Source organism: Dendropsophus ebraccatus, chromosome 1 (assembly GCF_027789765.1).
Source record: "Dendropsophus ebraccatus isolate aDenEbr1 chromosome 1, aDenEbr1.pat, whole genome shotgun sequence".
Lineage (NCBI taxonomy): Eukaryota > Metazoa > Chordata > Amphibia > Anura > Hylidae > Dendropsophus > Dendropsophus ebraccatus.
In genome coordinates, this window is record NC_091454.1 from 148,800,862 (window position 1) to 148,872,950 (window position 72,089).

General features: G+C 42.5%; 4 protein-coding genes across 4 annotated transcripts; 2 read left to right on the forward strand and 2 right to left on the reverse strand.

Moving 5' to 3' along the window:
* Positions 1 to 951: 951 nt before the first annotated feature.
* On the forward strand, positions 952 to 1,884 carry LOC138783501 (olfactory receptor 5I1-like). Its single transcript, XM_069958278.1, has one exon. The coding sequence runs from the start codon at positions 952 to 954 to the stop codon at positions 1,882 to 1,884; it is 933 nt and encodes a 310-aa protein (XP_069814379.1).
* A 14,082-nt stretch (positions 1,885 to 15,966) lies between these two features.
* Positions 15,967 to 16,896, forward strand: LOC138783507 (olfactory receptor 5AR1-like). Its single transcript, XM_069958292.1, has one exon. The coding sequence runs from the start codon at positions 15,967 to 15,969 to the stop codon at positions 16,894 to 16,896; it is 930 nt and encodes a 309-aa protein (XP_069814393.1).
* Positions 16,897 to 23,240: 6,344 nt separating this feature from the next.
* Positions 23,241 to 24,179, reverse strand: LOC138783513 (olfactory receptor 9I1-like). Its single transcript, XM_069958305.1, has one exon. The coding sequence runs from the start codon at positions 24,177 to 24,179 to the stop codon at positions 23,241 to 23,243; it is 939 nt and encodes a 312-aa protein (XP_069814406.1).
* A 7,136-nt stretch (positions 24,180 to 31,315) lies between these two features.
* On the reverse strand, positions 31,316 to 51,502 carry LOC138800029 (neuronal acetylcholine receptor subunit alpha-5). The gene is made up of 6 exons (XM_069981840.1): positions 51,219 to 51,502; positions 42,810 to 42,967; positions 39,747 to 39,791; positions 34,855 to 34,964; positions 33,554 to 34,385; positions 31,316 to 31,547 (listed from the first exon to the last, which is right to left on the reverse strand). The coding sequence occupies exons 1-6, from the start codon at positions 51,283 to 51,285 to the stop codon at positions 31,374 to 31,376; spliced, it is 1,386 nt and encodes a 461-aa protein (XP_069837941.1). The 5' UTR covers positions 51,286 to 51,502; the 3' UTR covers positions 31,316 to 31,373.
* Between the last annotated feature and the right edge of the window lie 20,587 nt (positions 51,503 to 72,089).

The window sequence follows — 72,089 nt, forward strand, 5'->3', positions numbered from 1 at the left end:
AGGAAAAAATATCGCTGTTTGCAGATGATATTCTGCTCTATATAAGTAATACATCAGTCTCTTTGGCTAGGGCGATAGCAACAGTGGAGGAATTTGGTAAAGTTTCAGGGTTACAGATTAGTTGGCAAAAAACGGTGCTGCTCCCCCTGGATCGGGAGGTTAGTCACGAACAGGTTACAGTACTGAGAGATGGAGAGTCATTCAGGTACCTAGGGGTAAGGGTGGCAAAGGATATCCAAAAGTATGTGGAGCTTAATGTAGATCCCCTCCTGTTAAGGTTGAGAGCTAAGGTTAAGATCTGGTTGGGTCTCCCTTTGAGCATGGCTGACAGAATCAGTCTAGTTAAGATGGTTATGTTGCCCCAAATATTATATGTGCTGGTTAATTGTCCTATGTGGGTGGGAGAACGCTGTTTTAAACTGTTGGAGGCATTATTGAAGGATCTAATATGGAAAGGAAGGATAAAACTGGCTCATTTATATAAATCACAGAAGGATGGTGGATTGGCGGTTCCCAACTTTAAAATGTACTTTTTGGAAGCCCAACTGCAACATTTAGCAAGAGAAAGCGATCTGTTGTATTTGCAGGAGGAGGTGCACCAGAATCGGTGGGGTTGGCAAAATATTTGGGAGATTTTGGAATTGGGGAGGATGAGCCGAGGGAGAGTCGATCAGGCCCCCCTGTTAGATTTGGCAGATAGAGTCTGGGTAGAAGCGGAAAAAATTAATCCCTAATTATACAGTATAGGACAATAAGAAATAATAAAGCCTTATGGAATTTACTACTATTAGACTGTGTATCTCTAGAGGTCCCAAACAAATGCTTTATAAAAGTAGTGACTGTGGCCAATATATAGTGCTTTCATGTGTTTTGAAGTCTGCATGGAACATGTACAATATCATAAGGATTGTAACACTAGACTAAAATGAAGAATGAAATGAAGCTAAAATTATGATGAAGAATAAAACACTTGTAGCAGAATTTGTTCTCTCCGGTCTCTCCTCCAACCCAGCCCTCCAGCTTCCTCTCTTTCTGCTCTGTTTGTTTGTATATACGGTAACCTTGCTGGGTAATCTTACCATCATTGTGCTGATCAGAAAAACTCCAGGCTTACAAACACCAATGTACTTCTTCCTTATGAACTTATCCTTGGTCGATATCTTGTATTCATCATCTATTACACCCAACATCATTATCAACATCTTCTCTCATAATATAACAATCTCCATCACTGCTTGTGCTGTACAAATGTTCCTCTTCATTGGCCTGGCAAGCTCAGAAGGGATGCTACTTGCAGTGATGGCCTATGACCGATATGCAGCTATATGTAAACCATTGTATTATACAGTCATCATGAACAAAGTGACTTGTATACGACTTGTTTGCTCAGTATACACAGCAGGATGTATTAATTCACTAATTCATACATGTGCTGCATTTAGCCTACCGTTCTGTCAGTCCAATCATGTCAACCATTTCTATTGTGATATTAACCCCATCTTAAAACTTTCATGTAAAGATACATATCTTAATGAAATCTTCTTATTTGTTTTTGCTGGTTCTATTGAAGTGGGCTCTTTTTTATGTATAGTGATATCCTACACTTACATTATCATCACCTTATTAAAAATTGCGTCTTCTAAAGGAAGTAGCAAGTCAGTGTCCACTTGTGTCTCTCACTTTACATGCGTATCTTTATTCTATTGCCCTGTCTTCTTCATGTACCTAAGACCAAATTCTGCATATGCAGAGGATCAGGACTGGGTGGTGTCAGTGTTCTATACAGTGATCATACCAATGTTGAATCCCATGATCTATAGCTTAAGAAATCAAGATGTTAAAAAAGCATTTGTACAATTTAATGTCAATAGGATTCAGATATAATATTGCCACAATAACTTGCCACAATAATATCACAGAAAAATAAGAATATCTTATAATTATCTGTAATCCAATCTCTTCAGTTGAGGCTTGGCGCACATACACTACTCATAAAAAGTTAGGGATAGTTGGCTTGTGGGTGAAATTTATGGACATTATAAAGGGAATTAAAGTAAAAACATGCAGATGATCCTATATTTTTTCTATTGGTTTCAGGTCTGGAAAAAGTTCAGGCCGCTCCCCTTGAAGGCCCCCAGTCTTCAGCAGCCATTCCCTAATGAGCGACCTCAATGAGCTGGAGCACTGTCATCCACAAAGATGAAATTAGGTCTGTGTTGTTCATGCAGAGGTACAATGACTGAATTAATGATGTTATTTAAGTAGTATGGTCACAAAGTGAAGGGCAACAGTGGCTGATGCATAGCGCTCTCCTTGGCATCTCCAAAATTGTTGGCTGCCATACTCTCTGCTCAACTTTTATCAGTGAACAGTACTGAGGCCCTTTGGCCTCTCGTCTAATGTAGAAGAGCACTTTTTTTTGTTGGTGGTGTTATAGTATGGGCAGGGTTGTCTAGTCAGTACAGAACTGCACTACACTTTGTGAATAGTACAGTGAGAAGCCCATACTACATGAATGACATTAATCCAGTCATTGTACCTCTGCATGAATGACACAGGCCTAATTTAATCTTCATGGATGACAATGCTCCAGCGCTTTGAAGTCCCATCATTAGGGAACCACTGCTGGAAACTGGGGGACATTAAATTGAGTGACATGCATTTTCTCCAGACCTGAATCCCATAGAAAACCTATTTTTTGTTGGCGTTTGTTTAACCCTTAGACGACCCAGGGCGTATAGTTACGCCATGGAAGTCTGTCCCCAGACGACCTAGGGCGTAACTATACGTCCTGGGTGGTTCTCCCTCTATGAAGAGTGCTCCGGAGCGGAGCAAGCTTCATAGCAGGTGGGGGCCGGCTGCAATCAGCAGCCGGGACCTCACCGGTAATGACACGCTACAGAGTCCCCTGTCACTTACCGATCAGGATCCCCGCAGTGTGACTGCGGGGGTCTCGATCGTTAAAACGGACCGCCGGAGGTCTCTCACCTGCCTCCGTGCGGTCCGATCGGCGATCTGCTGCACTAAGCCTGCACAGGCAGGCTCAATGAGCAGATCGCTGATAACACTGATCAATGCTATGCCTATGGCATCAGCAAAACACATGAAAAAAATGATACTAAATACAGCGCTGTCCCAAAAGGAATCCAAATATGCACCTTGAGAAACTTTAAATATATCTAATTTATTAACAAAGCACAAAGTTTACGCGTTTCAGGAGGTAAGTAAGTCTCCCTTCATCAGAACAGTGCAATATCATGTACAATCAGGTGAGTGTCCAGTTTAAGAAGACAAGAAAAGCCCGCCAAACACACCCTTTCCCGAGAGGAGGGGGAGGGGGAAGAGGAGCAGAAGGGAAAGGCATATGCAATCAATATAACAGTTCAAACATTGAATCACAAAGAGAAATTAAAATATATAATACAGAAAACTGTAGAGTAATAATTATCAGATTGAACCTGTAGATCGCTGTAGCAAGCTAAGCAGATCGATGTTGGAACAGATACAGCGCAGCTCGGCTGCTGACACCGGCTGTTAAGTGTTGAGTGAGAGTTCAGTACGGCTGTCAGGACTCGAATCCTCATAGGGCCATCGCGCTGCACAAAAGAGGAGGAGTTACAGCTCCTTTCCCTTCTGCTCCTCTTCCCCCTCCCCCTCCCCCTCCCCTTCCTCTCGGGAAAGGGTGTGTTTGGCGGGCTTTTCTTGTCTTCTTAAACTGGACACTCACCTGATTGTACATGATATTGCACTGTTCTGATGAAGGGAGACTTACTTACCTCCTGAAACGTGTAAACTTTGTACTTTGTTAATAAATTAGATATATTTAAAGTTTCTCAAGGTGCATATTTGGATTCCTTTTGGGACAGCGCTGTATTTAGTACCATTTTTTTCGTGTGTTTTGCTGTTACCTTACGGGCCCTGTTGTTGGGAGTATCCCGTCCTCACTATTTTCGGCTTTGCAGTCCCCGATCCTAGCCACCTACCTATTACTATATCCTTACGGATTTACAGCTACCCCAGAGGGGTGATATGCCTACAGCCCAAGGAGCACAAAGGTGAGTGGAATCACCCACTCCCCCTAATTTAGTGTCATCTCGGTAAGACACTAGGCGCTGGTGCCCTTGTTTTTTTCTTTCTATTTGCATGCCTATGGCATAGCAATGATCAGTGTGTGTAATCACACTAGTGTATGTAAAAGTCCCCAAAAGGGACTTCAAATGTGTAAAAAAAAAAAAGTTTAAATCACTAACACACTAAAACCCAAAACCCCTCTTCCAATAAAAATTGAAATCACCCCCCTTTCCCATTATATAAATAAAACATATAAAAATAAATAAACAAATAAACATATAATATACCGTAGCGTGCGTAATTGTCCAATCTATTAAAATATTACAAGCGTCATTGCGAACGGAGAACGGCGTACACGAAAATAGGGGAAAAAGTGTGCAGATTACCGATTTAATGTTACATTATATATATAAAAAAATTTATAAAAAGTGATCAAAACGTTCGATCTTCACAAGTATGGTATTAATAAAAACTAGAGATCATGGCGGAAAAAATGACACCCCATACAGCCTCATAGGTGAAAAAATAAAACTGTTATAAGCGTCACAATAGGGCCATTTCATTTATAATTAATTGCCAAAAAAAAGGATTTCATTTAAAAAAAATATATAACATTAGAGAATCTGCGTAAAACTGTATATGGTTGTGTTCGGACTGACCTATAGAGTAATAGTATCATGTCGCTTTTACCATATAGTGCATTAGGTAGACACAGGAACCCCCCAAACGTTACCATATTGCATTCTTTTTTACGATTTCACCAATTTATATGTTCATAAATAATATATTTGGGGTTCCGTCATATATGTTATGGTAAAATAAAAGACGCCATTACAAAGTACAACTATTCCTGTAAAAAACAAGCACTTACATGGCTTGTAGATAGAAAACTGAAAGTGCTAGAGCTCTTAGAAGGGGAGGAGGGAAAAACGAAAACACTAAGATCAAAATTTGCGCTGTCCACTGGGTCATTTTGGGCCTGGTCCTCAAAGGGTTAAATGAGGCTTGTCATTATACCTTTCAAAATCTAAAACAACAAGGCATATGATATAAAACATTTTTTTGCTATCATGCTTTATAACAAAGCTATATTTACTTGTGTCCAGGTCCAGTCTCCTGAAGGAAGCTTTTCAGTCTTGTCCTGGTTAAACCAGGACTTCCTGCATTTGGTCTAATTTTTTAAAACAGCACTAAAAGACTAAAAAAGCTGCCTTCAGGATACTGGACCTGGATACAAGGAAGTATAGCTTTGTTTTAAAGTATGATAAAAAAAAAAAAAAAAATATATATATATATATATATATATATATATATATATATATATATATCTAAATTGCAAACATGCTTTATATTCAATATATCTACTTTTGATTTAGAAGCAAAATATCACTAAACTTTTTTTAGGAAGTGTATATCTGGTAGTTTAACTCAGTTATTTTATTAGAAATTGATGCCAACTGATTCCACCACTGATGGCAAAAAAGTATCAGTTGTCATCAGGCTTTCTACCCTATTTTTTCTTAAGCCATCAGTTGTTGGACCAGTTTGTATGGCAATCCGGTGTTCAGATTGAAGCGCCAGATATTATGAACTCTCCAATTCAGATGAATGGGATCAGTTTGAATGTAAGTGTGCCTAAGGCGTTTAGTTGGAAGCAAATAAAGCCAGACTACCAGATATATGTGAAGGGGGCTTAAGTCACACCCGACCATTAAATATGCTTAGATGTGTGATCAGACTTAATTTACAAGAAAAAAATCTTCCCTTTGAAGCAGTAAGAAAAGTTTAAAGCAAATTTATCCAATATATTGCTTCCTATTTTTTTTTTAACCTATCGTATCATCGCCCACACAGGGATGCTAGTGGCACTGTCCTTTTTTTGAGCTGCTGTCCAGCGCCAGTCTTTTCGGGAGCACTGCCCCACCCCCAAAGCAGTGAAGGCAAGCTCGCTGACCCCCACCATGATGAAACCCCCTCCGCTCTGTGACACAGCTCCATTGATTCTAATGGAACCGCGTCACAGAGGGAAGGAGAGATTGTCACACTGGGGGCAAGCAGGCCTGCCCCCTGTGTATCGGGGCAGGCTGGTGCTCCCAAAAAGATTGGCGCTGTGCACAGGAACCAGGTGGCGGTTCAAGAAAATACAGCATCCCCATGCCTGCGATGATACGATAGGTAAAAAAAAAACAGAAGCTTTGTACCTGATGGTACATTCTCTTTAAGTTGGGTTAAAATCACACCTTTTGTTTCTATTTGCAATATCTATCTGTATGGTCAGATCTATAAGTAATACATTTGTGTATTTAACTTAAACCATGACATACAGTAAGAACCACTGACATGGAAACATATGTAAAATACCGAAGATCTTTGTTACTGTACACATTGTAAAAATGAATAATAAAGGTAAAATACTAATTACTATGTGGTCGTTACAACTGTAATTATTCATTGACCCCATATTTATTGCATACTGTCATACCCCAGTAGTATAAGCACACACATTAAATAATTACACATGAATAACCCCCTCATTTACCAGACAATATATTTTTAATGGTAGCACCTGCACAAAGTATGAATAGATAATAATGCTGAAATTATTTGCTCTAATATTAGGTTATGAACCTCTGCCCAGCTAATATAAAACCCAGCACTCAAAGCTCAAACTAATCATGGTGGATTAGTCAGGCAGCAGAGGTAAGGACTAGAGTTAATCGAACCTCAGGAATTCCTAGGTTCGATCGAACTCGAACATTCCTGAACCTTCCGCATTTAATTGCTGATGCCTTCCCGGTCCGTGGGGAAGGAGGAGACTGCCCGGGTACCGACTGGAACTCCGGGATTCAGTCTATTACATAAGCTGAATCCAGGAATTCCAGCCGGTACCCATGCACTCTCTTCCTTCCCCACGGACCGGGAAGGCATCAGCAATCAAATGCGAAAGGTTCGGGAATGTTCGAGATTGATCGAGCCTAGAATTTCCTAAGGTTCGATCAACTCTAGTAAGGACAGACTGGAGGGGAGCAAGGGTGTTAGATGGAAAGCCAGAGATAAGAATCTTGCAGCATTTCGAAAGAACGGATTCGGGAAATGTTTTTGAGGTCTAAATGTGTAGTTTAAAAGACAGGGTAAAATCCAAGGTGCACCCAAGGCAGTGGACTTGGAAGATGGGGGACAAAGTGCAGTCATTGATGGTAATTAACAGATTAGATGAAGGGGTAGAACAAGAACAGGGAAACAGGGAAAGATTAGTTCTGTTTTTGTCCATGTTGAGTTTAAGAAAGCGTAAGGAGAAGAAGAAAGATATAGCTGAAAGACACTCAGGGTGTCAGGACAGGCAAGAACAGACAAGACAGAGACAGTGGGCCCTGAATCTGAACCCACCACTGGCCCTGCCTAATTGCCTCGGCCGACCCTAAACGGTCGCGGACAACCACAAAGGCGTTCCCTACGCTGCGTAAGTGAAACACAGAACAGCACGGACAGACAAACACAATAAAGAATAGTAGAACAAGCCGGGTCAAACCACACAGACAACGCAGTACAAAGTCGGAACACAAGGGATAGTCGGAGGTCAGGCGGAGGTCAGAACACGAGCAGTCAGGCAGAAGGGATTAGCACGGGATACGCAGGAGAAGGACAAGGGGAGCTGGGATCAGAATAACTAATAGCCAGCAATTACCAGCTGGCTTTCACTTTACTTTATACTGGACCAGGAGCCCGGACCAGACACTGATTGGTCCGGTCTCCTGATCCAGCAATCACTGCAGCTGCGGTGCTGCAGACCAAGTGGCAGAGCGATCTGCCACTCAGCCTGCACGAAGCCGCATCAGCTGTGCCGGCCGGCCGGCCGGCTGACTGACTGTCACGTGAGACCGCGGCGTCCCCGGTTACTAGGGACGCCGTCGGGTCTCCGTGACGTCACTCCGCTCCGGCGGGCGGAGCTCCGGCGCGTTCTCGAGCCGGCCGCCGGAGCAGAGGCCGGGGAAGACGCTGCAGGAGCCAGGTCAGGTGAGTTCCTGACACAGGGATCCTAGATAGCAGAGAGTTAACATTCACAACAGAGAGGAAGATTTGAGTATCATCGGCATAGAGGTGGTAATTGAAGCTGTGGGATTCTCCAATGTGTCCCAGGCTAAAAGTATAGATGGAGAAGATAAGAGGCTCTAGGACAGATCCTTGGGGGAGACCAATAGTAAAGGGGCTAGGAGAGAAGGTGGTGTGAAAGTCAGAAATACTAAAAGTGTGGCTGATGACACCAAGGTCTACAAGAGTTTGTAGGAGGAGGGAATGGTCAACTGTGTCAAAGGCAGATGATAGGTCAAAGAGAAGGAGGACAGAGTATTGGTGTAAGGTTTTGGCAGTTAGCAGGTCATTGGCCACTTTGGTGAGGGCAGTTTCTGTGGAGACATCGGGGTGGAAGACTGATTGCAGGGGATAAAAGAGTAAGTTGGATGGGATGTGGAAGGACAGGTAGACATATTGTTCAAGGAGTTTCGTTGCAAAACTCCTTGTAGAAAAAACCCCAGAACTATTAAAATACTTTAAGTCAATTGGTTTCTTCAAATTTAACAAACAAATGGAACTTTTAGGCTGGGTACACAGTAAAATAATACAAAAAATATGGATGTAATTTGAGTAAAAATAAAACAATGTGTGAACAGGTGAACAAATTGCCATTTTTTTGCAAAAGCAGGTGGTAAATAATAAGCATGTTCATTATTTGGATGGTTGTAATATTATACTGTGGGAAACATAGCCATAGGGTATGTTCACTCTGGGAAAATAGCCTCAAACAAACATTAAAAAACACTCTGAAAAACAATCCTAAAAAATGCCACATTGACTTCAGTGGGCAGTGATCAAAACAGCATAAAAACATCACAGAAATTCAGCACTGAAAAAAGAAGTGGCGTGTTGTTTTTTCAGAGCCAATTTGCTTTGCAGCAGAAATCAATGACAGCTTAAGAAATAAAACCTTAAAACAAGCATCCACCAAAACACCTCTACTTTAACAAAAGTGTAAAAATCATGCTGATTTGTAAGCTGTTTTAAAGAGTCACTGTCGTTAATTTTTTTTGCAGAAATCAATAGTCCAGGTGATTTTAAGAAACTTTGTAATTGGGTTTATTAGGCAAATATGCCATATCTGCATTTAAAAAGCCTTTTCCCAGGTCCCCACCTCCTCTCCTTTCTGTCATCTACTGCTCAGAATCAGGAAATCTCAACTGTTTTTTTTTATCAGTCGGATCTGTCTGTTCTATGGAGAGGGGAGGGGGGAGGAGAGACGGAGGAGAAATGTGGGCAGCAGAGAGCAGAGAACAAAGGATTACTCATCGGGGAGCTATTCAGAGAGCTATTCAGAGGTCAGATAGGTCCCTGGTGACTGTCAGAGGAGAGAGCCACTGATGTTGCTGTAAATTAACTCTTTGTTGTCCTGTTTTGGTGCCTCATTTCCCTCGCTTCATAAGAAAACCATGAAGACAGGGGGGAGAGCTTCAAACTGCTTTTTCATGTTACACCCCATGTTATCAAGGGTGTTAAAAGTGTCTTCTACTCATCACCCTTGCAGATGTGGTTCAGGATGTAAGCTTAGCTTGGTGAAGATCCTAGCACTACAAATCCGTCAAAGAGTTTTGGGAATTGGCGATATTTATATTTATTTTTAACTGTGATTTTATTCAGTAGTTAATGTAGTGCTTAAAAGAACTGTCCTTCTGCACATAGAAAACCTCAGCCTCAGCAGGAGATAAGAATTTCAGAATAAACCACTTCTCCAAGTCTTGATGTAATGTGACAATGCCGGGGGCTCAGGGAAAAAGAAAGTGGGTAGACAGCAACTTGCCTTTGACAGTGCTGTGACGAGCGGCTCTGCATGTAGAGCATCAGAGCAGTGTGTAGGGTAACAGTGGTGAGCTGGAGAAGGACGTGGGCCATGCTGCCAGGTGCCACCAATACCAAAAGTATATAAAATTAACCCCTTCCTGCATCAGAACGCAGAGGGGAGATCCCTCCTTTTTGGCTGGCCGGGGCTCAGCATCACACTGATGCTGATTCCGGCTTGGTAATCCATTGATCTGGGCTGCAGCAGCCCAGAGTAATACAGCACTGATCTAATCGATCAGTGCTATATTACGTATACTGCTCTAATTTCCATGAGAGATCAGTGCAGTAATAAAAGTCCCCCAGGGGGACTAAAAGGTAAAATATAAAAAAAAAAACAAAAAAAAAAAAACCGTTTTTTTCATTAATAAAAAAAAATCCCCTCCCCTAATAAAAGTTTAAACCACCACCCTTTTCCCATTTTATAAATAAAAATAAATAAATAAACAAATATTTTTGGTATCTCTGCATGCAAAATTGCCTGAACTATTAAATTATCTCATTTCTAATTTTGCACGGTAAACAGTATAAGCGCAAAAACCCGCAAAGTGCACAATTGCAGTTTTTTTGTAACATCAAATACAGAAAAACTGTAATAAAAAGTGGTCAAGAAGTCGCATATACGCATTCAAGGTACCGTAAAGAACATGGCGCCAAAAAATGACACCTCACACAGCCCCATAGAACCCAAGGATAAAAGCATTATAAGGATGTTAATAAAGCAATTTTAAACACATTGTTTTCTTTTTAAAAAGGTTTTAATTTGCAGTAGGTAGGGGATAACCGACATGACTGCATGCCATTATACCTACTCAGTGATTGGCCCAACTTCCCTTGACAGCGCTGTGATGAGAGGTTCTGCACAACACTGGAAACCATGGGGATGTTTGGACATTCCACCTGGCGTTTCCAAACAGATGGATGTAGTGGTGAAGCACGGGAAGTTTCTAACACACAATCTTAAGTGGTGAAGGACATTTGAATATATAACCCTCCCATGTCTGAAATTATTGTATTTTAAATGAGACATGTTGTCCTTATTCCATTAAAAAGAAAATTTTGCAAACCACAATGAATATTAGGGCCTATTCACATGAATAGTGTAATTTCAAGCAGAGCCCAATGCCGCGGACTCTGCTTGAAGTTCTGCCTGTTCTGTTCATTGAATAGGTTGCCTCGTATGCCCTCCGCTCTCCACCAAAAGAATTGACACGCTTGAGGCATCCTATTCAATGTATACGGCAGGCAGTACTTCTAGCGGAGTTTGCGGCTCTGCTTGACATTCTGCGAGTTTTGCTTAGTGTAAACGGGCCCTTTGTCTGTTTAAGGCAGTTGCATTGCATTGCATTGGCTTGATCTAGTCCTGGATCGTTTTGGGTGCCATTCCATTAGTTAGCCCCTCTTTAGAGAATACTTGGCCTGTATGGTTCTCCGTGGATTATAGCATTTCCTATATGAGTCTGCCCAAGTGCTTTCTTTTATCTCTATCTCTATATTTAAATTTCTCCATAGTTTCATAGCCTTGTTCTTTGGGGATTTCTGTTTGGGATGCCTAAAATTTGCATTTGGAAGTTGCTGTAGTCTTTATTACTCCGGATCCAAGAGTTTACAGTTTATGCCAAGAATACATATCTTTTTTGTTTATTGGCCTTAGACATACTTTTATGTTTATTCTTGCAACTGCCTGCTGGAAATTCTATTTAGTTCCGGATAGAGCAAAGTTGCTAAAAGCCTATGAACTCTATCTCGCAGCACGGGTGTAAGCAGGGAACCCACAGCATTTCGCTCATCCCAGATAACAAGGTCTGGGGCTTGTGTCACCCTCTAGGACGGGTCCCTCAACACTGGTGGGCAATAGGTGGTCAAAGAGTCAAAACACAGGCACAAGTATTCTCTCTTTTCTCAAGTATTCTTCTATTTCTACCTCCGAAGTTCCGTCAGAGCACAGTACTCTTCTTCTACTTCTCAGCACGCAAACAAGTCTGCACGACTGTACCACTCCTTCTTATCTCAATACAGATCTGGATCCTAAACTATTAAGTGTCATATCAGGTGTTAAGTGTTGTATCAAGGCAAAGCTGTATGATCTACTGCCTACTTCAAGTATCTTCAGAGTAAATAAGATTTTATTTATGCTAAAGAGACTCTGATTCCTCGTGAAGGTATAGCCAGCCCCTTCAAATAAAAGCAGGTGTGCCACCATACCTGTGTGCCCAACCAGCACTGGCGTCATGACATAACATCAGTGGGCACGACTATATCTCGGCCAACCACTATAGAACTGGCTCCACACCTAAACATCTGGCAAGTGACCGACCATATCTCACCACCAGAGGTGAGCACCACATAAGTCTTACTGGCCTCTGCTTACTGGGAGCCACAGTTAGGGCCCAGGAATGAAAACTGGTACAGGTGAAGTCTAGTTCTGCCATATAGTGACCAGTAAGCTTTACTACAGATACACGTAATTGTTTACTTGATCACTGTTTTTATTACCCTGTATTATATATAATTACATGAATTTTCTCTTTGTATTTTAGTAAACATATGATTGCAAATAAAAACAGATATAACATTTAAAAGTTGAATGATCTTTGGGGGACATTGATGAAGTCCGGCGTTTTTTATGCCGGGCTTATAAATGTCCCTGCAGCTCCAGAGCTCAGGAGACTTATGTAGAGGAGCATTGCCTCTACATAAATCCCGATCGCACAGAGCCCGTCCGTGCAAAAATTTTGAAACCTACGCCAGCTTAGAGCTGGCATAGGTTTCAGTATCATTTTTCCACCGGAAAAATGATAAATGCGGCGTACGCAGAGGCTGCACTCCATATGCGTGCTGCTACACCCCCCATAATGCTCCGCCTCACTGGGGAAGTTGGCGCAGATATGAAAAAAAATATTCACAAAAATACCATTTGTGAATATTTTTACGCTGATTTGCTCTATCTGCGCCTAAAAAAAGGCATTTATGCCTTTTCATACATGTCCCCCTTTGTGTCTTTCTTCATGGAAAAATTAAGATTGTATTTGTGCCTATGATTTACATTTGTGAAAATGTGAATTAAACAGAAAAGCACTATAATTGGACACCTAGGAATTACTCATTAAATGAAATTCTCACCGGGCCATGGTGCTGCAGATTTGTTTTTCTCCAAAGACTATTTTATGAGAACTGCCTTATAAAAGACACGCAGTGGGATGGCTAGACATAGATGGATGTCATGTATGCCTGTGTTATTTCACCTCATACTGCCTTCATTTATGAGAACATATGTAGCCATTCCATGTGATTATTTCTTGAATTGAAAGGTAACCTGCTAACATGTTGAGTTTACTGATGTAGCCCATAACAATTACAGTTTAAATTCTTAATGTACTTGAGTATTAGCTTATTGGTTACATATCAATTAATTAGAATATCATTGAAAAAGTTTTTTTTGTCAGTAATTCAATTTAAAAAGTGAAGCATCTATATTATATAGAGTTATTACAAACTTTACAAACTTAGAGTGAACTTTTCCTAGTGTTTAATTCTGTTACTGTTGATTATGGCTTACAGCCAAAGAAAACCAAAATGCATTATTTTTGAGAAAATTAGAATAATTAACCTAAAACACCTGCAAAGGCTTCCTAAGCATTTGTAAAGTTCCCTTATGGTGCGTTTACACAGAATGATTATCGTTCGAATCTTCACGATAACGATCGCATTTGAGCGATAATTGGCTCGTGTAAACACAGCGAACGATCAAGCAACAATCGAGAAATCGTTCATTGTGATCTTTCAACATGTTCTCAAATCGTCGTTTGTCGTTCGCTAAAAATTTGCTGATCGCTTCTTGTGAACAGGCTTTCACCAATTCACCCTATATGTAAGATAGGCTTAAGCGATCTTTAAACGATCGCAATAACGATTTTTTCAAACAAAATTTTGTACCATCTAAACGCTCATTATAAAAAAACCACACATTGTTACTTCGAAATCGTTAATTGTTCGATTGGGCGAATTATTGCTCTGTGTAAACGCAGCATAAGGCCATGTTCACACTACGTATCTTTCCGGTCGTAGTGCGAACCGCGAATATACGTACGTAGTTTTGAGGTTGATGCGTTTGCTTGAAAGCATACGATATACGGCCGCACAGTGCACACTACGTATGAACTTACGACCGGATTGTATACGGTGCCGTGAAAAATGAACAAGACCATTGTTTGAGGACAGAAATGTTCCAACTCACGGCCGTGGATTTCCGTGCGGTCCTGTACGGAGTACTTATTTCAGCCAAATTGAACTTGATTTTTCGATCCAAAAGGTTCTGTGAGTTTTATTGGGCTGGGCGAAGATTTCCAAGTAAATGACCTGTTTCAGATCGCTTTGAAACAAGCTAGGGAAGCAAAACTGTACTACGAGCATATGTTCGCAGTTCATACGCATCCGGCAGCATGATGATTTTTCCCATGCCCGTAGTTTCAGCCGCACATGTACGGTGGCGTACGAAATGCGGCCGGACTCATACGCAGTGTGAAAATAGCCTAAGTCTGGTTTAGTAGGCGACACAATCATGGGGAAGACTGTTGACTTGACAGATGTCCAGAAGGCAGCTCTATAAAAGCATATTAATGGAAAGTTTAGTGGAAGGAAGAAGTGTAGTAGAAAAAGGTGCACAAGCAACCGGGGTAACCGCAGCCATGATAGGATTTTTAAGAAAAGGCCATTCAAAAATGTGGGCGAGATTCACAAGGAGTGGACTGCTGCTGGAGTCAGTGCTTTAAAAGCCACCACATACAAATGTATCAAGGACATGGGCTACAAGTGTCACATTCCAAGTGTCAAGCCCCCCATGACCAATAAACAACGCCAGAAGCATCTTACCTGGGCCAAGGAAAAAAGAACAGGACTGTTGGCCAGTGGTCACAGGTGTTGTTTTCAGATGAAAGTAAATTTTGCATTTGATTTGGAAATCTGCTGGTGTAGGTTCACTGTGTTTTATCAACACAAAAGTCAGTGCAGCCATCTTCCAGGAAATATTAGAGCACTTCATGTTTCCCTTTGCAGACAAGTTTTTAATTTTCCAGCAGGACTGCATTTACTGTACATATTTTTCATTTGGCCAACATTTCGGTGTTAATTTTTATGTGTTCAGTTGGTCTTATATAATATTCCAATTATTTGAGATAATGAATGTTGGGTTTACCTTGGCTGTAAGCCATAATCATCAACATTAGCAGAAATAAACACTAGAGTCCGTTTCTAAGGACTCTATATATAATAGGAGGGAGGTACACCAAGTACAGTAAGGAAACACTTTAGCAGCTCTATAAGGAGCTGCTACAAGCGTTCTATAAGTTGTACGTGTGATTGGTTTCCTTTAAGTTGCCTATACTCTAGAGATATTACCCACCTTCTAAATGACTTGTCATTCACTGTTGGTCTGTGAAAGTTGTCAATTTGGATTACAATTCTACAGGGTAATATAATAAATTGTCAAGAATGCGCAGATCGATATCTGTATTGCTCTATGGCCTGAGCTGAAGTTATAATGCAACTGATGTGAGCATTCCCTGGGGTGTTAAGTATTTGTATGCCATTGACTGTGTTAAACAACCACTGGCAGACTGACTTTTCTATGTACCTTATATTTGGCATCTGCTCCTTTGTGTTATAAAAAGGAGTTAACAATGCTTTCATTGTTAATGCACTGTCAGCTTTACATGAACTCATTAGCTTCAGTGCATGGGGCTGTAATTCAGTAATGGGGTGCTTTTATGGATTGTAGTTTGGAGTTATTTGTTCCTTCATAGAGTATAAATCAGAAGGACTAACTTGGGGCAAGCTAGTGCTTATACACAGCATATTTAATAAGACTACCTGTTTTGTACCATGTATGCATTTTTTCATTCATATACAGATTTAGATGCCAAGAAGAATGAGGCCAAGGAAGAAAAATTTGTGGAACGATTGTTCTGCATGATTTCTCTTTGTATTGCGAATGTATTTTTGCTGAAAACAATGGAGAAAAGGAACAAAACATTTGTGACTGAATTTGTCCTATATGGTCTTAGCTCCAACCCAACCCTCCAGCTTCCTCTCTTTCTGCTCTGCTTCTTCGTCTATACGGTAACCTTGCTGGGTAATCTTATGATCATTGTGTTGATTAGAATGACTCCAGGCTTACAAACACCAATGTACTTCTTCCTTATGAACTTATCACTTGTAGATGTCCTGTACTCATCAACTATAACACCCAACATCATGGCCAACATTCTCTCTGAACATAAGACAATCTCTATCATTGCTTGTGCTACACAAATGTTCCTTTTCATTGACCTGGCGAGCTCGGAAGCAATGTTACTTGCTGTGATGGCCTATGATCGATATGCAGCTATATGTAAACCATTGTACTATAAATTGATTATAAATAAGGCGACATGTTTGCAGCTCATTTTCTCTGTATATACAGCAGGATGTCTTAATTCCTTCATACATACATATTGTGCATTTATCTTACCATTTTGTGGGTCTAATCAGGTCAACCATTTCTACTGTGATATCAATCCTATTCTGAAACTATCATGTAAAGATACATATCTAAACCAAGTTTTGTTATATGTTGTTGCTGGTTCTGTTGAAGTGGGCTCCTTTGTCTGCATCGTGATATCATATACTTACATTGTACTTGCCCTATCAAGTATCAGGTCTTCTAGAGGAAGGAGCAAGCCACTTTCTACTTGTATCTCTCACTTTATTTGTGTAGCCTTATTTTACTGCCCAGTCTTCTTCATGTACTTACGACCAAATTCTGCTTACTCAGGTGATCAGGACTGGATGGTGTCAGTGTTCTATACAGTGATCATACCAATGTTAAATCCCATTATCTATAGCTTAAGAAATCAGGATGTAAAACAAGCTCTGGTAAAATGTAAAGTATTTAGGGTATAATATTAAATGGAGGTACAGTGGTGCCTTAGATTACGAGCATAATTCGTTCAAGGACCGTTTTGTTATCCAAATTTATGCTTAAACCAAAGCACATTTCCCATAAGAAATCATAGAAATGCAGACAATTGGTTCCACAGCCCAAAAATAATGATTTATTATTCTGAATAACATGTAAAACAAATGAAACAAACTTTCAGAAACAGCAGAATATGTTGTATTATAAGTTACTGTACAGAAAAAAATGTATAGCATGGTACCGTGTTAGCCATAAAAATCCATATCGTGGTATATAACCCCTCCCCACCCCCCACCCCCAATTCACAGATGTCTCTCCCTTCTTGTTTGTAACATCCCTAAAATGTTGTGCAGTTTCTGTAAGTCATTCATTTGTGAACTTGTCTGATGAAGGGATCTTGTGAATCCCGAAAGCTCACAGCTCTAACAATTTTTTGTTGGCCAATAAAGGTATCATTACTAAAACACTTTGATTACAAGTATTTACCACGATAAGAAGTTACTGTACAATAATGGAGAGGATGGGAAACACAAGGGCAGACATATACTGCAAGGGACATGAAGGAATAAGCAGGACAGATGTGGGCACAGTATAGCAGCACTCTCTGTCCGGGGACAGAGGAGTTACAGCTATGGAGAGATTACCTCCACAGTCCTGTCCCCTGATGTGAGCCCCAGCCTTAAGTGGATCTGCTATGATTTGAAAGGTGAGGGTGACTACCTGGGTCAGAGTACAGTGCTGTAGACCACCCTATGCAGACCATGCCCCTCCCCCACTCGCGCTCCCACCCAGTACAGGGAGCTCTTAAACCAAAGCAACACCCTTAAACCAAGTCACAATTTTGAAAAACTGTGAGCTCTTAAACCAAGGTACCACTGTATCTACAATTGGCATTGGAATTCATGCCCCCCCCCCCCCCCCCCGACATAAATCATATACGCTACTCACAAAAAGTTAGGGATCCTATAGGTTCTATGCGATTCAGGTCTGAAGAATGTATAGGCCACTCCATGTGAGGTCCCCCAGTGTCTAGCATCCATTCTCTAATGATGCAACCTCCATGAGCTGCAGAATTGTCATTCATGAACATTAAGTTAGGCTTATGTTCGTGCTCAAGCACAATGACTAGATTAATGATGTTATTTATGTAGTATGGCCTTGTCACTCTATCCTTCATATAGCTGATACATAACGCTCTACTTTTACATTCCATGAGGATCTCAGTGGATCTCAGTGCTGAAAATCGATTTACACTAAGCAGAAATGATGATCATCAATGATGTTGGAGACATCAAGGAGAGCGGAATAACAGCCACCTGTTTGTTCTGGTCCAAGACACAGAGATAATGGAGGAAGATCCAGCATGCTATATTGAGCACTATGCTGCACAGGGCTAAGCGCATTGCGTGAAAGATGGAGGAAGTGATAGGCAAAAAGGAAGCTAGAAAATCTTCTATGGGTATGTAGGGTTGTGTTACAATAATTCTGATAGGGACCTGTAAGATGTATGAGTTGCTAGTTGTGAGAACTGGAGGTAGATACTGTAAGGTTATGGGGAGCACACAGAAGATACTGTAAACAACTGTATAAAACCATATGTACTAAAATGAATTTTCAATAAATTTTGGTGCACAATCGCTCTTGTCTGTAACATAGTTAATAAGGTTGAAAGAAGACAAGAGTCCATCAAGTTCAACCTACAGAAACCCTACTGTGTTGATCCAGAGGAAGGCAAAACCCCCTATGAGGCAGATAAGGATTGCTCCATCACAGGGAGAAAATTCCTTCCCGACTCCAATGGCAATCAGAATAATCCCTGGATCAGCATCCTATCACATCAAATATAATGCCAATAACTTGTATTATTATATTTTTCAAGAAAAGCATCGGCCATTAGAACATCATGTGGCAGAGAGTTCCATAGTCTCACTGCTGATACAGTAAAGAACCCGCGTTTGTACTGATGGTGAAATCTTCTTTCCTCTAGACGTAGAGGATGCCCCCTTGTCATGGTTACAGGCTTAGGAGTAAAAAGACCAGTAGAAAGATCTCTGTACTGACCATTCATATATTTGTACATTGTAATCAGATCGCCCCTAAGACGACTTTTTTCTAGCGTAAATAACCCCAAGCTTGATAACCTGTCTTGGTACTGTAACCCACCCATTCCCTTAATGACCTTTGTCGCCCTCCTCAGCATCCGCTCCAATTCAGCTGTGTCCTTCTTATATATCGGTGCACAAACCTGTACACAGTATTCCATGTGTGGTCTGACCAGTGATTAATAAAGAGGCAAAACTATGTTCTGATCTTTAGCATCTATGCCTCATATGATGCATCCCATTATTTTATTAGCCTTAGCAGCCGCTGCCTGGCACTGATCGCTTTTCACTGTGCACCAACATTTGGCACCACTTCTGTTTTTTTGAGAAGGAAGTTGTAGTGTGCTTATCTTGGATGTCCATTCTTTTGCATAAAGATTTGCAACTGTTAGGATGACTTGCGCAAAAATAAACTCATGCATGTCAACACACCCACAAAGGTGAATTTCCCATCATTTTGTACCACATAATAAAACAATTTACCAATTTTATTGTGGGGAAACTTAATAAACAAAGTATACTTATCAGTCCTTTTGCCTCCATTGCGATGTTCCCAGGTCCCGCTATGGCCATCGGCTGTAATTTTCGGCTGGAATCCAGGTAGGTTGCGTACCCGGCTCTTTAATTTGCAACATCAAGGCCTGACTGATTGATTACCCGCTCAGCCAGTCACTGATTGGCTAAACGGGCAATCGCTCAGCCAGGTATGTAATGTTGCAGCTGGGGGAGCTGCCTTTTTTTTTTATTTTTTTTATTTCACAGGACTTCTCCTTTAAGTATCGCAAGTACAACCATTAAACAAACTACAGAAAAGTGTGTCATTAGGAAAAAAAACAAACTCCATGTCACAGGGGCATGTCAAAATTTTTAAATGATCAGGCTATCCATGTCACGGATCAGGAGAGTAAGCAGTAGCTCTTAGTTGCATGCTTCACTTCCCTGCTGTCAATCAACTCTGACCAATGGCCCCATAGACTTATAATGAAGCTTCCCGGATGGAGATTGCTGCAAGCTAAGGAGTGAAATGATCTACTACTCCTCCCAGCTCGGTCTTTTAACAGTAGGGGGTCTCACCACTGAGACCCTTAAAATGTCCTTGTGACATGTCCCTGGGATCTCAATTTTAATGACAGTCCCTATTTAATTATAGATATTGTGCATTGCCTCTTTTAGTAACAGTAACTGTGTGTAGTCTTTTTTTCGTAAAGCTGTCATTACCCTATCCCCTGACAAAGCCGAATTAAAAAGCGAACTGGGACATATCTCTGGTACTGGTCCTGCAGTTTGTAACTTAGTATGGTGCTATGTTTTACATAGATTCAGATTTGTCATAGTGATTTAGGAATTGATTTTGCACTGCATCCCAGTATATACCGTTCATTTTACTTATGCATGCAGTTAATTTATATAAAAATATGAATTTTAACTGGGGACATACTATCTTAGATTACTTTTTTTTGGGGGGGAGGGGGAGACTGCAGCTTATTACTTTTTTAATATATGCTTTTTGTGTATTACTAGGGAATAAATAAACAGGTATTTCAAATATTTGTAAAGCTCTGTAAAATTTCGTATATATCCATTTCTATATATAAGACCCTGACTTATCTTTAGATATTGCCAGGAGAAATGTATGGGTCTGATTGTTCAGACCCTCACTGATCACTAAATATTGCCAGAAAAAGCATGCAGCGGTGCCCTTCACTTTCTGACTGGCTGTAATTCCCCTTCAGCTGCATTGGATGGGCTCCATAGACGTTTATTGGAGCCCATACAGTGCAGCTTGACGGAAATCACAGCCAGCCAGGAAGCAAAGTTTTTTAGGCTTCTCTGAGTGCTATATTTTAAGTGGCCATTTTATGACACAGGTATATCAATGGCCATTTTTTAAGCAAATCGATGACGCTGCCCATTTTGGTCAAGTATGTTCTTAGGGTATATTCACACTGTGCAAATATTCCGCCGTGCTCAGTGTCCCGCTGTGAGGCAATGAGAGGGCGTGCGCTCCTCGGCTGCCGTCGCTCTCTGCTCAAAGAAGTGACATGTCACTTCTTTGAGCGGAGATCGGCGGCTGCGGAGGAGGGCGCCCTCTCCCATAGTCGTGCTATGGCAAACTGAGGCAGGTGGGATTCCGCAGAGGAAAGTTCCACCGCGGAATTCGGTCTGTTTTACTCAGTGTGAACATACCCTTATTGTGCATACTGAGACATCAACACCACTTTGTTTCAGCCCGGATTGTGGATTTTTTTTGCATCTCAACAAATCTTCCTGGTGGTGGTCTGAAATCTTTCCTGGTCTATATGATCATAGCATCATATTAGATGCCATGTGTCAGGAACTTACCTGTCCTTGCTCCCACTGCAGGTATCATGTCTCCCAGCGGCGCCAGGAGTGGGGAAGGATTTACAGCAAGCATTGTCTGCTAATGCCGCGAGTATGCAGCCAATCAGTAGCTGGGGGGCTCGTCAGTGTGGCTGGCCCCAGCATCAACAGCAACTAGCCTATCTGTAAACAGGATCACTGGGTCAATTAGACAGCCCAGAAAAGATGAAAATGTGTTTGGTGGGATATTTAAAGTGTCTGTATACAGCTTCTGGCTTGCTCAAACTTCACCAGTGTTTTGTTACTACTGTTATCCCATGTATCCCGACCTCTGGTTGAGTTCCTTACCTCGGCTTGTTTGCTGACTTTGTACCTCACTCCTTGTGTTTCTCACCCTGGCTGTATTCCCTCTGGTTCTGATTCTGTACCTCATAGCTATCTTGGTTCTGACCCCTGGCGTGTTTCTGGTTTCTGTTCTGTCTTCTGATTTGTTGCCTGATGTTACCGTACTGTTACTTGCCATGGCTCGGGGTGCTGGTTGTAGATGTTGTGTGCAGCTGGTGGGCTTTGGTGTTTTGGGGCGACTTGTCACGGTGGCCAGGAGTGGTAGTTCCCACCCCTGGACGCAAGGACACCGGACATTGGTAGAACTGGTGTGATGTGCAGGTGTAGGTACGGCATAATTGATGACAGAGTCCCGACTTAACCAGTAGCTTAACTTTACTTCAGTGCAATACAATACAAAATATAGAAACAATACTTCTCACAAGTGCTAGTGCAAAAAATACAATACTTCATTAGACAGACTCTTGTGGTAGAAGTTAGTAGTAGAAAGAATTTGTTTGCGAGGGTAGTGTAGGGCCCACATCGGAGCCCTTGTCTAAGTAGTAACAGTACTTTGACGGGATGTGTGTTGAAGAGCCATCATGCCCCCTCCGTTTCCCGGGATCCGGAGAAACTTGTCACTATCCCATGGCTGATTCCCCGCCCGGCCGCCGCTCTCCCCTCACACATACCGGCTCCCGGTGCTTCCCAGTGTCCGCACTGACCGTTAACACCCACACACAAAGGCTGCGTGCCGGCCGGGGACACCGGGAAGCGTGAGGGGAGAGCGGCGGCCGGGCGGGGAGTCAGCAATGGGATAGTGGCAAGTTTCCCGGATCCCGGAAGAAGAAGAAGGAGGGGGGAGCGGAGGGGGCATGATGGCTGTACAGATGCTCCTGTGTGATGAGCGGCTCCCCCCTGCGCCCGCGATGTGATAGGATAACCCAGCTACTCTTCCCATAATCTGCTCATACTATGAACAGATGATGGGAATAGTTCAGTGAGGCGGCGGTGGGCAATGGCAGGCGGGCGGCTGTTGGGCAACTTACCAGTAATGAAGATGGCCCTGGTACTACTCCCCCATCATGGGAGATGATGGGAGGAGTAGTACTGTGTATATTTAGCAGCAGCAGCACCAAGCAGGGAGGGAGGGGGGAGGTAGATGCACAGGCACCTCTCTCCCTTCCTGCTCGGTGTCCTCCTAATGTACTGATTGAATACATTTATGGAATACTTTGGGGAGCAAGGACACTTGCTCCCCAAAGTATTCCATAAATGTATTCAATCAGTAAAGCACACTGTACACTACATTACATTACTTTACATAGACATCCATAGAAACAATAAAGTCTCATAGACTTCTACATAGAGAGCGCCCCCTGCTGGACACTCCATAGGAATTACACCCTGGGTCGTGACATCACTGCTTCTGAGATAATTCTAACACTCCATGATCTACTAAATTAAGGGAAATAGCAGTATATGTGCATTTCCCATAATTAATGTACATTAGAAATTTGTCTAACTTTCCATAAGTAATAACATATCAAAAAATAATTTTGGCTGGACTTCTCCTTTAATTACTTGTAGGTCACTGTTTTATACAAGGCAGTCATAAAAGCATCTTTGACTTGTGCGTTCCTCAGACTATAAATGATAGGATTTAACATCGGTATTACTATAGTATACACTAATGAAATCACTTTATCCTTCTGGACTGTGTAACTAGAGATAGGTCTTGCATACATAAATATGGCTGTCCCAAAAAACAAAGCCACTACTGTGAGGTGCGAGAAGCAGGTAGAGAAGGATTTCTGCCTTCCTTCTGGAGACTTCATACTAAGAATAGCAGAAATAATTTTAATGTATGATACCAAGATAACCATGGCAGAAAAGCTTCCAAGAACACTGGACAGAAGAAATGTAAAGAGTTCACTTATAAATGTGTCAGTACAGGAAAGTTGCAGGAGAGGGGGAATGTCACAGAAAAAATGATTTACCTTGTTTGAGATACAGAAGGACAGTTGAAAAGTACAAGTGGTATGTATTGTAGAAGTAAGCAAACCCCCAGTGTAGGCAGCACCCACCAACTGCCTCCTTAGGCCCCTGTTCATGATGATTAGGTATAGTAGTGGGTTACAGACAGCCACATATCGATCGTAGGCCATAACAGTGATGAGGAAGCATTCTGCACCCACAAACAAACCAAAGAAAAAGAGCTGTGTGGCACAACCATGGTAAGATATAGCTGTCTGGTTGGAAAATAAATGATCAAGCAGCTTGGGAGTTATTACAGAAGAATAGCATAGGTCTGAAAAAGACAAGTGACCAAGGAAGAAGTACATTGGATTCTGAAGTTTGAAGGAGAAGCAAATTAAAAAGATCATGCACATATTACCCAGTACAGTCACTATATACATTACCAAAAAGATGCAAAACAATGGAAGATTCCATTTGTGATCATGTATTAATCCTAACAAATGGAATTCTGTAAGTGAAGTAAAATTCACTCTGCCCATGGTCACTTCACTAGTTCCTGCAAGAATAAAAGTAGCAAGTGCTATGAGTACCATACAACTAATACAAACAAACAATGGTGCAATTGCTGTTTTCTGACCCTCAAAAAATGAAATAAAAGCTTATAAACTAATTGATGCTCTCCAGTTCTTTCTGATTACAAATCCATTATATATAATCATGTTGTCCCTATGAGCTATATTTTAAAGATGCATAGATAGTAGTTGTATCTAGAACCTAATGCCAAAAGGGCCCAAATATTACTTTTTCTGTGTAACATGACTGATATTATGAATGATACATGGGTGCATTGGTGGATACATTGGTGCCTTGTTACAGATTTTATAATGCAGCCCAGGACCTTCAGTTTACTCCTCTAGTTTCAATATTTCCTTCAAACATTAAAGAGGTTATCCAGCGCTACAAAAACATGGCCACTTTCCCCCTACTGTTGTCTCCAGTTTGGGTGGTGTTTTGAAACTCAGTTCTATTGAAGTAAATGGAGCTTAATTGCAAACCGCACCTGAACTGGAGACAACAATAGGGGGAAAAGTGGCCATGTTTTTGTAGCGCTGGATAACCCCTTTAAAGGGGAACCTGCTGAGAGAATCTAACCTGCTGATAGCTGAAAAAAATTCAAAAATGGACTGAAAAGGACTACAGATCATGGTGCAAAAAAGAGACCACACACAGCCCTACAGACAAAGATAATTTTTTTTTTTTATAGAAATAACAATAGGGCAATTTTATGTAGAAAAGGGGTAGAATGTATGAATATTCACAATTCCATTAAGGTGGATACAGCCATTGAGACAGTACCTGGCATCAGTGTGTTTAGGAAGACAAGTCTCCTCATGCAACGAAAATGTGCTGCCACAAACATTAATGGCTTACATAATATACATAGGAAACAATTGACAGTTGTATTGATTCACAAACAAAATGACTACTTTCTGAGGTAAACTTTATATTCGCATTAGATATGCAGACATTGTATGTAGACAAAAGTATAGAATATCCCTATATCTATCATACAACAGATTCACTGCGCTTATATAATGGAATTGGTATCACGGAGAAGAGCTCTCCTGAGACTTCTTAACATTTAGTTAATGGAACAAAATTAATGAAATAAAATAACAACATGGCCTTAGGGTATAGATGGGTCTCCAGTAAACCTGCAGTAGTAATTTTCAAATTATTATGTATAAATTCTATTAAAGATATACACTATACTAATTAGACACCAGTGATGACCAGACTTGACAATGCTGATAAGATCCATAAACACCTGTAATGGCGTAATCTAAGATAAGAAAAAGCACTACTTCTTCAAAAAACAGCACCACCCCTTTCCCCAGGTTGTGTGTGGTATTACAGTTAAGCTCCATTTACTTCAATGGAATTGAGCTGCAAAACCACATCAAAACTGTAAGAAAACATCCATATTTTCTAGGCCTGGGTAATCCCTTCAAAATTTACGGGGAAAGTTATCAAACCAGAAAGTTGCATTTTTTGGCATAAAATGGCCAGATGCAAATTAATTTATTCACAAATGGCCGTTTTGCAAATAAAATATTCACATCTGGCCATTTTACGCCACCTTCGCCAGTGGGGTGGGGAGGGGGTGTGAAGGGGGCAGAACGGGGGTGCAGACTTTGGGTCCGCTTCATTTATCATTTTTCGCAACGAAAAATGATAAGGAAACCTACGCCAGCTCTGGTGTGCACGGAATTTATGTAGAGGCAATGCGCCTCTACATAAATCTCTGTACTGTCAGAGCTGCAGGGACATTTTTACGTCCGGCGCAAAAAACGCTTAGGTTCATAGGACATAATCGGGCCTCATTTATGAAAACTCATACAAAAACCTGTCCAGATTTTTGTATATGATGAATTATTGTTGAATAAAATTTATACACTCCTTTTGATAATTTGTGGGTGCGCCTAGTTTGTGTTTTCTCTGTTTTTTTGTCTTTTGTATGTGGCTACTAGTTAAACAGAGGTAGCATCCCATTGTGTAACTATTTAAGAGGTTAGCTCCCTGATTATATTGAGTAATCATTTATGAAAACTGTCTTAAGTGGCGGTGTTGGACATAGCAGCCAATGGCAGAACAGCTTTCTTGGTGGTCTCTCCCCTCAACAATGCATGGTATTGTTGGTGGACAGTGCTATATGGGCAGAGCTTCATGGCCCTTGTGCCCCATATCCTTGCTCCTTCTGTGCCATCATTAGTGCTTAGGACCTGCTCCCTCAGCTGCATCATTGGAATTGACCAACCTAGAGGAATAGGCCCTGCCTCCTGACGGCCGGATCAGAGAGGACAGGGCCTAAGCCTCTAGGTTGGGCCATTCTGATGATGCCACGAAGGGGGCAGGGCTTCGATGCAGATGACGTCATGGGGCGGGGCGCACAGCACCGATTTAGGCGGAGATATGGGGCACAAGTGCTGTGAAGCCCTGCCCATACGGCACTGTCCACCAACAAAAACATGCATTTTTGAGGAAAGAGACCACCAAGAAATCCTTTACGGTAAGATCTTTTACGGTTAAACAGTAAGACATGAAATGTCCAGAATACAAGCTTAAGAAAGGTGCTGAGAACTTCTTATATGGAAAGGGGGTGACAATATAAATTTTATCAAAAATTAACCATCTAGAAATCTGTGCTGTCTCGTCATATCACTTAAAGGGAACCTGTCACCCCCCGTGCCGGGGTGACAGGCTCCCGACCCCCCGTTAGAGCCCCTTATACTCACCTAATCCCGCCGGGTCCCGCTTCTGGAGGTGGTCGGGTGACGAAGATCTCAGCCGCTGCAGCCCGGCGCACGCTGAGAGATGAGTCCAACGCTCATAGAGAATGACGGAGCGCTGGACTCTCCTGTCATTCTCTATGGGTGTTGGACTCATCTCTCAGCGCGCGCGCCGGGCTGCAGCGGCTGAGATCTCCGTCACCCGACCACCTCCAGAAGCGGGACCCGGCGGGATTAGGTAAGTATAGGGGGCTCTAACGGGGGGTCGAGAACCTGTCACCCCGGCACGGGGGGTGACAGGTTCCCTTTAAGTAGTTTTTTAAAAACACTTCAAAGCAACTCTGTATCCACAAACCCAAACCACCAAACCCCTAGTACCATCCGTTTGGTAAGAGTAAATCCTTTTACTCTTTGAAAATGTGCCTGGTGCCTTGGTTAGAGAAATCAAGATGATATTAATTATATGTCTGTTCTTCCAGAATGCAGAAAAATGATTTTATTTTATAGTACAAGTAAAAGAGGCTTTCCAAGTCAAATAGCCCCCCTACCCCCCAGCATACCTGAACCTGTTTGGGACTCCCAGGTGTCAAGCAGAGAAGGAGGAGAGAGGAGGTATTACAGCTTGCTTCAGATTGGGAGCATGGGATATCCTTTTTGACTCTTTGTGCCAGATAATAAAAGCATTTTTTTACATTTTGCCAGATCGATATATAATATCTAGCTATCTAGCAGTGTCAGCAGTTTGGAGCATGAATTGTAGCAGACAAATTTCCTTTAAAGCTGGGTTACTCATTTCTCTAAGAATTACATGACAATATGAGTTTCTTTACTTAAAAATAAAGGGAGGGGGAATAAGTAAGACAGCAAGACAAGGACCCTAAAATAAGTAATGCTCCTACCGCAAAGCTGATTCAGTCATTCAATGCTCCAGATCACTAATCAGGAAACTTCTTATTAAATATTCTTCAGCTCAGATTGTGCCATCCAGTCACAGTTATATGTGTTATCCAGCACTATAAAAACATGGCCACTTTCTTCCAGAGACAGCACCACTGTTGTCTCCAGTTTGGGAGGGGTTTCGCAGCTCAGTTCCATTGATGTAACTTCTGGCCTCCTTAGCTGCAGGCCAAACGGGAAAGAGGCACTTTCAAGCTTGACTGTGGGACACTGATCATCACTGGTAAGTATATGTGCAGCAAGGGGAGAAATAAAAAAATGTGGAATGCTTCTTTTGGCTAAGTTCACACAACATATATTTTCGCAAAACCGTGATTATTATGAAAATATACGTTACCTTGCTGTCTATGGGATTCCGGCCAGAGCGTATACACATAGTATATGCTCCATCCGGGATACCTAGCGGTGCCGCAAACAATTGACATGTTAGTTTTTTTTGCGGCTGCTATTTATTGAATAGCCGCTGCAGAAAACCCTGTCAGTGCACACTGTGCAGTGAGCGGCTCCGGCCGCTCGCTCCATAGGGTGCAGTGGAGAGTTCTGATGCAGGCGCCCAGTTTGACTATACCGTTTCAAATCCTTAAAGGGAATCTGTAAGCACCTGGGCTGGTCCCGAGATGCTGACAGTGCAGTGAAGCAGTATGTCCCATAATGTATGCAGTACCTTTCTTTTAGCAGTCTGTGCAGTAGTTTTATTGTATTTTTGTAACTTGTAGTGGTGAGGAGTTCGTGCCGCACTTAGGCACACCTCACCACCACTTTCTCCTCCCCGCTTGCTGCCCGGCCTCCTTCTTTAAGATGATGGTGGTGGCCGCCCGCCGACTCGCCGGTACGCGCATGCACCCTGGATCTGTTGGGTATTGTGCACGCTCCTGCGTCCCGAATCACGCATGCGCCATAGCGCAGATAAGCGGCGTGCCTCCGCGCTACAGCACATGAACGATTCAGGTCGCAGGAGCGCGCGTCCCAACAGATCCAGGGCGTATGCATGTACTGCCGAGTCGGCGCGTGGCCACCACCATCATCTTGAAGAAGGAGGCCGAGCCGGGCAGCAAGCAGGGAGGAGAAAGTGGTGGTGAGGTGTGCCCAAGTGCGGCACAAACCCCTCACCACTACAAGACAAAACAGACAAAACCAAGACAAAAAATACAATAAAACTACTGCACAGACTGCTAAAAGAAAGGTACTGCATACATTATGGGACATACTGCTTTACTGCACTGTCAGCACCTCAGGACAGATTCCCTTTAAGTCTTTCCTGATATGTTTTATGCCTGACATCCTCCACCATTTTTGTAGCCAGTCTATGGACCCGTTCTATTTTATTAATATCTTCTGTAGGTGAGGTTTCCAGAACTGGACACAGTATTCCAGATGTGGTCTCACTATAGTTGTATACAGCGGGATCACAATCTCCCTCTTCCTACTAGTTATACCTCCAGCTATGTAGTCCAGCATACTACAGTCTGGTTGCACTGGTGACTCATTTTCACCAGTGTCCAGTCTGTAGGGAAAACACATTTCATCCACATGCTGCCCACATTGTAAGGTGATCCATACTGCGGCTTTTATACTGCAGCATGTCAGCTATTCTTGTTGGTTTCACTTACTGCCCAGCAAATCATTCCACTGACTCATTAATGCTCTGTCACTAAAGAATCCGCATAAAACCAGAGCCGGTCCTGATTCCGGTCCATGTTGATGATTTTGATGCGCAATGGGAAGAGTAATTGGAGTGGTTGCTGAAAGAAAATTCTGCACAGGGTGTCATCTACCCCTAAGGCCAGCTCTGGTTACACTTCTGCATGGGCCCCTTATGTCTATATCTTCATTCACAGCTAAGGTTAACTCCATAGAAATTTGACTTAAATTTGATTTAAATAACCTCGATGGATTAAAAAAAACATCTACATATACTGCAAAGTTGTCAACAGTATTCTGGTAGTAATTTGGTTCAGTCCAGGTCAGCTGCATCAATATACAGTATGTTAAGTTCTTTCACTATTGTAGCTAGGTCATGGGATGCTTACTCAGACCACCAATAAATTACACGCTTGACTTTGTAGATAGGAGATTAGTCTCTCTTGTGTGGCTGACCTACTGTGCACTACAGGAATTTACCATCATCTGTCAAATCCCCATTGGCAGCTAAGACCTCCCCCTTCTTACCAAGCTCTAACTGTATGCTCATATACAGTGTGCTTCTTAACATATTTCGGCAGTATCCAATACCTGACTCCACACAGTGATTTGTTGCAGGGTTATAAAACTTTTCCAATTATGTGTACACATTCTGTACTATATCCATATATACTATATATATATATATATATATATATATATATATACTATATATAGGTACTTTTTATTAACCCAGGTACATAAAGAATTAAGCATACTCACCTGCTCTCCTCCTCCAGCACAGCGGTTCTGATGTCTTTCAGTCCCCGGTGGTCTCTTCTTATTCCTGCTTTCAATGACATGCTGAGCCTGCAGGAGTTGCCTGCTCAGCCAGTCATTGGCTGAGATGGTGCAACCAGTGACTGGATGAGCAGACAGTCCAGCCAATCACACAGTACCACAGAGGTTGTATGGGGGTGGGGTATTTAACCTCCATGCATGATGGCGGTTAAATAACAGTGTTCAGTATAGGGCGCACAATAGGCTTCAGGCAGCGTAAATCCACTGACAGACTCTATTTAAAGTGACTCTGTACCCACAATCTGACTCCCCCCCCCAAACCGCTTGTACCTTCTGATAGCCACTTTTAACCCAAGATCTGTCCTGGGGTCCGTTCGGCAGGTGATGCAGTTATTGTCCTAAAAAACAACTTTTAAACTGGCAGCCCTACGCACAACGGCTGGGGCTTAGATTGTGTATGCATTAGGCTGGCACAACCTCTCTGTCCCTCCTCCCCGCCTCCTCATCATTAGGAATGCTCCAGGCAGATTGTCTCCTATTCCTCAGCCTAATACTGAATACTGAACATGGGCTGGATTGTTAAGGCACCTGTGCAATGTTCAGACAGGAGAAAATGTTCCAGTGGGATTCCTAATGATGAAGAGTCTGGGGAGGAGCGACGGAGGGGTGGTGCAAATTTAGGGCACAGATACTCTAAGCCCCAGCCATTGGGCCTGCAAGTTTAAAAGTTGTTTTTTAGGACAATAACTGTATTACCTGCCGAATGGACCCCAGGACAGATTTTGGATTAAAAGCAGCTATCCAAAGTTTGGGGGGGGGGGGGGGGGGTCAGATTGTGGGTACAGAGTTGCTTTAAGCATGATGAAAATATATGAATTGCTGTTAGTTATAGCATTTCTAAAAAAAGCAACACAATTTCAATACATTTTTATTTTTTTATTTAAATATTCAAACTATTGAAATAAAAATATCTTCTTTCAAAGCATTCATTTTTAAAATATACAATACAGCAGCAAATATATAACATACACATTCAGTATTTTAGGACTTTTACAATAAAATACACTATGTAGTCCTGTCCCCATGCATATTTCCAATATGTATAGGTACAATGATATTTGCCCACTTGTGTATAACAGGGATAAATAAAAATATGGATCCAATAACTGAAACCAGAAGAAATGTCCATAAAAACATCCGGTCCAGAACCTGAGCAACAAACTTCCAGTCTTCAACAACCTGCAAAAAGAACAAAGTCATTTGTTTTGGTGAACAGATACATATTGGCCCAGATTTATTCATCTGTCTGAGACACAGATGTGTCAATAAATATTACAAGATATGATAGAGCAGAATTCATGAGTACCTCATGTGACATGAACTGTTGGGCCTCCTGGAAATGGTCATATTAAAGACCCATGCTGTACTGATTCATAAAACATTGCTAAATGGTTGCAATGTACCCATACACCATATGAAGTTGGTAGCTTGAATACACCATTGACCTATAGCAGCCTAGTAATCATGGCACAGTATTTTCTCTAATGATAGATAAAATGTGACTAAGACAAAAAGCAAAAAATTAAGGTTATTATTCAGTTACCATGAAAGTAGTCTACAAAATAACTATACGACTTTTGTTAACACTACGTAAAAGTACGGCTGTTGTTGCCATGGGCAACAACATCCGTACTGTGTATGGTGTGGAACACTGCCTTATCTGCTATGGGATCCCGGCCGGAGCGTATATACATAGGGGGACATGTATTAAGGTGCGTATCGGCGGAAAGTGCGATTTGCGTATTATTTTATTCGCAAATGGCCGATTTGCGAATAAAATATTCGCATATCAGCACTTTCCGCCGGGTACGAGGGGGGGGGGGGCGGGGTGGCGGTGTGGAGGGGGCGGGACGGGGGGGCGCAGACTCAGAGTCCGCACGATTTATCTTTTGCTCCGGCAAAAGATACGCCGAAAACCTACTCCACCCTTCAGGTGGTGTAGGTTTTCTGCTGTGCGCACCGACACGCACAGGATTTATGTAGAGGCAGTCCGCCTCTACATAAATCTCCGTAGCGCCGGAGATGCGGAGACATTTTTAAGTCCGGCGTAAAAAACGTCGGACTTAATAAATGTCCCCCATAGTATACGCTCCGGCCAGGATCCCATACGGCGCCGCAAAGAACTGACATGTCAGTTTTATGCGTCCGCTATTCAGTGAATTGCGGCCGCAGAAAGACCTGTCAGTTCCCCCAATGAAGCGAGCGGTTTCGGACTATGTGAAGTTCTGATGTGGGCGCGTGCTGATGCTGACACTTAAGTTTCGGCCGGAATGATCTTTGCAGAGACCGGCTGTTGCGTGACCCGGTCAGGTCACGGAACGGCCGGTCTCTTACGTAGTGGGAACATGGCTTTAACATAGACTAGGTGGACCTAGGTTTCCTAATGTCAACACACACAGGGATAGAAAACAAGGGGTAACTAATCGAAGGGACAGATTGTAGGTGAGGATAACATTACACCCTGTATGTGATGTATTTGTCCACTATATTGTGGTATTTTGGAATTGTAATTGTATTGTGGTATTGTACACCTGCACCCGACTAAAAGAGCAAGAGCATGCTGTGAGATTAGTTGTGGCAGAAAGAAGTTTACAATTAATTGGGGGTGGGGCAACTTGCTTTATCTGCCTAGGACACCACATACCTGTTCCAGACCCTGACAGTGCCAGCCTGTTCAGTCTATTAAATGTTCTCCAGCATGTTAAGAAAGGGAAGTATATGTGTCATTTCCATCTCCAAAAATTTAAATGGATGGTAAATGGCTGCACGCCATGTAAGGGATTCTTAGGCACTGAATAACAGCAGTAGGAGCACTAATATGATCACTCTTAAAGGAGAAGTCCGGCAAAATTTTTTATTAAAGTATTGTATCGCACCCCAAATTATCACCAATATACACTTATTAGCCGCCACAGCCTGCACAGCTCTAGGAGTTGAGTCGAAACATCACCATGTTATCCAGGAAGTGAAGCCTTGATGCAGAAGAAAGTGCAGGGAAAAAAAATCACTTTATAAGCATTTCCCATAATAAGTGTATAATGGTGATTCGCTGGACTTTTCCTTTACGGGCTTAACATAACAAAACCATGCAGGTTATTCAAATTCTCAAGTACAGGTACATAAGTAAAATACCCGTACAAAGGTAACAAAGTTTCCTATTAGATATACGATTTTATTAAACATACCTCACGGACTTCATGTTCCTTTACCACATGCCTTGTTATATAACGGATAGAATCCAAAGCTGCTTCTAAAGTGTTTCTAGACTTCTCTGGTCCATTCACTATACCAGTGTCTTCATTTCGTGTAAAGTACCTGTCCACATGACTTCTCATACATAGCAGTTTGGGAAGCTTGTGAAGAAAAATCTTTCGGACCCATGGTGCCATTGCGTTATGTGTTGAAGAAGACCGATTGTGAATATTTATGGCAAAAACTGTTATAACAATTGATAAAGTCACAAATATCATGGTGAATACTAAGTATTCACCAATAAGAGGGATGACTTTAGAAGATGACGGAATGATTTCTTCAATCACCAGGAGGAAAACAGTCAGAGACACAAGCACAGAAGTGCAAAGGGAAATCTTTTCCCCTTCATTGGAAGGAAGATAAAAAACAAGAATTGTTAAAAAAGATAGTCCAATACAAGGTATGATGAGAAAAAGGGTATAGAACAGGGGCAAACGTCGAATTATGAAGGAATAGGTGATGAAGGGGTACCAGCAGCAGCCATCTGTTCGGTTGCCTTTGTTTCCCGTTGCAGTAACTATTTCCCATTCTCCATTATCAAAAAAGTCTCTCTTGTCTACATCAAAGTCTTCAAGGATGATATCAACTTGTGATCCATCATAGGTCCAAGAACCAAATTTCATGGAACAGTTTTGCAGGTCAAATGGGAAAAAAGTTACATCAATTGTGCAAGAACTCTTATAATTTGCAGGCGGTGTCCAGTTTATTGTGCCATCATATCTCACTACAGCTTTTGTCACAGAACCTTCAAAACGACCATCAGCACTAAAATATAACATAGTAATCATTATTGTATTTTTAAACAGTCATATAAGTTTTTCATCTTTCTATTTACTGTCCATTTTGCTCTTTTTGCTTCTTTTCTCATGTATATCACTACTTCATAAAGTGTACGGGTTGTCTGGCAGCAAAGCATTTTCAAATACCCCATAAGGGCATTCTGGGTTACAACAGCTTGTCATCTATTGGGGACGCTATCTATTAGCTGGAACAGTAGTAAATATATATGGTGGATTCAGCATAGTCCATTGATTTCAACAAAATGTTGGTATTCTCTTTTTATGATGTATATTACAGTACATGTATATTAAGAGGTCTTAGATATTTTCTGGATAACATTTTGTCTTTATTATTTATAACAGCTAATAATTTATACATGATTATGTAAAATTGCCTAAGCAACTCAGGGGCTGCCATTGACATGTCATTTGTCAAATACAGTTATTGCACTTACTTATCATAAAGGACAATATCAGGAATCCAGATAGAATCTGATGGAACGCGTATTGAAGTTATCCCAGCAAACTCACTTGGTGGCCATCTTAATTTAACATCTACCCATTCCTGATGAGAAAAAAAAAAAGTAAAATATAAGTATCCCTCCTTTAAGATTCTATTCAGATGTGTGCTGTAATAGTTAGTGCTATTGGTTTTAAAAAAACTATTCACACACTATAAGGTTATGTCCTATGTTCACACTACCTAAGAGACCGGCCGTTCCGTGACCCGGCCCGGAGTGGACGGTCTCTGAAAAGATCATCCCGGCTGGTACTGCAGTACCGGCCAGATGATCTTTGCAGCCACAGACTGACAGGGTTTTCTACAGCCGCTATTCAATAAATAGCGCCCGCAGAAAACTGACATCTCAGTCTTCTATGGCGCCACCAGGGATCCCGGCTGGAGTGTATACTATGTGTATACACTCTGGCTGGAATTCCCTCGGGAGGCAGCACTACGTATGTTCCGTGGGAATCACGGCCATCGTAACAGCCGCGATTCCCGCAGAACTTACGTTGTGTGGACATAGCTTAATATTCTATAGAGTTATTACATACAGAGTGAACTTTTTCAAGTGTTTATTTCTGTTAAAGTTAATGATTATGGATTACAGCCTAGAAAACCCCAAAAGTCAATATTTCAGAAAATTATAATATATAAAACCAACTGAAAAAAAAATGTTTTTAATACAGAAATGTTGACCAAATGAAAAGTCTGTACAGTAAATGCCCTCAATACTTGGTCTGGGCACCTTTTACATGAATGACGGCATCAATGCGGCAATGTGGCATGGAGGCGATTAGCTGATAGCACTGCAGAGGTGTTATTGAAGCCCAGGTTGCTTTGATAGCGGCCTTCAGCTCGTCTGCATTGTTGGGTCTGGTGTCTTTCATCTTACTCTTTTCATCTTACCCCATAAATTCTCTATGGGGTTAAGGTCTGGCGAGTTTGTTGGCCAATCAAGCACAGTGATGCTGTGGTTAGTAAACCAGGTTTTGGTACTTTTGGTAGTGTGGACAGGTGCCAAATCCTGCTGGAAGATGAAAATTCCATCTCCAAAAATATTTTCAGCACAGGGAAGCATGAAGTGCTCTAAAATTTCCTGGTAGACGGCAGCGTTGACTTTGGTGTTGATGAAACACAGTGAACCTACACCAGCAGATGACATGGCTCCCCTAACCATTACTGATTGAGGAAACTTCACACTAGACCTCAAGCAGCTTGGATTGTGCCTCTCCACTCTTCCTCCAGACTCTGGGACCTTGATTTCCAAATGAAATGCAAAATTTACTTTCACCTGAAATCAGCACCTTGGACCACTGATCAACAGTCCAGTTCTTCTTTTCCTTGGCCTAAATAAGACGCTTCTGGCGTTTATTGGTCAGGAGTGGCTTGACACATGGAATGCAACACTTGTAGCCCATGTCCTGCAGATGTCTGTATGTGGTGGCTTTTGAAGCACTGACTCCAGCAGCAGTCACTCTTTGTGAATCTCTCCCAAATTTTTTAATGGCATTTTCGTTACAATCCTGTTAAGACTGTAGTTCTCCCGGTGGCTTGTGCACCTTTTTGTACCACACTTTTTCTTTCCACTCAACTTTCCATTAATATGCTTTGATACAGCACTCTTGCGGATAAAATCCGGTGGATTCCGTTGCCTGTATGCGCTCACAGCCGCCAGCCTTTCCACCGGCTCCATAGACACCATTCTATGAGCCGTCCGATTTTGCTATCCGCCAAAAGAATTGACGTATCAATTTTTTCGGCGGAATCCGCCTGTGCATAGAATGGTGTCTATGGCACGGGCGGAGAGGCGCGCGGCCGTGAGTGCATACAGGCAACGGAATCCGATGGATTTTATTCACGCGAATTCCGTAGTCTGAACCCGCCCTTTGGCTTCTAATCTTTGGCAGATAATCAGATAATCTTTCTGTGTAAATGGACCCTTAGGTATAGCTGATCATTGCCATTGCAAAAACAACCCTGGCAACATTTTACTGAGGAAAGAATAGAGATATTCTAAAAGTTGCCATTCTTGTGCACAAAAGATATTGCATAGAAAAATTAAACAAGCTATTACATTACCTATCATCTCAGCTTGTCCGTTGAATCCAAAGTTCACTCATTTTGGAGGAACGCACAGAGACTGATAGCAAACGGGGAAACACCCCTCCACTACTACAACATCAGTAGTCAAGGCTGCAAGACCGGTCAATCAACAGTGCACTGCCCTAAATACAGGGAATCTCCACTAGCCAGAGATACCGCTATCAGATCAGCGTGGAATACAGAGCACAACGGCCTTAGGACGGGTGAGAGGTGTTTAACCACCAATGCATTTAAAAACTGTTTCCCACATCGTTTATCACACAAGTGAACTCTTAAACAACTGCCACAACACTATATACTAAAAGACTGCAACATCATATATTGAAGCGTACCGAAGGAGACGCTTGAAAAATAAATACAAATTAAGTGTCATATTAACACTTAGTGTCGGCACGCAAGGGCCCTGTGGTGCCAAGAACTGATATTTGTGGATATGAAACATAGATGTATATTGATATACATTGTGATCAAAACTGATAATATGGACTAGGATTGCGCTATATAGTTTAATGCAATATATCTAGTGTTGTTTTTTCATGATATTTCATGATTTATTGATGTTAAATTTCATTCTTAAAAGAAATATGATAATATATAATCTAGTGGGTTAAGCAACCAGCAACAAACGGCACATGCCAGCTGCAGATAGCAGTCAGCAACCAGTTGGTCTGAACATTCTCAGCTCCTGACATTATAATGTAACTATACATGAACCAATCGGAGATTAATGTGTTTACCATAGATGAGAATGACCAGACCTCTCTGCCTTGTCAATTATTTCCTACTAATATAATACAATAGAAATAGTTTGACAGTATGTTTTATCATTACAAGCATAGTACATAAACCATACACAGTCTGAGTTAGCAGATTTGTTCCACGAGTAAAATGCCTTTCTATATGGCCTCTTAGGGCAAATGAATACCACAGAGGTAAGCCTATTTGCCAGTTACTGCCAAAATCACATTCTGTAATACAGCATTTCTTCGCCAGCTGTAGCTCATTACTAGACATGATCGAACAGCGGAAAATCTTAGGTTCTATAGAACTTGAATTTTGTCGAACCTTCAGCATTTGATTCCCGATGCCTTCCCGGTCCGTGGGGAAGGAGGAGACAGCCCGGGTACCACCTGGAACCTAAGATTTTCCGATGTTCCATCATCTCTAGTCATTACTAAGGGTCTTAACTGCTGGACCTGGGGGTTTCTGCTGATCACTTGCCACTTTTTGCCATAATATGGTTTGGTGTACAGTACATTTTTGGGTGATCAGAAAATACATTTTTAAAAGCAGAGTAGTTGTTTTTCTGTTTTTGCTTTTGTTTAGTTTTGCTAGTAAACATATATACCATATGCATTGCAGATTTCATGCATCATGTTGTGCATGAAACCTGCAGTGGGTTTATTACCAATCGACTTTAATGGGTAGAAAAACCCACAGCAAACCAGCATGTTTTACTCTCTGGGAGTCATGTGCAAAGCTCCTTACTCACCACTTAACCTCTAAGGGTCCATTTACACAGATTATTTGACAGATTATCTGCCGAAGATTTGAAGCCAAAGCCAGAAACAGACTATAAACAGAGATCAGGTCATAAAGGAAAGCCTGAGATTTCTTCTATCTTCAAATCCATTCCTGGCTTTGGCTTCAAATCTTTGGCAGATAATCTGTCTGATAACCTCTCTGTGTAAATGGGCCCTTACACAGCATAGACCCAGTGGTGTAGCTACCATGAAGGGAGGGAAGGCGACTGCTATGGGGCTCCTGCAGGAAGGGGGCCCGAGGAAGCCTGCTCTGCCTTCATGGTAGGTACTGTATGCCACTGACAGCCGACCACTGCACCCCGCTCTCCGAGGGGTGCAGAGAGGAAGAGGGAACCGCCACTGCACTGTTCAGCCCCCTCACTGTAGTGTCCTGCATGGCACAGACGAGAGATGAAGGACCTTATGGTTACATGACCCAAAGGTCCTCAATACTTCTATGTTAAGATCCGCCCTGACTACAGAAGGAGGAGGGGGGAAGCCTGAGAGCTGTAAGTGCTGTGTATGTGTGTCAGTGAGTGTATGTATGTATCTGTATATATATTTATATGTCAGTATGTGTATGTATCTGTGGCTATGTGTGTGTGTGTGTGTGTGTGTGTGTGTGTGTGTAGTAGTAGTAGTGTCTGTAACACTGGGGTATATGTGTTTGTGTATGTCAGTAGTGTCTCAAGTGATTGACAGGTTTGCCCCCAAAGATGTTTTGCAGCAGCTTCTATTAATGCTGGGCTCTAATAAAGGAACCCACCATTAATATCTGCTTCATTTTCTTTTATTTCTGGTTGAGTATTATTTTATTACACTGAGATGATTTCCCTGTGTACAGTTTACTCATGGTGTATACATCAGCACTAGTGTAATCACATTACAGTGTATATATGTGTGTATGTCAGTGGCGTATCTGTATATATGTAAATGGTACCTCTGTGTGTGTATATGTGCATCTTTGTCTTTGTCTGTGTTTGGCAGTGGGGAGGGGGGGGGGGGGGAGCGTACAGGATTCATGGAGCCCCCTATAGTTTTTTGCTATGGGGCCCCATGAATCCTAGCTACGCCCCTGCATAGATCATGAGTGCATGAGTGAACTGACAGCCGTTATATCATTTAGTTCAACAGAAAAATGGACCAGATTACTTTGTTTGCATTTGGCACTGATGACATTAGTAACTTCTCCTTCTAGTTCAAAAAATATACTTACTTGTTTCAGCCATACATTAGTGGTCATCAGTTGATTTTTCTCATCCTGCAAGGGAAGAGAAAAAAAAATTATGTTCATTATCTGCAGTAAAAATGTAAAATATAAAGATAACTAGTGTTTTATTAGTACATGAAATGCTAGTGCATTGTGAATATCAATTGACATTAATATATTTTAGGCACACAAATTAGGATCTACTTATTTTTATTTCTACTTATTTTTAGATTCTAGGTAACAAATTAACATAGTCATGATTTGCAGTCACCGAGTAAAATGTCATTTTAACAAAGAGAAAAAGAAATCAAAGTAAATGAACGGTACATAAAATAATAATGTAGGCACATGGGTCTTTGAAATGTAAATGGCTCATATAATAAAATATTTAAACTGAAGAATAATCTTCTATACAAAGTCTGTGGATCTGTCAACAAAGTTTCTAAGGTTTATGTTTAAAAAAAAACAAAACAAGATCCAGTGTGTTCTAGAGATGAGCAAACATGCTTGATCAAGTTTACTATTTGCTCACCTATCAGGGTCTTTGGAAGTACTTGAAAGAATACTGCATGGTGCTTGAGTAAAATTAACAGTCTCCTCCCTTCATGGTTGGTGGCTTTAGTGTGCGTAAAGGATCCGCAGCAGATCAGCAGCAGTGGGTGGGGTGGGGGGGGGACCGAGAGGTGTGGGGGGACTGTCCGGGTGATCGCTAGATCGTCCGGGCAGTCCATAGCATATAACAGCAGTCTGCTCCTATTCCACGGAGCGACGGCAGCAGGTCGTTGCTATATTAGTCGTTTGTCTTTCAACATTGTTCATGTCGGCTGATTGTTGTCTTCTATTATACAGGACGATTATCGGCCGTAATAGTCCGTTATATCCACAAGTAATAGTCCGTTATATCCACAACTATCCAAAAGTCCTTTTCAGGACTGGTAGTTAGAGATGAGAGAATCGTCCGCCTAGACAAAGCAAAGCACTTTTAGATGCATCATTTAGACGGGCGATTTACTCATCTCTACTAGTAGTCTGTCACTGTTACTGAAAAAAAAAGCTAATTCTATACAATATACCAGTTTTGTACAGAATAGTTTACTGGTATATATGTGAAGGTGGCCATTAAGGGGATATTACTTTGGGTAAAAACATTGTAATCTTTAAAATGGCTTCAGCCTTGTAACTGCTTCTAGAAGAAGGAAAGGAATGCTGGCAGCATGCCGATGAGAAAAGCACCATGAACCTACATTGTAGCCATAACACAGACATAAGAACAAGACTGTTATTTAAACAATTTATATGGTAAACAACACATTGAGCCAGCCTGACTGCGCAGGACAGGAAGCTACTGACCATCTATGGACTGACCAATCAGAGTGTGACATATATGTGTCTTGTGACTTGAAACCCCACCTTTACATATATTTCATGTGAAACCAAATAAAGGGTGAGTGCGCACTCGTTAACTCAAGCTGAGAGAGGAGGTTATACTGTCTTTTTGCCTGCTGTCACGCCCTTGTCGCTAGCTTACTTAATTTGGACAGTTATAGTCACTTGGGAATAAGGGAGATGAAAAGCAAATCTCACCTTGACATATATAGCTACTAATAGTCAGTTATCCCCAACCATCTAAAACATTTTTGCAGGACTAGAAAGAAGAAAAAAAACAAAACATCTGCCATACAATATAGTGCCAGTACTATACAGTCTTAGGCTAGGTTCACACTGCGTTTTCAGCATCCGTTTAACGGATCCGTTTTTTTTAACGTCCAGAAAAATAGGGTCAGCAACGTTTTTTGGTCCGTTTTGGTCCGCCAAAAAAAACGGATCCGTTTTTTTTTATAATGGAAGTCAATGGAAAAACGGATGCACACAAATGAATCCGTTTTTTGCAATCCGTTTTTCATGCGTTTTTTGCAAAAAACGGATGCGTTAAACGGATGCTAAAAACGCAGTGTGAACCTAGCCTAACCAGTGTAATAGTGCAACAGTCTAGTGGTGCCCATTGAGTATACAACGTTGTATACTGTGAGGGTGCTTAAAAAACTGGGCCACTCAAACAGAGTGATTCTGACCTGGTAGACTTTCTGGAACAGTTCTCAGATCCTTTCCCTGATTTGGAGACATGTCACCAAGGGGAAAGGATATCATCACACCCAGGGGTGCCAGGCCTGCCCCCAGTGCTCCGAGCCGGGCCTGATGGTCAAGCAGAAAATAGGCATCGGGAACTGCTGTTGCCTCAGTAAAATACCATTTTATGTGCATTTTATGGTGAAAAAAAACCTGCTAATTTTACTGTATCTGAACATAACCACACAGTCAGCAAAGCCCTTCCTAGTCCAGACAATTGATGTCTTTTATTTTAAGCACACCTAATGCGAATATGAAGCCTTCGATTCTTGAAATAGCATTTACACAATATGATAAGCTCATGTGGCTGAAACCACGCCCCCATGTGGTCAACAATAGTCATGTGATGTTGCCGGGATCAACAGCCATTGTGCAACCATTTGTCATCAGATGGGGGCATGGCTCCAGCACATGTGGTGTCCGCAATGTGGGAATGGGACAACATTTGAGCTGCCTTTGATTCTATCCAGGGGGGTAAATATTTGTGAGACTGTAGCAATCAATAAAAGTGTTTTTTTGTGTTAGATTTAGAGAAACCACTTATTAAATTAGTAATGTTGAGACATTTACATTGTTTTTATTTATTTATTTTCTAAGGGGTGACCGTTTGCTACCTAAATCATATTTCCAACAGGCATTGGGTAATTTTTTCAACTGTATTACAGGCCCATATTTGATGAAGCACACAATAAAATATAGAATAGGCTTATCTCTGACATATAGGCGGAGATTTATCAAACATGGTGTAATGTGAAACTGGCTCCGTTGCCCCTAGCAACCAATCAATCAGATTCCACCTTTTATTTTCCGAAGAGTGTGTTAGGAAAGAAAAGTGGAATCTGATTGGTTGTTAGGGGCAACTGAGCCAGTTTCACTTTACACCATGTTTGATAAGTCTCCCCCATAGTTCTAACAACAGTTAATAAAAAGTAGTATACATACCACATCCACTAGCTGTGTAATAGCAAGACCAAACTTTACTTTCACAGTGTCATTTAAATGTTCTACTGGACGAACCCACTTCTGGTATTCCTGCTGTTGGAATAAGTATTTGAATAATCTATCTTCACTTTTTGCTATAAATGATGGTTCGGAAATTCCTAATTAAAGAAAAAAAGAGAACAAAACAATGTAAGCAAGTGGAGATTAGTATTGTATTAGAGAACTACTGTGGAAGGCTAATGTGGATGGCCAGGATTGATCTCCAAAAGCTTTCAGCCTTGTGACCTGTGTGAGCTGTAGAACCACTCTTCCCAGTTTTACAGCAGATGCTTTCCCCAGCTACCACTTTTTTTTTTTTTTTTTTTTTTTTTTTTTATCTCTGGGCCTTTCAGTAAAGAGACTGCCTTTAAATGGTTTCTATCACTAAATATGTTGGACCTGATCAGTGTGCAATCCATTTGCCACCGGAAGTTCGGGTATTCCTGGAGACGACCATGCCAGGTTGGTGAGCATGAACCCAACTGGATCACAATGTGGGTCGCTTGCAGGACCTACCCAGCTTGGTGATCTAACTGAATACCCAGACTTTCTGTGGCAAATAGATTGCGCGCAATCGTAACAAGCGTACTTCTCATTTATTATGTTACCCGTTGTAATGAAAAATGGTCAGGCAGCTCATAAACATTGGCAGGAATCTATCAGCAGTTTAGGGCATCCTAACCTGCTGACAGATTCTAATAGCAGATGTCACAAGTAGATACAGAATACCTCTATTAGGGTGCTTCAGTGTGCCATTTTTATGGAGAGAGAGAAGTGCAGTATGTAAGAAGCAGTGCCAAGATCCCTTCTGCAAGAAGTGCAGCACCCAAATCATTTGCCCAGGGAGTAGTCAGCAATGGCTGTGACTGCTCCTAACATAAAATTCTACACAGTGAGCAGAAGAATCATTGCAACTTATTCTTGCTTCTTTTTTGAATTGGAAAAGATGAGAAAGGGATGCAGCACATGAGATACTGTAGAATAGGCTTAGGACCATCTTTTCTGGCACCAACTCCACAAGGACTAGTGATGTGTGATGAGTGTAAAGCATATGTTCACCACAGGAGCTATTGTACATCTCCCATCGACTACAGGTGCAAAGCATAGGCAATCTAATAAATGAGATAAGGGAATTCAGCAGTCTGTGAGGCCATAAACGATGACATTTATTTCTTCTTCAAGACACGCCTAAGGCTAGCCCTGATGATGGGCAATTCTCTGCCAATGTTCTTGATGGATTATTTGGTGTGATTCTTCATGGTCACAACAGTACAGGAATAGATATCATTGTGTAATGCAATGTTATCCTGGTGTGAGGAAAGTCTACTGTGGGCACTGCTGTTTAGAACTATTCAGAGGCATCACTCAGGTTAGAAACTCAGGGGCAGATTTTTCAAACCTGTGCTGGTGGCATACACCACGGAGAAGGGGCAGATTCCTACCTTATCAGTGGCGTGGCCTCCTCCTGTGCCTAAGTTATCATGTCTTGAGCAGCTGTAGATTTGTGTGCAAGCCCTGCAACGGTCGTAGGGCATTTTGGCTTTACTAAAAGGTGTGTGCCTCTTCGTGAATCCGATCAGGTAAATAGGGGCAGGACATTATTTAAGACTGGTGTACAAGTACCCCAGTCATATTAAATATCCCCATCAATATTGTCTCACGGTAAATACATTTGGTGATTCTGCAGTTGTAGCTGGGACAATATTGCACTGTGGAATGCATTGCTGCTCTCCCCACTCCAGAGTCCTGACACCAAAAGAAAGGACTCTAAAAGGTACCAAAATTGATAGTGATTTAAATTCAAAATATATGACTAAAACCTTTTTATTTATATCAAAACAAGGAAAACTGCAAACATATTCTTACTTGTCCTTCAAAAATCCCTTACTCAGAACTTTCCTACTTAGTAAAAGTAGAAAAGCAGATTTAGGCTATGTTCCCACAATGTAAAAATAAGGGCAAATAACGCCCATTGTTGCAGAACAACAACTGTTATTAAGGATCATGATCATGTTACTTGCCCTTATTTTTACATTGTGGGAACATAGCCTTACTGAGCAAAACTGTAGAATACTTGTTACAAAAGAACCAGTATATACTGTATAATGGGGTATGGCCAAGAGTTCCAAAATGCCTCAGATTTCTTGAAAGCTAGCACCACAAATATGATACAAAATACTGGTCTAAAGTAAGGCAACCAAGTGGAGTAATAAAGTGAAAAGACATTGAAAAATCTATAGATGCTGCATCAAATCTATGATACAACATGCAGCACTGTGACAAATCTTGACTTAAGGTATTGCTGAGTCCCTTCGTCTATCCCCTATCCACCACTACCCCCCACTTAAACCCCTTACTCCACACACCCCCTCCCCCCTTTAACCCATTAAACTGAGGACACCTCTTTTAACGTTGGAAAAATTGGCCATAACAGCCTCTTTATTAAAAGTGCTTCCAAAATTAACAAACATTAAATAAATAACAATAATAACAATAACATTCAGTTAACCCATTATGTCTAGGGAGGTCTGGCAGAGCACCCTGCAGCAGTACCAGTATTACTGGCTATCCCCCCAGCCGCACCGCGCCGACAAATCTGTCACCTGGCACTGCACCACTTTCTTTACACAATCCACCACAACAAGCGGGGAGTATCATCCCTCTTATGAGTCCCCATCCGAATTACTACATTAACGTGCCCTGCAAGATCTCCCTACCGCAGGCTGTCATGACAAAGGAAAGCAACCAAAGCCCACACCCGAACACCAAAAGCCTGTAATAGGGCGGGCGGGCTGAATCGGGTCCGGCAAGAACTGTAGCTCCACCTCTTCCTCCTCTTCCTATAACACCGCGTCCGTTGGTAAGTGACTCACCTAGCAACTCCCGCACTTTTCACCTCAAACCCCTCACCCCCTCCCAACTGGCTCACACTTAATCCCTTACTGCCCCACTTAACCCCTTGAACTACACTCCCAGCTAACCTAGTCATGCTGGGCCTCCGCTAGGTCTACGCCCCCGCTCCGTGCCCTTCCTGATGTATCATTTGCCTGTCTGGTGTACTTTAACCCCTTAGCGACCCATGACGTACCTGGTACGTCATGGTGCCGCGGGTGGTGTTCAGAGCGAGGTCCCGCCGGGACCCCGCTCTGAACGGCACCGCTCCCGGCTGCAATCTGCAGCCGGGGTGCGCCTCTATTAGCTGGCGTGGGTCCTGTTGCTGCACCGGCTAATTAAGCACTTCAATGCAGCTGTCAAACCTGACAGCTACATTGAATGGCTTCAGACCTCACGTCCCTGGTGTCTAGTGGGACGGATCTCTCCCCCTGCGATGCGATCCGTTTTTCTGCCCGTGCCGAGCCTCAGCGTCGCAGTGACGCTGATCCCGGCTCGGCAAAAGACAGGCAAAAATAATGCCTGTCATTGCAAAGTACAATTGGTTTCGCAAAAAATAAGCGCTCATATTAGTCTCTAGGGGAAAAATGCAAGCGCTATGGACAAAAATTGGCTTTGACCTTAAGGTGTTAAAGAGTACCCATCATGACAAATAACCTTTGACATGTTATCAGACATGTCCAAAATTATTGATCACAGTGGGTCTCAGCAGACCCGTTAAGATCAGGAGATATAGCCAGGGCAGAGCACAGCTGAAGCACCATCCACTCCCTGGCCGGCCATAATTGATTAATGTAGTCTCATAGACTTACATTGTCAGAACTGGCCATTTCAGAGATACTGCCTCTACTGGGAGTAGATCGCACGGCTTCTGCGATCTCTCTCTGGCTATATCCTGATCACAGCGTGTTTCTCTAGTGAGACACTACAGTCAGATACTACAGGAATTGTCAGGGCTGTTTTGGTTAGCTGACACAATTTAAGCCAGGAAGTATTAGTGTTGTGGTTTGTCAGTAAACTCTATTTGTAGCATAATCTTTGTTAGTCAAGTGGAGAAATCATATTCCCTGCATTTACTGTAGTCCACTGACCAATTATAGACCTGTAAAGTGATGGCTACAGAATGTTGAGTTCAATTTCATTATTACCTACCTATTTATTTATTTATTTATTTATTTATTTTTGCAGCTTTTCTTGCTGCAGGAGCCGTTTTGCCTATTCATGTGATCTGGTGTACATCCAAACCACAGTTATGCTTCAAAGGTCACTTCTGTATGTTATATTAATAGTACTGATCACAGCAGTCAGTAAAGTAGCAGACTGGCAATAATGGTCTTTTCGTTCTGCAACTCATTTAAGCTACATTTATACCATGACTTAGTAAACAGCAAGAGAAATTGAATTAAGTTCTGAAGCAGTACAGTATGAATAGATTTTAATAGACCAATTCTGAAATGTAATTTCAATATGTCTAGAAATTGCATATCATTTTCTCTGGAAATCGAGTATGTGTAAGACACAGAAGCTTGGCACGGTTACTCATAAGTCATATATAGTTAGGCGTGAAACTTCACTGATGTTAAAATGGTAGTGGTAATAATATCTACACAATTCTAAGGATGATGCTGAAGTGCATATGTTTTATGTTATAATGAAAATTCAGTTATTGTTATCCATGTTGTATCATTACACTTGCTAGTGGAGTATTAGATACACTAAATGTTGCTCTACTTAAAGAGTACCTCTCAGTAACAAAAAAAAACAAACAAAAAAAAACAAAAACAAAAGAAAAACACTTTTGAAATGTTAGAGAGATATGTCAAAAGTTTCTATCAGTCAGGGTCTGTGTGTTTAGACCCTGACAGTAGTACAAGTGGGTCCCCGCTCTGGGTCTGCTACCTAGACGTACCTCATAGACTTATATTGGATACCAGGACACACAGCCGGGAGTGAATGAGTTGTGCGCTGACTCCTACTAGCTCATTCTCTATATCAGTCACAGTCTGAACACTAGGACCCCGACTGCTAAAAACTTTTCATATGTCCTATTAACATGTCTAAAGTTTTTTTTTTATGACAATTCCCATTTAAGCTATGCCATGTGGAAAGTTCATGCCAGTATAAAGCTTTTGCAGGATTACTAGTTGCCAGGTAATAGTAGTTCGCAACAACCCATTTTAAGGCCAGTTTCACATGTAAGGGATGCGCTGCGGATCCCTGGAATACACACTTGCTTGCTTCGGGGGTTCCCGGCTGGACGTCCCACTCAGCCAATATGAGCGTTGCCCCATCGGAGCCATTGATTGGCTGAGTGGGACGTCCAGACACTGGGAGCCCCTGAATCAAGCTGGAGTGTGGAGCAGGTAATGTATGCTCCGGCTGGCGGGGGGTTAAGGGGGCTGTCACTTACATACTCGCATCCGGGATTTCAATCCTCCCTGCTCCTGGCCCCCACCCTCCGTGTCGGCATCATGTGTCCAAAGTCTCTTCAATGGGCCGGGTTAATGCTTCTAACCCAGCACACTGAAGTAAGGGAGGACAGTCAGACAGTGACAGCTGCTGCTGCTGATCACTGTCTCCCTCTCTGAAAGCAGCCCCCCCAGTGTGTAACACCGCCCTATCTCCCTACCACCAGCTGCACTCCCGCCCCCGCAATCGCCCATCCAACACCCCCCCCCTGCGCAGAACTCACCCGGCCCAGACAGGTAGACAGCCAGCAGCGGCAAGCCCCCCCCCCGCCTGGAACTAGCCCGGCCCGGACACTGAGACGGCTGGCAGCGGCACCACCCCTGTAGAATTCTGTAGAACTACAGGTCCCAGCAACCTGCTATCCATCCACATCACTATATATCAGGTCACAGAGCTTCTGTAGAACTACAGGTCCTAGCAAGCAGCAAGAAGAAATGCATGTTGGGAAATGTAGTTTCCTGGCTGGCGCCATATTGGATATAGGCGGCTTTTACAAAAAAAAAACCTTTTTCTCAGGAACGGCAGCAGCTAGAAAGATGAGAGACGGCTCGAAATACTCAGGGGGACTTGGTGAATAAGAACAGCTAGGTTTGGGGGGAATTAAATTTTTTAATTTTTAATACCCCTTTAAGCCTTCTACAGCTCAGCTTTCAGTTGTCACAGCCAGCCCACTCTATCCCAATGGTAGTGACTCCCATGCATTAGACATTCAGTTTTACCCAGCCTTACTGTAGGCTGCTTAAACAGTGTTATAACCAAGACCCTAAAAGTTTCTACATAATGTCAGATGTTGAATAATAATAGTTGTATGTTTGTCAACTGGGCACGTCAAATCTTCTTCACTGTTGTTACCTCTACAGCATGCCCAAAATCATCATAACTGCATGACTAAATGGTTGTTCATTTTACTCTAGGTAGTAATATTCTTCAACCCCTTGATGATATGCATTTTTATTGTATGGACCCTGTAGATATTAGTCATTGCCCTCTTCTAGTTCCAGGTAAAATGATTTGGCATTGTTACTCATATTTCTATATGTTATATGGGTATATGCTGTTAGGACACCTTTATGAGCATTACTTTGACACTGATATTATAGGTGTAACATACCATTAACAAGTAGTAGTAGGAGTAAACACAAACTATAACTATCTGTTTACTTACAATAATGATTTTTACAGTATTTTATTATTTCACTAAAGGTTGTTATTTACTTTATTTAATTTAACTGGCTGTATGGTTTATGTAGATTGTTAATCCTTGTTAGGACATACTATTCCAAAAGAATACCCTAACAGCTCCCTGTGCACGTTACATAGGTATTCCAATGCATCAAAATGAAAAAAAAAAAGTTACGAATCAAAGTCCCCTTGTAGTACAAAAAAAAAAGAAATAAAGTTTAATGAACTAAATAGTTAAAAAACTAAATAAAACTGGCATTCCTACAGTGTTATACATTGATAACAAGAATTTGTCTGAACCAAAGCTAAGACTTGTCAAGTTAACAAACAAGGGATGCCCCTTCATTGATGCCCAGATAATTTGAACAGTGGTTATCCCGCTGTGATTACCACTTTGTTATAAAATGATGAAAGCAGCAATATTACTGGTACTGCTTCTATTACTTACACTTGCATTATAGTAAGCTAACAGTGATCTTGAAAAATTGCATATATTTGTCTGTTATATTGTGTATCATGCTCACAGAAGTGTTGTGCATGTTTATAGAACTTAGACACCTGTACAATATATAATGTCGATTAATGTGCTTGTTATCACTAAAAACGAGCACCCACTGACTTTCTTGCATCAAAAATAGATTAATATACATTATGACATTATGAATTTAACAATTACTCACCGTACATGAATAAGATGAGATTTAGATGCCGCATAAAAACATGGAACCTGTTTTATGTTTTACTTAAATTCTTTTGACAGTGCAAACATCAATACCCAGTAATTGGATTGGCAAATCAATAGTATATTACACAATGTATTGCTGTTGTTTTCAAAAAGCCGTAATTTATCCTAGGAACTTAAACCAGTTCTGGTGCCTGCAGAGCAGAAGTTATTAGTGTCTCTGCAGTGGGCAACTACCTACGTATGCAGAAATTAGTATGCCAGAAATAAGACTGGCCTCTCTCCAACAAGGAGTATTTATTACACAAACTAAAGTCGGTTTCCCTTGGCACTAACATGGTTTCAGTGACCTGCAGTTCTATGAAACTAAAGTTTCTTCACCATACCGTTCTATGATCCACTACTGACCTACAAATTGCACACAAAATATAACCCCAAAAATCCATGTAAACTGCAACAGTGCAATATATATATATATATATATATATATATATATATATATATATATAGTATCCTTTTGAAAATATAGCATGATGACTCTATATACACAAAGTTGTCAGTGGTGGAGATATAAGAATCCATTGTTTCGAGATGGGGCACGCATAATGAACATGCATTGAAGCAGTGTGACATTTTTGTTTTAAAGTTGTTTTCAATGTATGGATCATTGTGTGACATGTAAAGCTGATATTATTTTGCACACAACTACACAAAAGCGATGCATCCATAGGGCAAATATTTTATATGTATGTGTTTATGTATTTGTCAGATTGCTGAGGCAAACCTTGGTCATACAAAGTAACAAACCAGCTGTTCATGCAGCTAAACATTAGAAGTTATAATGCCAAAAACAAAAGCATTGGTAATAAAGTGTTACAAGGCATGAGGGCCACACTATACAGCTTGTTTCCTGCATACAGGATCAGTAACACATGCAAGAATTGTGGAACACAACTGAACTACTTCAACATCAGCATTAATATCATCATTATTATAAGGATCAGTTCATTTTCAGGAGAGAAATTTTACAAGACTGGACTATAATAGCCATTTACAGGTTTCATCCTGTATAGTATATGTCATCATAAGCAACATCGAGTACAATGACTATAATGCTGAAAACACAAAGGCTAAAACTGACTTACCAAAAGCATCTTTCAGATCCCAAATGAAAAAGAATAGCCAAATAAGGCACTTTCCCCACCCAGTCATCTTCAGACATGAAAGAGTCCTTTTGTATAATAGAAGAATAGGGCTGACTGTAATGTTCGCCTCTTGCTGAGGTACAGGAGATGTTCACACACCTAATATCTGCACTAGCACCTCAGCATCAACCATTGTGAGGTGTCAGAAAATGCAGAATTCAAATCTGCTCTTCTGGATAACAAGTGTAAAATAATTTTCCCTGCCATGCAAGAGCTAGTGAAACCAGCTGTGTCTGCCTTCTGCTAAATTCATTATGTGTCAATAAATGCAGAAGGATAAGGGGGATGGGATTAGATGCTCTTAGCCTCTGCTATGGTAGCTCAGGAGGCACATTTTTTTCCTCAAGCTTTAAATCTTTGTGGCGACAGAGCAGAGAATAGGACCATACATATTACAAGGCTGGCACGCAATAAATTCCAAGGCTACTGGGATAGGGCTGGGTTTTACAAGCCATTAATTTTTAATGAAATACGTGCTTCAATTCTTTTCATTCACTTCTCACTATAACATTAATACGTATAAATGCATTAAGCTGAATCTCAGCTCGGCAATAAATTACAGCATTGAGCAGTATATATATATATATATATATATATATATATATATATATATATTATATATATTAGTCCTGATAGCTTTCTTTCCATAATACTATACCTACATATGTCCATTCCAATTTATTCCGACTCGGCTAGAGGGCTGGACTCATACTAGGCACCCCAATAAACACCGATAAAACACCAATAAAATTGCCAAAACTAATGCATGGCCTTTTTTTTCTCAAAAACTATGCGTCCAGATGTTAGCTGACCTTCAGTGAGCAAAGAAGAAGTGCAATATCCACATGATGTTTTAGGATTGGCATTTTATTTTTCTGGGTATTTTGCCATTTTTCTGCTTTCTTGCAGCAGGCTATGAATTTTCACATATATGGTTTCCTAAATCACTTTTCGTTTTTTCCTCCTCCCCTTCTAAGAGCCATACCACTTTTATTTTTAAAGCTACAAGGCTGATTGGGGTCTAAATTACTGTGCAACAATCTTTTGCATAGTTTGCATTGGTACCGTATTCATGAAGATGGGATGTTTTGATTGCTCTTCGTTATTTTTTTTTCTGATATATAATGTAAGAAAAAAAATTTCAATTCTGGTACTTTTTTGCTTTTTTCATTTATGCTGCTCACCGTACAATAACAATATTGTTATACTTTGTTAGATCATAGAGCTGTCGGACCCACCAGTACATTGTGGGTCCTCAAGTGACAGGCTCCAATGAGGTCTGTCATGGGTCCTTAGGGGGTTAAAATAGCTGATATGCCATCACTTCATTAATTGAAGAGACTAAAGACTGAATGATCAGCTGACGTTGCCTTGCAAATACCATTTTCATAGACTTTTTTTTTTTTAAATATGTTATGAAAATGTGTTTCCCCTGTAAAAGCCAGATATCCAATACCTGCATTGCAGTAAATAGTGTTAAAAATGTTACCATTCTGTTTCTGATCCTATGACACTACCTGCCAGAGTGAATACACCATCCCTGCTTCTGCTTAAAGTAAATCTTTCAGCTGCATTCTCATTTCAAGCTGACACTGTTAGATAACAGTTAGGTCAGCTGTGCTTCCGTAACATAGAAAAATGTTTTTATTCTATAGTACAAAGAGTCAAAGAGGCTTTCATGTGCTCCTGAAGTGCTGAAAGGCAAGCAGGGCTTACATTGGGGAGAAGGCGCAGAGCTTTGCGCAAACAGAGTGCTTGTTCAAGTAAAAAGTGATCTTTTATCATCTGTGGATTTTGCTATCTGGATGGGGCTTTACGGCTGCAGCGTCACTTAGCACCGCCCACAGCCCCACAGTTGGCCCCACCCCTCCGTGACGTCATATGCACACTGGCCTGGCCCCCTCATCGACTATTGGAACAGGCTGGCCTAAAGGTCTAGGCCCCATCCCCTCTAGGTTGGCCCATACCAGTAAGCGTCGAGGGTGCGGGACCTATGTGCTGATGACGTCAAGGAGGAACGGGACCAACTGTGGCGCTGTGGACAGGGCTAAGTGGTGCTGTTGCAGTGAAGCCCCGCCTACTTAGCACAATCTGCAGTTGATAAAAGATCCCCTTTTACTTGAACAAGTACCTTGACTAGAGATGAGTGAACCGGTTTCGAGTCGATCCGAACCCGAACATTCGGTATTTGATTAGCTGGGGCTGCTGAACTTGGATAAAGCTCTAAGGTTGTCTGGAAAACATGGATACAGCCAATGACTATATCCATGATTTCCACATAGCCTTAGAGCTTTATTCAAGTTTAGCAGCCACCGCTAATCAAATACCGAAAGTTTGGGTTCGGATCGACTCAAGCACGCTCGAGGTTCGCTCATCTCTAACCATGACATATATATATATATATATATATATATATATATATATTAAGGTATAAAAACTGCTAAATTTACCCATTACACCTGTGTTGAGAATGCAAAAAGGGTGTGACAGTGTCACTTTAAATACTTCCCATGCCAGGCAAGTTCCCTTTACAAGAACTGATCTAACTAATGAGGCTTGTTGGTGGTACCTGTCCTCATACTGTCCATTGTCATATTGTGATGAATATCATGGAAACAACAACCTAAATATGGGTTGAGTCTGTTAAAAAAAACAAAAAAAAAACACAGGTATTTTATGTTCAGTGGAGTTTTGGTGCTTACTGACAAGCCATCAATCAGCCAGACTGCTTCCTTTAGTTCATGCCTTGTGCAGCCACCTATGAAGCTATTTCAATGCTGACAGACAGGGAGCCTCTATCATTTACTTAACAATCTAGACTGACTGGATGATAGATGATGACTATATTCACAAGGGGTCAAACTGCCTGATTGTATATGTAAATTGATTGGCGTATAAGGCAGATCTGATCATAGTGCCAGGCTCAGTCAGCAACCTGGTTAACTACAGTGGAAACCATATGACCTATAGCAAATGTAATAGATCTTCGGTGCACTTATAATAAATGTTAGTACTTTAATATGTATCACCAGAATTATAAATATAACATAACTGTGTAGCAGCATGTAAGGAATTCTACTAGAATAAAACCACAGTTTCACTTAATCAAGCAAATTTATTCTCTTCATAACAGTGGCACAGTCTGCTTGGCAGATGAAGAAGACACTTTGTAGCACAAAACATTTAAAGGGGTACTGCAGCTAAAGGTAAAAAAAATAAATAAACCAGCTGCAGAAGCATGTAGCATTGCATACTATGTCTGTCTGAAACTACCAGGAATCCATTTGTTTTGGGGATATTAGTTCTCTATTTTCTAGTTGTACTTCCTGGTTAAGCAGTTGTTCAGTACTACAAGTTCCAGAATGCAATGCTTTCCTTCAGCTGTTCATCACAGTCCTCCACCCAGTACATTCCCTGCCCAAAGCTCTTGCCGAACATCTAGGCTGTATTCACAAATTGTATTTTCATTGTGTTACTGAATTATTTAACTGCAGTACTTTATCATTTGCAGTCCTGCATCATTGTGGTCCACCCACACACTGCCCTGTATTCTCTACCTGTAACACCACACAGTGTGTGGTATTCTCTACCAGTAACACACACAGCAAACTGTATTCTCTACCTGTAACATCACACATCTTGCTGTATTCTCTACCTGTAACATCACACAGCACACTGTATTCTCTGCCTGTAACACCACACAGCACACTGTATCCTCTACCTGTAACACCACACAACAAGCTGTATTCTCTACCTGTAACACCACACAGCACGCTGTATTCTCTGCCTGTAACACCACACAGCACACTGTATCCTCTACCTGTAACACCACACAGCACGCTGTATTCTTTACCTGTAACACCACACAGCACACTGTATCCTCTACCTGTAACACCACACAGCATGCTGTATTCTCTACCTGTAACACCACACAGCACACTGTATTCTCTACCTGTAACATCACACAGCATGCTGTATTCTCTGCCTGTAACACCACACAGCACACTGTATTCTCTACCTGTAACACCACACACTGCACTGTATTCTCTACCTGTAACACCACACACTGCACTGTGTTCTCTACCTGTAACACCACACACTGCACTGTATTCTCTACCTGTAACACCACACAGCACGCTGTATCCTCTACCTGTAACACCACACAGCACACTGTATTCTCTACCTGTAACATCACACAGCACACTGTATTCTCTACCTGTAACACCACACAGCACGCTGTATTCTCTACCTGTAACACCACACAGCACACTGTATCCTCTACCTGTAACACCACACAGCACACTGTATTCTCTACCTGTAACACCACACAGCACACTGTATTCTCTACCTGTAACACCACACAGCATGCTGTATTCTCTACCTGTAACACCACACAGCACGCTGTATTCTCTACCTGTAACACCACACAGCACACTGTGTTCTCTACCTGTAACATCACACAGCACACTGTATTCTCTACCTGTAACACCACACAGCACGCTGTATTCTCTACCTGTAACACCACACAGCACCCTGTATTCTCTACCTGTAACACCACACAGCACGCTGTATTCTCTACCTGTAACACCACACACTGCACTGTATTCTCTACCTGTAACACCACACACTGCACTGTATTCTCTACCTGTAACACCACACAGCACGCTGTATTCTCTGCCTGTAACACCACACAGCACACTGTATTCTCTACCTGTAACATCACACAGCACACTGTATTCTCTACCTGTACCACCACACAGCACACTGTATTCTCTACCTGTAACACCACACAGCACGCTGTATTCTCTACCTGTCACACCACACAGCATGCTGTATTCTCTACCTGTAACACCACATTGTGTTCTCTACCTGTAACACCACACAGTGTGCGGCATTCTCTACCAGTAACACCACAAAGTACTGCAATGAAACTCTATTATGTGTAAACATAGCCCTAATTTGACTGCAGACTTTTGCAAAATCAGTGAAGTTCCAGTAGCTGCTTCTGTCACTTCTTGTCTGCTTGGGTGTAGGCTGGAGGGGCTGGTCAGAGATGGTGAATTGGTGAATCATTTGGGCATGAGAGATCCAGCCAAGCCTCCTGTGACATCAGTCAGGCCTCAGGGTAGTCAGTCTCTGACACAACCATGTTCTCTAGACATCACTATCTTTTGACACTTAGTACCTGTAATTTCTTTAGCCTTCACTACTTTGACCATCTTTTACTGACTGCTACTCTGTGATGACACCCCAGTATGACTATGCATCTCCTGAATGGACTATATTTCTTCAGATATTCATAACTAGCTTACATCAGCAATTTGTATCCTATAGTTCTAGCCACAGCTGACTGGCATTGTCCCTAGGCACTATGTGCACTGACACCGATCTTCCTTTAACCCCTTAAGGACAGAGCCTGAAATGGCCTTAATGACAGAGACAAATTTTATGAATATGACCAGTGTCACTTTAGTCATTAATAACTTCGGGATGCTTTTACCTATCCGGCTGATTCTGAGATTGTTTTCTCGTGACATATTGTACTTTACATTTCTGGTAAATTGGAGTCGATACTCATAACAAATCTTTATGAAAAAAACCCAAATAATGTGAAAAAATGTGAAAAAATGCATTTTTCCAACTTTGAAACTTTTTTGCGTATACAGAAAGTGGTTATACCACATAAATTATATATTAAATAGCATTAGCAACATGTCTACGTTATGTTGGCGGCATTTATTAAACTATCTTTCATTTTTTTTAGACGATAGGAAGCTTAAAACATTAGCAGCAAATTTCCAAATTTTCAGTAAAATTTCAAAATCAGATATTTTTAGGGACCTGTTCAGGTTTAAAGTGTATTTGAGGGGCCTGTATGTTAGAAAGCCCCACAAAGCACCCCATTTCAGAAACTGCACCCCCCAAACTCTGCAAAAGCACATCCAGAAAGTGTTTTAACCCTTTAGGGGAGTCACAGAAATAAAAGCTAAGTGTGTAAGGAATTTGAAAATTTTAATTTTCTGTGCAGAGATTTTATTGTAATCCAATATTTTTCATAATTATAAACCTATTACCAGAGAAATGCACCCAAATAATTATTGCCCCGTTTCTGCAGTTTATAGAAATACCCCATATGTGGCCCTATTGCGCTATTTGACGCAACCACAAGCCTCAGATATAAGGGAGCGCCTAGTGAATTTCAACGCCTCCGTTATATTTGGTCATTTTTGACTGTACCACTTCAGGTTGGCAGAGGCTCTGGGGTGCCAAAACCTAAAAAACACCCCTAAAGGGACACCATTTAGAAAACTACACCCCTCAAGGAATGTAACAAGGGGTGCGGTGAGCATCTGGACCCCACAGGTGCTTCACAGATTTTCCGAACAATATGGCGTGAAAAAAGAAAAATTTATTTTTTACACTAAAACGTTGTTCTAGCCTTCAATTTTTCATTTTCTTAAAGGGATAAGAGGCAAAAAAAGACAAAAAATGTGTAGCGCAGTTTCTCCCGAGTACAGAAATACCCCACATGTGGCGATAGAGTGCCAAGGGGGCGCAGGACGAGCCTCCAAAGGGAAGGAGCGCCAATTGGCTTTTGGAAGCTGAATTTCACTGAAAAGGATTTCAAGGGCCATGTCGCATTTACAGAGCCCTCGTGCTGCCAAGACACTGGAAACCCCCCACAAGTGATTCCATTCTGGAAACTACACCCCTCAAGGAATCTAACAAGGGGTGCAGTGAGCATATGGACCCCACTGGTGACGGGCACAAATGTGGAACAATGTGACGTGAAAGGGAAAAATTTCATTTTTTCACTTTCATGGCACAAATGTGCCCGTCATCAAGGGGTCCATATCCTCACTGCACCCCTTGTTAGATTCCTTGAGGGGTGTAGTTTCCAGAATGGGGTCACTTGTGGGGGGTTTCCAGTGTTTTGGCAGCACGAGGGCTCTGTAAATGCGACATGGCGTTCATCATCCATTCTAGCCAAATCCAACCTCCAAAATCCAAATGGCGCTCCTTCCCTTCGGAGGCTTGCCCTGCGCACACATGGCGCTTTATGTCCACATGTGGGGTATTTACGGACTCGGGGGAAATTGCTCTACACATATTGTGTGTTTTTTTCTCTTTTAACCCCTTGTGAAAATGATAAATTCAAGGCTAAACCAACATTATAGTGTAAAAAATGTAATATTTCATTTTCACGCCACATTGTTCCACATTTGTGCCCGTCACCAGTGGGGTCCATATGCTCACTACACCCCTTGTTACATTCCTTGAGGGGTGTAGTTTCCATAATGGGGTCACTTGTGGGGGGTTTCAACTGTCTTGGCAACACAGAGGCCTTTTGAATGCAACATGGCCCCTCGAAATCCATTCCATCCAAATCCAGCCTTCAAAAACGAAATGGTGCTCCTTCCCTTCGGAGGCTTACCCTGCACCCGCATGGCGCTTTATGTCCACATGTGGGGTATTTACGGACTCGGGGGAAATTGCGCTACACATTCTGTTTTTTTTCTCCTCTTTTAACCCCTTGTGAAAATGATATATTCAAGGCTAAACCAACATTATAGTGTAAAAAATGTAATATTTCATTTTCACGCCACATTGTTCCACATTTGTGTCCGTCACCAGTGGGGTCCATATGCTCACTACACCCCTTGTTACATTCCTTGAGGGGTGCAGTTTCCATAATGGGGTCACTTGTGGGGGGTTTCAACTGTCTTGGCAACACAGGGGCCTTTTAAATGCAACATGGCCCCCTCGAAATCCATTCCATCCAAATCCAGCCTTCAAAAACCAAATGGCGCTCCTTCCCTTCGGAGGCTTACCCTGCACCCGCATGGCGCTTTATGTCCACATGTGGGGTATTTCCGTACTCAGGGGAAATTGCTCTACACATTAAATGTTTTTTTTTATCTTTTAGCCCCTTGTGAAAATGAAAAAACATGACAAGATTAATGATTTAGAGTAAAAATTTTACAAAAATTACACTAAATGTTGGTCTAGCCTTGATTTTTTTCCATTTCCACAAGGGGTTAAAAAAGAAAATGAACACAAAACGTGTAGGGTAATTTCCCCTGAGTACGAAAATACCCCACATGTGGGCATAATGTGCCATATGGGCACAGGGCAAGTCACCAAAGGGACAGAGCGCCATTTAGAGGCTGGAATGGAGGATGGAGGCCATGTCGCAATTACAAAGCTCCTGTGCTGCCAGGACAGTAGAAACCCCCGACAAGTGACCCCATTCTGGAAACTACACCCCATAAGGAATCTAACAAGGGGTGCAGTGAGCATATGGACCCCACTGGTGACGGGCACTTACGTAGAACATGTGCCGAGAAAATAAAAAATACAATTTTTTTCATTTTCACGTCCCAAATGTGGCCGTCACCAGGGGGCCATATCCCCATGCCCCCCTTCTTAGATTCCTTATGGGGTGTAGTTTCCAGAATGGGGTCACTTGTGGGGGGTTTCTACTGTCCTGGCCGCACAGAGGCTTTGTAATTGCATCATGGCACGCCTCTAATGGGAATGGCGGCCATACCTATTTAGCTGGGGAAAAGGGACAATTCTAATTTATTTGGGGGGTATTAGGCCAATTATTAGTTTATAAGGTTGGAAATGACAGGTGTCCATCAAATTCAACCTGTGTTGATCCAGAGGAAGGCAAAAAAAAACCCTCGTAAGGCAGACGACAGTAGCCTCATCACAGGGAAAAAATTCCTTCCCGACTCCATAATGGCGATCAGAATAATCCCTGGACCAACGTGACCCCTGAAATAGGAATAAGGGACAGAATTTAAATAATGTAGAACCCCAGTGACGTGTGGTGCGCCTTGGAGAGATCCAGTATGCAGAGGCCGGGGTGATCAGGACAGGCGTCACACTGGTAAATGGTGTCCTTCCTGATCCCCCTGTTACCCCACACTCTGCACTTCTTCTGGGGTCTCCCTTTCTCCAGTGTGGGGGACGTCACCTGTAAAATGTTGTCCTGGTGCGATACGGGGTCCTTCATATCCAGAAGCGCTGGGTCCGCTCCATGGCTGCTAAATATTAGGGCACTATTACTACTTCTGATATGTTCGGATCGTGCTGCAAGCTACATTAGCTCGGGCAGCGAGGGACCGGAAGAGGGGGTGCTGGTATAAAAGTTATCCCCGTACAGGTGGTAACCTTTATCCAGCAGTGGGAGGATCAGTTCCCGGACGATCTTCCCACTAACTCCGAGGATGGGGGGGGTGGGGGGGGGGCATCTGGGGGCTAGATTCGGGTGTCCCTTCCTACATACACTCTAAGGGTACGTGCACACTGCGGAATCGCAACAGATAACCCTTCGTGCATTCCACAGCTGGCACCCACCGGCGGACTGATGCAGGCGCACGTCTCCACACGTGTCATAGACTCCATTCTATGCACGGGCGGATTCCGCTCTCCGTCCAATGTGTTCATTCTTTGGATGGACGACGGATTCCGCCCGTGCATAGAATGGAGTCTATGACATGGGTAGAGACATGCGCCTCCATCAGTCCGCCGGCGGGTGCAAGCTGCGGAATGCACAAAGGGTTATCCTTCGCCAATCCGCAGTGTGCACGTACCCTGGATCTGTAAGTGCACCCTGAGGTACGCTCACAGAGTTTGTAGAATTTCACTCCATACCGTCATCTCTTATTGGGACGGTACTGGCGGAAAAGACGTGTCTGGGGGGCAGCGTACGCTACGCTACCCCCAGACACGTCACTGGATGATGAGGATGAATGGAGGAAAGAAGGATCCCCCCATTCATCCTTACTGGCTGTTTCGGTGTCGGAGGCAATAATAACGTATCCCTCTGACGCCGAAAACACCCTGGGGGCCGTCTTTATACGGGGATTGGTATATGGGGTATATAGTGGTGTAGTGTCAAACTTTATTCAATGTAGTGTGGTGTAATGTAGTGTTTTTTACGTGTTTTTTTACAGTAAGTATAAAAAAAAAACCTACGCCAACAAAGGAGTTGCTGCTAAATGCCGCACTTATGTGCGGCACTTATAAGCAGACCGTGGCAGTAGGATATAGAAAAAAAACACCCTACGCCAAAAAGGAGGAGTTGCTGATTAGCAGCGCACTTTCGTGCGATGCTGATCAACACTCAGCGGCGATAGGGTGCGGAAAATAGGAAAAAAAAAATTTGAAAAAAAAAAAAAAAAAAAAAAATTCTATATTCTGAACATCCCTGTAGCTGCTGATAAGTGTATTACACATATCAGCCGCTAGAGGGCAGCAGAGCGCAAAATACGGAAAGAGCCGACGCTGGAGCCGAAAATAGCCGAGAGAAGCCGAACGTGACGTCACGGAAGAAGCCGAAGACCCGAACGAAGACGAGAACGCCGCGAACCCGGAAGACGCCGATCAGGAGCCCGGGACAGGTGAGTAATGTACAAATACCTGCTCTGGACCCCTCGGCTACCTAGCTGAGGGGTCCAGGGCAGGTATTTACTATTTTGTGGGACTCTGATCGCCGTGCCACCGGCCCGATCGCCGTGAACGGCCGGCCGGCCGTTCACGGCGATCGGGCCGGTGGCACGGCGATCACCATTACTTTTTACAGTAATGGCGGTCGGTGCCGTCCTCGGACAGCACCGACCGCCATTTTTTTCCGGGTCATCGGGTCGCCGATGACCCGGAAAGGTTCCGATCGCCGCTATTGGCTGATCTGAATTGATCAGCCTATAGCGGCGATCGTAAGCACGGGGGGTGTTAACCACCCCCCGTGCCGTGAAGCTAAGATGGCCTGCTATGATTTATAGCAGGCCATCTTCCCCGACCGCTGTGTGTGAACACGCAGCGATCGGGGAAACATCGGGCGTAAATTTACGCCCTGATGCGCCAAGTACCAGGGCGCGAGGGCGTAAGTTTACGCCCGATGTCGTTAAGGGGTTAAAGGAGTTATCCAGCGCTACAAAAACATGACCACTTTGATCCCTTTCTTGTCTCCAGATTGGGTGGGGTTTCAAACTCAGTTCCATTGAAGTAAATAGAACTTAATTGCAAACCGCGCCTGAACTGGAGACAAGAGAGGGGGAAAAGTGGCCATGTTCTTGAAGCGCTGGATAACCCCTTTAATTTCTTAGTATTCTGGTATTAACCCTTTCTGGTCCTTATTTCCCAGGCTAATTTTAGTTTTTGCGTTTTCGTTTTTTCCTCCTTGTGCTTAACCCCTTAACGACATCGGGCGTAAACTTACGCCCTCGCGCCCTGGTACTTAGCGCATCAGGGCGTAAATTTACGCCCGATGTTTCCCCGATCGCTGCGTGTTCACACACAGCGGTCGGGGAAGATGGCCTGCTATAAATCATAGCAGGCCATCATAGCTTCACGGCACGGGGGGTGGTTAACACCCCCCGTGCTTACGATCGCCGCTATTGGCTAATCAATTCAGATCAGCCAATAGTGGCGATCGGAACCTTTCCGGGTCATCGGTGACCCGATGACCCGGAAAAAAATGGCGGTCGGTGCTGTCCGAGGACGGCGCCGACCGCCATTACTGTAAAAAGTAATGTTGATCGCCGTGCCACCGGCCCGATCGCCGTGAACGGCCGGCCGGCCGTTCACGGCGATCGGGCCGGTGGCACGGCGATCAGAGTCCCACAAAATAATAAATACCTGCCCTGGACCCCTCAGCTAGGTAGCGGAGGGGTCCTGAGCAGGTATTTGTACATTACTCACCTGTCCCGGGCTCCTGATCGGCGTCTTCCGGGTTCGCGGCGTCCTCCGTCATTACGTTCGGTCTTCGGGTCTTTCCGGCGGTCCCCGTCGTCTTCTCTCGGCTATTTTCGGCTCCAGCCTCGTCAATTTCCGGATTTTGCGCTCTGCTGCCCCCTAGCGGCTGATATGTGTAATACACTTATCAGCAGCTACAGGGATATTCAGAATATAGAAAAAATTTTTTTTTTTTTTTCCAAATTATTTTTTTTCTATTTTCCGCACCCTATCGCCGCTGAGTGTTGATCAGCATCGCACGAAAGTGCGCTGCTAATCAGCAACTCCTCCTTTTTGGCGTAGGGTGTTTTTTTTCTGTAATCTACTGCCACGGTCTGCTTATAAGTGTCGCGCATAAGTGCGGCATTTATCAGCAACGCCTTTGTTGGCGTAGGTTTTTTTTTATACTTACTGTAAAAAAAACACGTAAAAAACACTACATTACATTGAATAAAGTTTGACACTACACCACTACATACCCCATATACTAGTCCCCATATAAAGATGGCCCCCAGGGTGTTTTCGGTATCGGACGCATACGCTATTGTTGCCTCCGACACCGAAACAGCCAGTGAGGATGAATGGGGGGATCCTTCTTTCCTCCATTCATCCTCATCATCCAGTGACGTGTCTGGGGGTAGCGTAGCGTACGCTGCCCCCCAGACACGTCTTTTCCGCCAGTACCGTCCCAATAAGAGATGGCGGTATGGAGTGAAATTCTACTAACTCTGTGAGAGTACCTCAGGGTACACTTACAGATTTGGGGTACGTGCACACTGCGGAATGGCGAAGGATAACCCTTTGTGCATTCCGCAGCTGGCACCCGCCGGCGGACTGATGCGGGCGCGCGTCTCCACCCGTGTCAAAGACTCCATGTTATGCATGGGCGGATTCCGTCGTCCGTCCAAAGAATGAACACGTTGGACGGAGAGCGGAATCCGCCCGTGCATAGAATGGAGTCTATGACACGGACGGAGACGCGCGCCTGCATCACTCCGCCGGCAGGTGCCAACTGTGGAATGCACGAAGGGTTATCTGTCGCGATTCCGCAGTGTGCACATACCCTTAGAGTGTATGAAGGGACACCCGAATCCAGCCCCAGATGCCCCCCTCCCCCCCCCCCCCCCCCATCCTCGGAGTTAGTGGGAAGGTCGTCCGGGAACTGATCTTCCCACTGCTGGATAAAGGTCACCACCTGTACGGGGATAACTTTTATACCAGCGCCCCCTCTTCCGGTCCCTCGCTGCCCTGTAGCTTGCGGCACGATCCGAACATATCAGAAGTAGTAATAGCGCCCTAATATTTAGCAGCCATGGAGCGGACCCAGCGCTTCTGGATATGAAGGACCCCGTATCGCACCAGGACAACATTTTCCAGGTGACGTCCCCCACACTGGAGAAAGGGAGACCCCAGAAGAAGTGCAGAGTGTGGGGTAACAGGGGGATCAGGAAGGACACCATTTACCAGTGTGACACCTGTCCTGATCCCCCCGGCCTCTGCATACTGGATCGCTTCAAGGCGCACCACACGTCACTGGAGTTCTACATTATCTAAATTCTGTCCCTTATTCCTATTTCAGGGGTCACGTTGATCCAGGGATTATTCTGATCGCCATTATGGAGTCGGGAAGGAATTTTTCCCCTGTGATGAGGCTACTGTCGTCTGCCTTACGAGGGTTTTTGCCTTCCTCTAGATCAACACAGGTTGAATTTGATGGACACCTGTCATTTCCAACCTTATAAACTAATAATTGGCCTAATACCCCCAAATAAATTAGAATTGTCCCTTTTCCCCAGCTAAATAGGTATGGCCGCCATTCCCATTAGAGGATGCCATGATGCAATTACAAAGCCTCTGTGCTGCCAGGACAGTAGAAACCCCCCACAAGTGACCCCATTCTGGAAACTACACCCCATAAGGAATCTAACAAGGGGGGCAGCGGGGATATGGCCCCCTGGTGACGGCCACATTTGGGACGTGAAAATGAAAAAAATGGTATTTTTTATTTTCTCGGCACATGTTTTACGTAAGTGCCTGTCACCAGTGGGGTCCATATGCTCACTGCACCCCTTGTTAGATTCCTTATGGGGTGTAGTTTCCAGAATGGGGTCACTTGTCGGGGGTTTCTACTGACCTGGCAGCACAGGAGCTTTGTAATTGCGACATGGCCTCCATCCTCCATTCCAGCCTCTAAATGGCGCTCTGTCCCTTTGGTGGCTTGCCCTGTGCCCATATGGCACATTATGCCCACATGTGGGGTATTTTCGTACTCAGGGGACACTACCCTACACGTTTTGTGTTCATTTTCTTTTTTAACCCCTTGTGGAAATGGAAAAAATCAAGGCTAGACCAACATTTAGTGTAATTTTTGTAAAATTTTTACTCTAAATCATTAATCTTGTCATGATTTTTTCATTTTCACAAGGGGCTAAAAGATAAAAAAAAACACTAAATGTGTAGAGCAATTTCCCCTGAGTACGGAAATACCCCACATGTGGACATAAAGCGCCATGCGGTTGCAGGGTAAGCCTCCGAAGGGAAGGAGCGCCATTTGGTTTTTGAAGGCTGGATTTGGATGGAATGGATTTTAAGGGGCCATGTTGCATTCAAAAGGCCTCTGTGTTGCCAAGACAGTTGAACCCCCCCACAAGTGACCCCATTATGGAAACTACACCCCTCAAGGAATGTAACAAGGGGTGTAGTGAGCATATGGACCCCACTGGTGACGGGCACAAATGTGGAACAATGTGGCGTGAAAATGAAATATTACATTTTTTACACTATAATGTTGGTTTAGCCTTGAATTTATCATTTTCACAAGGGGTTAAAAGAGAAAAAAACACACAATATGTGTAGAGCAATTTCCCCCGAGTCCGTAAATACCCCACATGTGGACATAAAGCGCCATGTGGGCGCAGGGCAAGCCTCCGAAGGGAAGGAGCGCCATTTCGTTTTTGAAGGCTGGATTTGGATGGAATGGATTTTGAGGGGCCATGTTGCATTCAAAAGGCCTCTGTGTTGCCAAGACAGTTGAAACCCCCCACAAGTGACCCCATTATGGAAACTGCACCCCTCAAGGAATGTAACAAGGGGTGTAGTGAGCATATGGACCCCACTGGTGACGGACACAAATGTGGAACAATGTAGCGTGAAAATGAAATATTACATTTTTTACACTATAATGTTGGTTTAGCCTTGAATTTATCATTTTCACAAGGGGTTAAAAGAGAAAAAAACACACAATATGTGTAGAGCAATTTCCCCCGAGTCCGTAAATACCCCACATGTGGACATAAAGCGCCATGTGGGCGCAGGGCAAGCCTCCGAAGGGAAGGAGCGCCATTTGGATTTTGGAGGTTGGATTTGGCTAGAATGGATGATGAACGCCATGTCGCATTTACAGAGCCCTCGTGCTGCCAAAACACTGGAAACCCCCCACAAGTGACCCCATTCTGGAAACTACACCCCTCAGGGAATCTAACAAGGGGTGCAGTGAGGATATGAACCCCTTGATGACGGGCACATTTGTGCCATGAAAGTGAAAAAATGAAATTTTTCCCTTTCACGTCACATTGTTCCACATTTGTGCCCGTCACCAGTGGGGTCCATATGCTCACTGAACCCCTTGTTAGATTCCTTGAGGGGTGTAGTTTCCAGAATGGAATCACTTGTGGGGGGTTTCCAGTGTCTTGGCAGCACGAGGGCTCTGTAAATGCGACATGGCCCTTGAAATCCTTTCCAGTAAAATTCAGCTTCCAAAAGCCAATTGGTGCTCCTTCCCTTTGGAGGCTCGTCCTGCGCCCCCTTGGCACTTTATCGCCACATGTGGGGTATTTCCGTACTCGGGAGAAACTGCGCTACACATTTTGTGTCTTTTTTTTCCTCTTATCCCTTTAAGAAAATGAAAAATTGAAGGCTAGAACAACGGTTTAGTGTAAAAAATAAATTTTTCTTTTTTCACGCCATATTGTTCGGAAAATCTGTGAAGCACCTGTGGGGTCCAAATGCTCACCGCACCCCTTGTTACATTCCTTGAGGGGTCTAGTTTTCTAAATGGTGTCCCTTTAGGGGTGTTTTTTAGGTTTTGGCACCCCAGAGCCTCTGCCAACCTGAAGTGGTACAGTCAGAAATGACCAAATATAACGGAGGCGTTGAAATTCACTAGGCGCTCCTTTGTATCTGAGGCTTGTGGTTGCGTCAAATAGCGCAATAGGGCCACATATGGGGTATTTCTGTAAACTGCAGAAACGGGGCAATAATTATTAGGGTGCATTTCTCTGGTAATAGGTTTATAATTATGAAAAATATTGGATTACAATAAAATCTCTGCACAGAAAATTAAAATTTTCAAATTTCTTACACACTTAGCTTTTATTTCTGTGACTCCCCTAAAGGGTTAAAACACTTTCTGGATATGCTTTTGCAGAGTGTGGGGGGTGCAGTTTCTGAAATGGGGTGCTTTGTGGGGCTTTCTAACATACAGGCCCCTCAAATACACTTTGAACCTGAACAGGTCCCTAAAAATATCTGATTTTGAAATTTTACTGAAAATTTGGAAATTTGCTGCTAATGTTTTAAGCTTCCTATTGTCTAAAAAAAATTAAAGATCGTTTAATAAATGCCGCCAACATAAAGTAGACATGTTGCTAATGCTATTTAATATATAATTTATGTGGTATAACCACTTTCTGTATACGCAAAAAAGTTTCAAAGTTGGAAAAATGCAGTTTTTCACATTTTTTCACATTATTTGGGTTTTTTTTCATAAAGATTTGTTATGATTATCGACTCCAATTTACCAGAAATGTAAAGTACAATATGTCACGAGAAAACAATCTCAGAATCAGCCGGATAGGTAAAAGCATCCCGAAGTTATTAATGAATAAAGTGACACTGGTCATATTCATAAAATTTGTCTCTGTCATTAAGGCCATTTCAGGCTCTGTCCTTAAGGGGTTAAAAGGCCATAGCAGTTGCATTTTTACACTGAAAGACCCACATGAGCCCTTATTTTTTGTGTCACTAATTGTACTTTGCAATGACAGGCAAAATTTTTGCATAAAATTTGCTGCGAAACCAGCTATTGAAAAAAACGCAATTCTTTTTCTTTGGGGGGATTCGTTTTTATGCCTTGTGTCCTATGGAAAAACTGACATGTTTTTTATGTTACTCAAGTCGGTACGATTAAAATGATATGTAACATGTATAACTTTTACTTTTTGTTGGCTTGTAAAAAATTCAAACCATTGTTAACAAATATATGTTCCTAAAAATCGCTCTATTCCCAGGCTTATAGCGCTTTTATCCATTGGTCTATGGGGCTGTGTGAGGTGTCATTTTTTGTGCATGATGTGTTCTTTCTATCGATTGCGCATATGCGACTTTTGATCGCTTTTTATTACAATTTTTCTGGATTTGATGCGACCAAAAATGCGCAATTTTGCACTTTGGGATTTTTTTGCACTTATGCTGCAGAATGCACAAAGGGTTATCCTTCGCCATTCCGCAGTGTGCACGTATCCTTAGAGTGTATGAAGGAAGGGACACCAGAATCCAGCCCCCAGATGCCCCCCCATCCTCCGAGTTAGTGGAAAGATCATTCGGGAACTGATCTTCCCACTGCTGGATAAAGGTTACCACCTGTACAGGGATAAATTTTATACCAGCACCCCCTTTTCCGGTCCCTCGCTGCCCGAGCTACTGTAGCTTGCGGCACGATCCGAACATATCAGAAGCAGTAATAAAGCCCTAATATTTAGCAGCCATGGAGCGGACCCAGCGCTTCTGGATATGAAGGACCCCATATCGCACCAGGGCAACATTTTCCAGGTGACGTCCCCCACACTGGAAAACAGGAGACCCCAGAAGAAGTGCAGAGTGTGGGGTAACAGGGGGATCAGGAAGGACACCATTTTCCAGTGTGACACCTGTCCTGATCACCCCGGCCTCAGCATACAGGATCGCTTCAAGGCGTACCCCACGTCATTGGAGTTCTACATTGTCTAAATTCTCCCCCCTATTCCTATTTCAGGGGTTACGTTGATCCAGTGATTATTCTAATTGCCATTATGAAGTGGGAAGGAATTTTTTCCCAGTGATGAGGCTACTGTCGTTTGCCTTCCTCTGAATCAACACAGGTTGAATTTGATGGACTCTTGTCCTTTTCAACCTTATAAACTAATAATTGGCCTAATACCCACAAATAAATTAATATTTGTCCCTTTTCCCCAGCTAAATAGGTATGGCCACCATTCCCATTAGAGGCTTGCCATGATGCAATTACAAAGCCTCTGTGCGGCCAGGACAGTAGAAACCCCCCACAAGTGACCCCATTCTGGAAACTACACCCCATAAGGAATCTAACAAGGAGGTCAGCAGGGATATGGCCCCCTGTTGACGGGCACATTTGTGCCGTGAAATTGAAAAAAATTGTATTTTTTATTTTCATGGCACATGTTCTACATATGTGCCCGTCACCAGTGGGGTCCATATGCTCACTGCACCCCTTGTTAGATTCCTTGTGGGGTGTAGTTTCCAGAATGGGGTCACTTATGGGGGGGTTTCTACTGTCCTGGCAGAACAGGAGCTTTGTAATTGCAACATGGCCTCCATCCTCCATTCCAGCCTCTAAATGGCGCTCTGTCCCTATGGTCGCTTGCCCTGTGCCCATATGGCACATTATGTCCACTTTTGGGGTATTTTCGTACTGAGGGCAAATTACCCTACACGTTATGCATTCATTTTCTTTTTTAACCCCTTGTTGAAATGGAAAAAAATCAAGGCTAGACCAACATTTAGTGTAAAAAATGTTAAATTTTTACACTAAATCATTGATCTTGTCTTGATTTTTTTCATTTTCACAAGGGGTTAAAAGATAAAAAAAACACAAAATGTGTAGAGAAATTTCCCCTGAGTACGAAAATACCCCACATGTGGACATAAAGCGCCATGCGGGTGCAGGGTAAGCCTCCAATGGGAAGGAGCGCCATTTGGTTTATGGCCTTGTTGCATTTAAAAGGCCTCTGTGTTGCCAATACAGTTATACCCCCCCACAAGTGACCCCATTATGGAAACAACGCCCCTCAGGGAATGTAACAAGGGGTGTAGTGAGCATATGGACCCCACTGGTGATGGGCACAAATGTGGAACAATGTGGCGTGAAAATGAAATATTACATTTTTTACACTATGATGTTGGTTTAGCCTTAAATTTTTCATTTTCACAAGAGGTTAAAAGAGAAAAAAACACACCAAATGTGTAGATCAATTCCCCCTGAGTCCGTAAATACCCCACATGTGGACATAAAGCGCCATGTGGGCGCAGGGCAAGCCTCCTAAGGGAAGGAGCACCATTTGGATTTTGGAGTCTGGATTTGGCCAGAATGGATGATGAACGCCATGTCGCATTTACAGAGCCCTCGTGCTGCCAAAACACTGGAAACCCCCACAAGTGACCCCATTCTGAAAACTACACCCCTCAAGGAATCTAACAAGGGGTGCAGTGAGGATATGGACCCCTTGATGACGGCCACATTTGTGCCATGAAAGTGAAAAAATTAAAATTTTCCCTTTCACGTCACATTGTTCCACATTTGTGCCCGTCACCAGTGGGTCCATATGCTCACTGAACCCCTTGTTAGATTCCAGTTTCCAGTGTTAGATTCCAGTTTCCAGTGTCTTGGCAGCACGAGGGCTCTGTAAATCCGACATGACCCTTGAAATCCATTCCAGTGAAATTCAGCTTCCAAAGGCTAAATGGCTCTCCTTCCCTTTGGAGGCTCATCCTGCGCCCGCTTGGCACTTTATGTCCACATGTGGGGTATTTCTGTACTCGGGAGAAACTGCGCTACATGTTTAGTGTTTTTTTTTCTTTTATCCCCTTGTAAAAATGAAAAATGAAGGCTAGAACAACATTTTAGTGTAAAAAATAGAATTTTTCCTTTTTTACACCACATTGTTCTGAAAATCTGTGAAGCACCTGTGGGGTCCAGATGCTCACCGCACCCCTTGTTACATTCCTTGAGGGGTGCAGTTTTCTAAATGGTGTCCCTTTAGTGGTGTTTTTTAGGTTTTGGCACCCCAGAGCCTCTGCCAACCTGAAGTGGTACGGTCAAAAATGACCAAATATAACGGAGGCGTTGAAATTCACTAGGCGCTCCCTTATATCTGAGGCTTGTGGTTCCGTCAAATAGCGCAATAGGGACACATATGGGGTATTTCTATAAACTGCAGAAACGGGGCAATTAATTTTGTGGTGCATTTCTCTGGGAATAGGTTTATAATTATGAAAAATATTGGATTACAATAAAATATCTGCACAGAAAATTAAAATTTTCAAATTTCTTAAACACTTAGCTATTATTTCTGTGACTCCCCTAAAGGGTTAAAAACTTTCTGGATGTGCTTTTGCAGAGTTTGGGTGGTGCAGTTTCTGGAAATGGGGTGCTTTGTGGGGCTTTCTAACATACAGTCCCCTCAAATACACTTTAAACCTGAACAGGTCGCTAAAAATGTCTGATTTTGAAATTTTACAGAAAATTTGGAAAATTGTTGGTTTTGTTTTAAGCTTTCTATTGTGTAAAAAAAATGAAAGATCGTTTAATAAATGCTGCCAACATAAAGTAGACATGTTGCTAATGCTATTTGATATATAATTTATGTGGCATAACCATTTTCTGTATAAGCAGAAAAGTTTCAAAGTTGGAAAAATGCATTTTTTTCACAATTTTTCACGTTATTTTGGTGTTTTTCATAAAGATTTGTATCAACTCCATTTTACCAGAAATGTAAAGTACCATATGTCATGAGGAAACAGTCTCAGAATCAGCCAGATAGGTAAAAGCATCCCGAAGTTATTAATGAATAAAGTGACACAGGTCATATTCATAAAATTTGTCTCTGTCCGTCACTGTCGTTAATTTTTTTTTTTTTTTGCAGAAATCAATAGTCCAGGCGATTTTAAGAAACTTTGTAATTGGGTTTATTAGCCAAATCTGCCATTATCTGCATGTAAAAAGCCTTTTCCCAGGCCCCCCCCCCCCCCCCCTCCTCTCCTTTCTGCTGTCCA

Excerpts from the sequence above, each read along its gene's own strand:
- LOC138783501 (XM_069958278.1), top strand. The coding sequence starts at position 952 with ATGATGAAGAATAAAACACTTGTAGCAGAATTTGTTCTCTCCGGTCTC.
- LOC138783507 (XM_069958292.1), top strand. The coding sequence starts at position 15,967 with ATGGAGAAAAGGAACAAAACATTTGTGACTGAATTTGTCCTATATGGT.
- LOC138783513 (XM_069958305.1), bottom strand. The coding sequence starts at position 24,179 with ATGGGCAGAGTGAATTTTACTTCACTTACAGAATTCCATTTGTTAGGA.
- LOC138800029 (XM_069981840.1), bottom strand. The coding sequence starts at position 51,285 with ATGACTGGGTGGGGAAAGTGCCTTATTTGGCTATTCTTTTTCATTTGG. Across the intron at positions 34,965-39,746 it reads CTAATGTATGGCTGAAACAA|GAATGGGTAGATGTTAAATT; the intron begins GTAAGTATATTT and ends TTTTCTCATCAG. Across the intron at positions 31,548-33,553 it reads AGGAACATGAAGTCCGTGAG|GTTGTTGAAGACTGGAAGTT; the intron begins GTATGTTTAATA and ends TTCTTTTTGCAG.